This window comes from Lolium perenne, chromosome 6 (assembly GCF_019359855.2).
Source record: "Lolium perenne isolate Kyuss_39 chromosome 6, Kyuss_2.0, whole genome shotgun sequence".
Taxonomy (NCBI): Eukaryota; Viridiplantae; Streptophyta; class Magnoliopsida; order Poales; family Poaceae; genus Lolium; species Lolium perenne.
In genome coordinates, this window is record NC_067249.2 from 168979679 (window position 1) to 169051767 (window position 72089).

General features: G+C 43.5%; 4 protein-coding genes across 4 annotated transcripts; 2 read left to right on the forward strand and 2 right to left on the reverse strand.

Moving 5' to 3' along the window:
* Positions 1-10500: 10500 nt before the first annotated feature.
* LOC127310246 (uncharacterized mitochondrial protein AtMg00810-like) lies at positions 10501-35160 on the reverse strand. Its single transcript, XM_051340930.1, has 2 exons — positions 34999-35160; positions 10501-10821 (listed from the first exon to the last, which is right to left on the reverse strand). Exons 1-2 carry the CDS (start codon positions 35158-35160, stop codon positions 10501-10503), a joined length of 483 nt encoding a protein of 160 aa, XP_051196890.1.
* A 522-nt stretch (positions 35161-35682) lies between these two features.
* LOC127306975 (uncharacterized) lies at positions 35683-39418 on the forward strand. Its single transcript, XM_051337678.2, has 3 exons — positions 35683-35883; positions 36081-36246; positions 38996-39418. The coding sequence occupies exons 1-3, from the start codon at positions 35802-35804 to the stop codon at positions 39249-39251; spliced, it is 504 nt and encodes a 167-aa protein (XP_051193638.1). The 5' UTR covers positions 35683-35801; the 3' UTR covers positions 39252-39418.
* A 5790-nt stretch (positions 39419-45208) lies between these two features.
* On the forward strand, positions 45209-46179 carry LOC127306974 (transcription factor TCP7-like). Its single transcript, XM_051337677.2, has one exon. It carries the CDS (start codon positions 45313-45315, stop codon positions 45907-45909), a length of 597 nt encoding a protein of 198 aa, XP_051193637.1. The 5' UTR covers positions 45209-45312; the 3' UTR covers positions 45910-46179.
* A 651-nt stretch (positions 46180-46830) lies between these two features.
* On the reverse strand, positions 46831-50819 carry LOC139832553 (uncharacterized). Its single transcript, XM_071822335.1, has 5 exons — positions 49897-50819; positions 49670-49691; positions 48954-49046; positions 47261-48355; positions 46831-47211 (listed from the first exon to the last, which is right to left on the reverse strand). The coding sequence occupies exons 1-5, from the start codon at positions 50817-50819 to the stop codon at positions 46831-46833; spliced, it is 2514 nt and encodes an 837-aa protein (XP_071678436.1).
* Positions 50820-72089: the final 21270 nt, after the last annotated feature.

The following is a 72089-nucleotide window of genomic DNA, read 5'->3' on the forward strand; positions in this document are numbered from 1 at the left end:
TGCAGCCACCAACCGTGACAAAAGGTTACCGACACATCCTTATTATCCTGCCGACATCTTTAGTCGCGGTTGCAGCCACCAACCGTGACAAAAGGCCCTCCTAGATAAGCCTCCCCCAGTCTTTTGTCGCGGTTTGAGCCTCCACCCGGGATGAAAGTTTCGCGCGCCACTTCGTTCCCGCCTATTTTCTTCCCGCATTCCCGCCATTTTTCCACTATATATATGTAGGCTTGGACTCTCATATCTGCAAACCTCATCACTCTCTCCCATGGCTTCCATCGTATGTCTAACACCCCGGGAGGCGGAGGCGCTTTGCCCCTCGAACTACCCCTGCCCGCCCGGCTACCGCGTCCCGACCGGCTGGTTGCTGAGCGTCGGAGGCGTACCGGTCCCTCCTATCCCTGTAGGTGTGCCACGCGAGATGGCCATCACGAACCACTACTATTTCGAGCTCACGCCTGAGCAGCGGAGGAATCCCCAGTGGCATCCCGACTACAGCCCGACTTGGGACAGCTTCTTCATCAATCGGCGTGAGAGGGCGGTTGCCAGGTACGAGGAGGACAGCCCGCCTCCTTCGAACTTCAACGAGGCCGGCCGTCGGATGTGGTGGCGCGGCCGGACTCTCCAGAGCGTCCTGGCCTATCGTGGCCCCCGCCTGCGCTACCCTCAATCCCAGCCCACGCGTGGTCATCCGCCGAGGTTCGACAACCGCGACCCCGATGCTAGCGACGATGACGTCGGCGACTTTGATGACTACAGTGGCGACGTGTATAGGACTAGGCACGACTATGATTGAATGGCTCCAACATTCGAATCTGGCCATGTATCTTATTTTTCAGTTGAGCTCTGTACTTTAATTTCAGTTCAGTCGTAATAAATTTCGTGTCAACCACTTTATTGAACAAAAACAACCGACAACGACTTTATAAACTAAATTTAAACTAATAGAACCGACAACGACTTTATTGAAATTACAATAAAATAGATAAATTACTAGTCTAGTCTCTACTCGTCGTCGGAGGTTGTCTCCGTCCAAAGGTCATCCCACCGAGGGTCGTTTTCGGTCCAAGTTGTATTCGAGTTCTCGAGCTCGAAGGCGGCGACGGCCCGACGGTGGCGCCTGTTGGACCTTCGTTGTGCCCTAAGGTTAGCAAAGAACGCGTCGGGGGACCGCGCCCTCCACTGGCGCATCAACTGCTCGTCGCGCTCGGCGATGGCGATCCTGCGCTGCACCTGGCGATGCCGGCGACGGTCCTCGTCGGTGACGAGGCACGGCGGTGGCGCGAGGAACTCCGCCTCCTCTAGCGATTCAACATCCGGGAAGTTCATGTCGTGCCCTGGCCGCCGAAAGCGCCACGCCGCCACGTCGTAAGCGTGCGCCGCCTCTTCCGGCGAGTTGTACGTGCCGAGGGTGAGGCGGAAGCCACCGGCGCGTATCTCGGCGGTGAACCTACCGCTCGGATGCACTCGAACGCCACGGAAACCGGACGCCCCTCGACGACATGGAGGCATCCCGGAGATGAATGAGCGGAGGCGGTGGCGACGTGTGGTTGCGCCCGCACTCGTCGCTCTATATAGCGCACGCGGGGCATGGCACGTGTCAGCGGTGGCTACACGTCGCACGCCGACGTCGGCGGGGTGAGGCACGTGTCAGCGGTGGCTACACGTCGCACGCCGGCGTCGGCGGGGCGAGGCACGTGTCAGCGGTGGCTACACGTCGCACGCCGGCGTCGGCGGGGCGAGGCACGTGGAAGAGGTGGCGACACGTGGCACGGGGACGCGACACGAGTGGATATGATGCGTTTTATATGATGCGAGATGCAAATAGTTATATGGATGTCATATTCATGTTCATTGGATTTTTCTGATCAATTTTCATATATAAAACTTTTCTTTTTGAGTTACCATTTAAAAGTTATTGAAATAATAGTTTTTATTAAAAAAAACAGAAAAACAAAAAACAGAAAAAAACAGAAAAACAAAAACGGTTGTTTTAACTGCTGCAGGCCTGATCCGCGTCCAACGGCTCCAGGCCGTTGGATTCAAACGGCCGGAGCCGTTGGATGCGCTTCAAGCGGATCGGCCGCCTCCCCCTCCCACCCCCTTTTGTCGCGGGTCGAGCCACGGCCCGCGATAAAGACTCCCCTTTTGTCGCGGGTGGGGGCTTGACCCGCGACAAAAGGGGGTCTTTTGTCGCGGGTCAAGCCCCCACCCGCGACAAAAGGGGGTAGGTATAAATACCTACCGCCGCGGGCGGAGCCCCACCCGCGACTCCCGGAGGCCAATTCCTTAGCAATTTTGCGCCGCCAGCTGCCCGATTTCACCGCCGCCGCCGTCGCCGCCTCGAGCTCCTCCGGCGCCCTCTCCGCCCGCCGCGCCCGTCGAGCCGCCGCGCCCGTCCGCGCCGGCTCTGCAGGCGCGCGCGCCGCCGCTGATGGCCTGCCGCGCGCCCCAGCGCCGTCTGCCGACCCCGGCGCCGCCCGCCGTGCCGACCCACAGCGCCGCCGCCCCGCCGCCGCGCCTCCGCTGCTGCGCGCGGGTAGACCTCTCGTGCCAACCGCGCACATAGCCAGCCGGCGCCCCGGCCCTTTTTTTTTTTTGAGTTAATTATTAGTTAGTGGGTTAATTAGTTAGTTTATTTTAGTATTTAGTAAGTTTTTTTGTAAGTATATGGTTAAATAGTTAATGGTTATTTTGTAAGTATATGATTAAATAGTAAGTATATGGTTAAATAGTTAATGGTTATTTTAGTATTTAGTAAGTTTTTTTGTAAGTATATGGTTAAATAGTTTTTTTGTAAGTATATGGTTAAATAGTTAATGGTTAAATACTTAGTGATTTTGTATATGGTTAAATAGTTAGTTTATAGTTATTTTGTATATGGTTAAATAGTTAGTTATTTTGTATATGGTTAAATAGTTAGTTTATTAGTGATTTTGTATATGGTTAAATAATTATTTTAGTTTATGTAATTAGTTAATGGTTAAATACTTAGTGATTTTGTATATGGTTAAATAGTTAGTTTATAGTTATTTTGTATATAGTTAGTATAGTACCGACGCCGACACCGACGCCGCAACTCCCTCTTTTCTCGCCCTCTCGCGAAAACCATCGACGCCGCAACTTCCCTCTTCTATCCCTTCTCGCGAACAACCGGCGCCGACACCCTCTCTCTCTCTCTCTCTCGCAAACACGCGTCGCCGACACCCTCTCTCCCTCTCTCGCAAACACGCGTCGCCGACACCCTCTCCCTCTCGCAAACACGCGTCGCCGACACCATCTCCCTCTCGCAAACACGCGTCGCCGACACACTCTCCCTCTCGCAAACACGCGTCGCCGACACCCTCTCCCTCTCGCAAACACGCGTCGCCGACACCCTCTCCCTCTCGCAAACACGTGTCGCCGATTAGGGTTAGGGTTTGGTTTGTGTTTGATTAGGGTTAGGGTTTGGTTTGTGTTTGAACATTTACTTATCGATTTAATTCTTTTGCAGAAACAATGGATCAATTCGAACGGGACTTGGAACAGGAAGACATATTCGCGGACATAATCCGCGATGGTACAGAAGCCGACCGAGCCGACTCCGGTGATGGAGAAGACCGCGGCTCCGGTGATGGAGAAGCCGACGGCTCCGGTCATGGAGAACCCGACGGCTCCGGTGACGGAGAAGCCGACGGCTCCGGTGACGGAGAAGCCGACGACGGCTCCGGTGACGAGGTATTAATGGAATTCTATATGTACATATGTATTGAGGCATTAGTATAGAGGCATTAATGCAATTCTATATGTATTCTCTTAGGCCTCCGAAGATAAGATAGAGAAACGAGGCCCGGCAAAGAAGTTGACCCCTTGGATGGAATCAAGGAGCAAACACCTTGTGATCTCCATGAGGTGTTCAGGAAGGTTTCTGTTAAGGTGGCGGTCGGCTATGTCTTACCGGCATTTGGACCTGAAGGTGAGCCGGCAACATGGCATGGCAATCCGATTCCAGCTGGCTATGCTCGTGTCGGGGTGGATTCAGTTGTCCCGTCGTGGGAGACATTGGAGCTCGATATCCCTGGAGGTGATGGGGGGCTTACACTCAGAGAGGTGCTGGGAGAAATCATTATCTGGGAAAAGAAGAACATCAGGCTGCCAGGCTGGGTAGCACCTAGTACCGGTCGTCCCAGCAGGTCACCATCACCTCCTCCAGGTGATCGCAGGCCACCATCACCTCCTCCTACTGATCACATGTCGCCACCATCACCCCGTGGGTACGACGTCGACCACGACATCGGTAGTCCATCTCCATCTCCAGCGCCGCCGCCTCCGCCCACTAAGACTCGGAATGCACCCAGCCGGAAGCGTTTCAAGAGTCCTGTCCCCAAGAAGTCGCCCCTCCCAAAAGTACCAAAGGTTCCTCCCCCCCGTCCTTATGATCGTACCCCGGAGGAAAATGATGCCATTGTTAAGAAATACAATTATGATTTTTTTCATAAGCCAAAACCTCCAGCGCCAGAGCCATACACAGAGAAGCAAATAGAATATGCTACTAGTTTTCTGAACACACCATCGCAGTATGAGTTACACGAGAAGAAGGATGACTATACACGCACTCTTGCGAAGGTAATTGACCAAAAGAAGGATGAAAAGGCTAAGGAGAAGGACATTGCTGGCACGAGCAAATCATCAGCTAGAAGTGCAGATGAGAAAAGGTCAAGTTCAACAAGTGCACCCCTCAAGGCCAAGCAAACGACAAAAGGCAAAAAGAGAAAGGAAGTTCCCCTCCTCGGTGCTCAGCCCAAACAATCGATCCCAAAGACTCAAAGTGCTTAATGTTCCCAAGGTGTACCAGGAACATTATGGTGGTATCGATATGGAAGAAGCTGCAAGGCTAGCGGCTGCTTGTTCGGGCCATCGTGGAGGAATTGCTGTCTGCAGCAGATGCTGACATACCCACTGCTGATATAGCTCCTAAATTTGTCTACGGGGCAGACTTGGTCAGCAGAGAGCAGCTGCATAAACTGCCAACACATATGCGGAATTTGCATCAGTGGTACCTTGATGCATGCAAGGAGAAAAAAATGTACATCGTGGCGAGTATACCATGGGAATATTACTACCGAAAGGAGGAGATTCATATTGAGATGAATGAACTCTGGCAGTTATTCAATCTAGAAGCCCTCGACAAATCTCTCATGAGTTGCTATTGCTTGTAAGTTGTTAACTACATATAAGTTCATTTTCATTCAGTTCATGTTCGTTTTCATTGCATATATATACTCATTATATCTTATGGGTTCTCTTTTGCAGACTGAAGATCAGTGAGTGCAAAAGTAATAATATTATCAATGTTGGGTTTGTTGACCCAGATAAAATACATGTTGAAACGGTGAAGCATAAACGCGAAGAAACGGGGGGAAACCTACTAAGGTTTTTGGGGTAGCAATATTTCTGTGATTCAATATTGTTTCCTTACAACTACGAGTGAGAGTCTTAATGATCTTTTATGCACATTCAATTTTTCTTACTCGATGTTAAGTGTAATTCCTGACGTATATGCATAACATGTGCAGCTTCCACTGGATTCTACTAGACATTCAACCTGATAAGGGAATAGTTGAAGTAAAAGACCCATCGAGTAGAGGCCTGGACGGGTTCCAGGACTTGCAGAAGTTGCTCCAAGTGTAATTTCCTTCATCGCCGCGCTTTATCTTTCGTGAGATATCAATTAATTATCCACTCATTCAATCATTCTTTTGCCTGGCAGGGCTTGGCAAGCTTTAAAGAATGTTCATAAGGAGATTACCTTTGCAAAGAAGCTAACATTTACTCTTGTACCGTGCCCCCAGCAGCCACAAGGGACGAATCTATGTGGATACTACGTTTGCGAGTCCATTCGCATGTTAACCACTGAGAAGCAGAACAAAAATAAATTCGACGTAAGCAATAACATTCACAACTTTATTTATTATCATCAATATTTCGTTATCAAGACTGATATAGTCATACTCATCTCATTTTCGTATATAGGTCGACTTCATGCGGGACAGACTCCAACCAAAGGAACACGCACTAGGAATCGCGGAGGAACTGGCGGGACTTTTGGTTAGAGAAGTAATAAACAACAAAGGCTTGTTTAGTCCAAATAGTTGTTCTACCTCCAAATAGACGGTCGTTAGTACCGTTTGTCGATCGTGAGCTCCATGTATATATGTAGGGAACCTACGAATATGTGTAAGGGGAATCGACTTCTGCTTCCAATATTTGTTTGATCGATCTATATATATATATAATGAATGAATGTGTACAACTTCTAGTAGCGTACAAATATATGCAACTTTTATTTTCGGACGAAAAAAATGAAATAACAGGCGGTCGGTGGCGGGGGGGAGGGGTGCTGCACCCCTCAAACCCTAAAGCAGAAGCGTTGTGCGCGCGCCACGTAGAGGGCCTTTTGTCGCGGGTGGTAATACCGCCCGCGACAAAAGGGCCTGTGCCCTGCGCGCCAGGCGGCTGCCACGTGGTGGACCTTATGTCGCGGGTCGTAAGTGACCCGGGATAAAAGGCCTCCCTTTTATCGCGTCTTGCTTGTCGCGGCTGGCCGCCCGCGACAAAAGGCCCTAACCACCCGGATCAAAAGGCATGTTTTCCACTAGTGTCTAGAAGGCTGTAGCGGGACTTTTATTTCTTAGTTTTATTTTCTCTTTTTTGGCTGTGTGCATTCGTACTGCCATTAGAGTGAGCCGTTGTTGCAGAGGCTGTGTGTAATTGGTATCTTTTGATATTAATATATTCCCTTTATTGACAAAAAAGAAGGAGGCCAGCGATATGGTGTCCTAGGCGCAGCTGCGCTCCCATTGGCTTCATGGACGTAGCTCCCTGCCGGCTTAAGTAGCTGCAACCTATCTGATGACTAGAGAACAAATTTATATAGGATTACCGTAGAAATATGCACATGATTTCACTAGTTATGAGAGTGCCTTGTTCAGTCATGCTTTACAATTCATAACCGTTGCAAAAGAAGGTCCACAAAATGTTGAAAAAGTGCAGCAATATATATTCGTGTTTAGGTGCATCTTGCTGCCTTCCTCTTGTCTCAACTTGCCCAATAAAGAAACACTTCTTTCGAATGATAGTTTTATGCGTCGTTCAAATAAAGACATTCAAAATGTCCCCTTTTAATCTGCAGTATAGTTCATTGGGAGATTTATTCAATTTACTGATCGGGAAATTGTTAAGAAGCTTGAAATTATTCTAGCCATTACTGAAAAAGTCCCGATCAAACTCCACAAAACAACTGTATCTAAACACTTAAATAGGTTTGCACATGTGTACCAATGATCAGTTAAAACTAGTTGATTTCCCGCGCGTTGCTGCGGAAAGTAGTAGCATAATTTTTGTGGTTACGCTGTTATAAAACTTGTGGGTGTTACCCAACTATATCATCACGGTTAATAATTTTGACTCCATCTGTTTTATTTCTTTGAAAAATGAAACAGTGACTCCATTTGTACTATATTGTTGACGCCAAGTGATGACGTTGTTACATCATAGGATCCAAACCATGAAGTATGATTGGAAAACTATCAGTGGTATACATTGTGTGTGGTCTTTTAAGTATAACATAATATTTTATGGAACAATACATGAGGAAGCATCGGCGAGGAAGTAGTATAAGACAGATAGTACTTCACAGCTAGTGATTGATCTGCTTCTTGTCAACTTCATTCTGCAACGCTTTAACAAACCATATCACACTATCCCTTTGATGTTTCATACTTTTCCTCACTAATCTGCAAATGGAAAACAACAACTATGATTAGAGAAACCATACAATTTTTCTTCAGCATTATGCTGTTTATTGTTTGTTCATGGGAGAAGAAGCTAGCTTTCCATTTTAGAAAACTGTATGTTGGTATTCCGTCGAGCAATGTAAATGTCACTGGCAATACAAATATCAAAATAATCATTACGATCATGCAGTTACGTATCCCAGCATTCCCAATCTAGCACTTCTACCTATTCCCGGCCTATCTTCGTTTTTAGAGTATCTTTTTTAACTAAAAAGGATGAACTGATGAATAGTCTCACCTGATTCATAGTCATCGCTGCACTGGTTCTTGGTGTTCTATTTATCTTGATTGCACCTTTTCTCTTTGCCACCATTGACATCATGGTCTTATGGATCTATTTTATTCTCTGCTTTGATCTTGAAGCTGTCATCACTTGGGCTTCCAGTCAGCTGGCGGACAGCGCGCGGCGGAAGCCGTAGAAGCAGGATCAAGTGATCAACAGACCGGGGAAACACCATGTCAGTGGCCAAGGCGCTGTATTCGACAGGGTGCAGTCGCTGATCAGATCGGAGTTGCAGAGCGTGGAACTGGAGGAGGAGCGTGGGGGGTTCTTAGACTGCTCATAGTGGGAGTAACATAGCTAGTAATATCACACATCTCAAGGCATTTTGGTGACATGGCATGCTAATAAATGAAGAAATAGAATGAGGTAGTAACTAGCTATGTTACCATAACATCACACACCTCAAGGCAAGATGAGTCTACAACATAATAAATGATACAATGCATGACACCACATATAAGTTACTACCCACTATGAAGGTAGTAACCTAGACTAGTAACATGGCATATGTTACTAGTCTAAGTTACTCCCCACTATGACCAGCCTTAGGATTTGAAGATGAGGAGAGTGTTGAGCAGGGATTGATGGGATCCATGGGCAGAATAGCTAGCGCAGATGTCGGTTAAATAATCACCATGGGCAGAAGTCATGAAGAATGAGCGAACCGATGCCTCGTATGGAAATAATATCTTGCGCCTGTGGGTAGCTGGATACGAACAGGGCTGGCAAGAAATTGTCTCAGGTATACGAAGCGACGTCAACGTTCCAGTCCAATCGACATGTGACCGCATGGGATAAGCTTGGCCCTGGGCGCTACGACATACATCTCCGACCACATATTAGAAATCTGTCGGATAGGAATAATCAGGGTGACGTGGATGCACCATATTTCAGCTTGCAAACATTAAATGCTCCTTAGTGGGGATAAACTTTATAGATATTATAGATATTATAGATATAGCAGCGTGGTTATTTTTACTTAAAACCGATCTAGAACACCAAATCATATATATACTCCTAGACTTCACAACTTCCATGGCGCCGAAGGGTCGGCAGTGTCGCGGAGATTGCTGCCCGATGACGATCGTTGTTGCGTTTGGTAACAGCGAGATAGGTTCTGCTAGCGCGTGGACGAGCATGGCGCACACGGATGAGTCTGGGCCACCCACCTGCAAGACCAGTCCTAATGCAATGAATACCGGTGCTCGGTGCTCTGAACTCAATCAGCAATTCCAGATTTTATTCCAGTAAAGGGATATTTTTACGTTCTGTTCCTAGATGAAACGGAATACCTATTTCTAATTAAATCATATTATCCAAAAGCAATCCAGATAGACTGAGCAAAAAAAAAGGTTTCATTTAGATTCCCTATTTTGAAAATCACATATTAATTTCCTTCATAATGAACAGAAAGATAAGATGATTCAAAGAAGTTCTCTACCACGATGAACGGGGCTAAGCGGGAGTGTTCCGCCTTAGAGGGAAGCAACCGCCAAAGCGGGGGTCGACGAAGCGGAAGCGAGAATGTCGGCTTGAGTACCGAAAACATTGGTGAGAATCGAATGCCTCGAAAACCCAAGGTTTATGTTCCAACCCAGCACGGTTTGTTCGTACAGGGAAGACGACTGCTTGCCGAACCCCGTGAGCGTCCAACACAACACTACACGAATCGAGCACTGCACCGACGGCCCCGAACCCTCGGCCTAGGCTACGCCGAGGGCCACCTCGGCGTTGCTTCTCGGCGGAGCCACATGAGCCCTCGACGTAGGCAATATACGCCGACGGCCAGGACGGGCCCTCAGCGCAGGCCTGCGCGGCCACGCCGCCGTTAACGATCGTCTTTGCTACGCCGTCCGGCCTGGCCCTTGGCATATAGGCAGCGACGTGGCGTGAGCAGGGACACCTGGGCAGGCGGTACGCCGACGACATGGCCCTCGGCATAGGCGGCATGTGAACACAAACATGTTTTGAGGGTATTGCCACCTGTGAGAGAATTGACCACACTTGGGCCTTTCCATTGCATGTATATATAGGCAAATATTACAATCCTAATCATAAATAGGAGATCATACAAATAAGAACTCTCCACAATACTATAATCCTAATCATAAATGGGAGATCATACAAATAAGAACTCCACGATTTAGGAGATTAGGAGATATGTCACGTTACGTGACATATCTGTCTAACACTCCCCGCAGTCACATCGGGAGGAGGACGAACGTTGAGACTGGACCAAAAATCCAGAAACAACGGTGATGGGAGACCCTTCGTCAAGATGTCGGCGAACTGGCGAGACGAGGGTACATGGAGCACGCGGACCTGGCCCATGGCCACACGATCGCGAACAAAGTGAAGGTCGATCTCGATGTGGTTGGTACGCTAATGTTGGCGGATCCAACTAGCCTCGGCGACGGCGTTAGCCACAGCGCGGTACTCAGCCTCGGCGCTAGAGCGAGATATCGTGTGTTGCCGCTTAGAAGACCATGAGACGAGGTTGTCACCGAGGTAGAAGCAAAACCCCGACATGGAACGACGAGTGTCGGGGTAGCCGGCCCAATCGGCGTTGGTGTAGGTGACCATAGAATGCGGTGATGAAGAGTGAAGCTGGAGTCCATGAGAGATCGTGCCCTTGACGTAGCGCAAGATGCGCTTGATGGCCGCCAGGTGCTGCTCGCGAGGGTCATGCATGTGAATACACACCTTGTAATATCCCAGGTAATGGGGTTACAAAAATAGAGGAAACAGATGTGTGTTTTGCATTCATGCATAGAAAATCTGGGGAATTTTCGCGCTTTAAAGTAAAACAGTCACAGTAACTGAAGTTTCACTTGACCTTGGTGGAATTGAAGTAGCTCATCAAGTCAAGCGCTATAAACCTCAATGTGACTTTGTTAAAACCTTGTTTTGGGTAGAGATGATTTGATCTCAAGGGTTAGATCAAATGGAATTACAAACAACACAATAACTTATTAATCAAGGATCAATTACTTGATCTTATTAAAGATCATAATATGTTAATCCTTGCCATAACATAAGAACATCTATTCAAGTACAAACCAAGTAACAATAAAATGGAGAAACCATTCTTGACTATCTTCTCCCTGTCTTAAAACTAATCCATAATCCTACCATGAAACCTTAGGGTGTTCACTCCACTTCAACATTGGAGTTATAACAAGAAGATCCACTCCAGAAATAGATATTCTTCTCCATTCTAAGTTATTACACATCAAACCTAGAGAGGTGAGAGTTCTATAGTATTTATTAGAGAAGCAATAACAAACCTTGAGCTAAACCTTGGGTATACATACAAGTAGTCAAATCATCATCTTCAAGAGGAACCCTAGAGTATCATTCAAGTCCTTCCCAAATGAGTGAGACCATTCATACCACTCTTAGCTTTACCTATTTAAGACTCAAGGACAATCATTGAATTAAAGTTTTAGGTTGAAAACCATTTCCCTTGGAGTGGTGAGACAACCCAACATCACATGGAATAATACCACATCCCTGAGTTGATAAAATAAGGATGAGATTAATCCAATTAAGTTAGACAAATGGAATCTTAGCCTAGATACCTAAAGAGATCTTGTGAGTGCACCATAAACCCTAGAATAAACCATTCTTATATAAGAGAGCTCAAGATCTGGTGTTACACTCAAGTGAGTTGAGGAAACACTTGGTTTTAAGGGAGAGATCTATTCAAATATCCAAAAGGTTAAACCATCATTTCTTGAGAGAACTTTAAGTGAATATTCCAGGCATTTTCCTGGGATATAAAACTAGTGAGACAACCATGACCATGTCAATCCTAGAAAGTAAAATAGAAGTGCTATACCTCAATAGCTCAAGACAATGCTTGATCATTGAAGTGAGAATTCCATTTAATGAGAGATCCTTAGGAAGCCAAACTTTGATCATTATAAATTGAGTGATGATCATAAACCCTAAGAATTTGAGGTAAAGATATTAAGAACAAGATGATCATGCCTAATCCATGATCATGCTCTTGAGGTATGTGAGGATAAGTTAAACCCTAATAGGATAAGTAAATATCATTCACCACATGAAATTATAGGGAGATCACTAGTCATCAAAACCAGGCTTATACCCCAACCTTAACTTGTGAATCACTTGGTGATCATAAGTAGAACTCTAGCACATCTATATTCCATTTATTCCTCAATTAAAGGACCCAAGAAAACTTTAGAGTAAAACCCTATACTTTATATGATGAGAAACTATTCATCATTAGAACCAAAGTTAACTATAAAAAAGAACCATATCTACTTTAGTTACTTTAACAATGGATTAAGGATAACCATAGTGGAATCCAATAAAACTAATTCTCAATATCTTAATAATTAGGGAAGCACATGAAATATTAATCAAGTAAACACCTTACCATGGTCAGGGGAGATTAAACCCTAGCACATGCAATATGGAGACACCCCATCTCTATAACCTAGAATTAAATCTCAACTCTAGTTTGAGTATCACTTGGGTGATCAAAAATATAAAACCAGGCCATAATTGAGATTCAACCCATGTGTCATTAGGTAATTAGCATTTGAACCCTAATGGTTAATTAATCAAGCCTATGCTTCAATTATAAAACAAAAGAGCCACCTAAGGCTAAGTCCTATAACTAAACCCATGTGTGGTTATCAACCACTTATTGTTGTAACCAAGATCAACCTGGGGGGAGACAATACCTACCTTAGGTACTTTCAAAGATAATAATGGTGTTAACTTTACAAGGGGGTTGTAAAGGAAATCATAAAATCCTAATAGCATTAATGCTCACATAAAACCATATGTGAACAACCCACTTCTCAAATAGAAAACAACCCCTAATAACTAACTCTGAAATACTTGGAGTTGAGATTAACAACTCTATTAACTCCAAATAGATTAGATTCATATAAAAAGGAAATTAAAATGAGAATATAAATTCATGTCTATTTGTTATTTTGAATAAAACATAAGTATGTGATATAACTCAAAATAAAAACACTTGTTTCAAATGGAAAATGGGTGTAATAGTCATTACACAACATCCCAAATTGAATTAACATATAAGATACCTGCAAAATAGAAAGGTGTTAAAAATATGAATTTAAATTAGCAAATATAAAACAGAATTGAAAACAGAAAAATAAAAACAGAAAAGAAAAGAGATGGACCTTACCTGGCCGTGTAACCCATGAAGAAGCCCAGCAGTAGCCTGCAGCGAAGCCCAACACCATCACCACCCCGCAGCCCAAGTCTCGGCCCAAAACCAACCCACGTAACGTTTCGCTAAAAAAAATATGGAGAGGGTCGTCCTCATCGTCACCGTGCACTGGAGGCCACCACGACGCCGTGTTCTGCTTCTTCCTCTCGCTGGCGTTCTCTCCTCGCTCGGCGTCGTGACGAGGCACGCGCCAGGCGCCGTATAAAAGCTCTGGATGAACCCTAGTCGCCCTCTTCTCCCTCGCTGTCAAATTTCGTCCCCAAACCGAAACCCTGGCCACCCCAATCCCCATTACCGCCGGCGAACGAAGCCACCCCGAGTCAAGCCGAGCACACCAGTGTGACCGCCGTCATCGACAAGCCCACCGTGCAAGAGGAATTGAGCCAGGGAGCTCTCAATCACCGACGAACCGTCGTTCCCTTTCGCCGGTCATCGCCAGCAAATCGTCGATTGCCATCGATTACGACCATCTCCGGCCACACCATCAAGCCCTACGTGCTCCTGGTGAGCCTCCGCATCTCGCAGCCTGCATAGCTCGCTCGAATTCATCCCGTAGCATGTCTAGCACCGTAGAACCGTGAGCTCTGCCGCTCCGTCTCGCCGCCGGCCAAACTCCGGCGACCATTTGGAGGCGGCGCCACCACTGCTAGGTTCGTATCGTCGTCCTCTTTCTAACGCACCCACTCACAGCCCCGCGGGAACCCTCCAACGCCGGCGCCATCGACGACTGGCCGCCGGTGAGGCACAGGGTTGCCACGTATGCATCACGTGGCAGCCAACGTGGCCCTGCCCCACCTGTCTGTGGCTGTGGGTAACTCTGTCCGGGTAGGTTTAGTAAATTTCTGTTTTAAATTTAAATTGAATAATTACTGCAACTTCAAATAATTATAGAAAAATCATATTAACTCAGAAAAATAAAAATAAGACATCAAAATTCTTATAAAAGTAAATTATATTTAATAAAAATATAATATGAAATTTTTATTTTTAATAAAAATTTAATTGTTTAATACTTGTTATTTAAAGCCTTTAATTTTAATTCTAAATTCAGTTAAAATTCAATAATTAGGAAAAAGGTATAAAATAAATAAAAACCAGAAAGTAAATAAGGAAAACATTAAAATTAATTTTCCTTTACTATTAATTTATTAAATTATTATCAGAAGGATTTAAACCCTAATTAATAATTATCTTAATTATTAATTATTTAAAAATAATAAAATGCCAAATCCTATATTAATTTTATTTCAAAGTTATTAATAACTTCAACCTTAAAGTGAAGTTATTAATTCAAGAACTTTAGGGTATTTTGAAAACCCTAATTTCATAAGTAATCGAACCAGGAACCCATAATTTCATGTGGGACCCTAAAACCCTAATACCCTTAGGCAACCTAGCTCCATTTATTCGTATGAACCCTAAATTTGTTTCTAACCTAAACCCTAGGTTAGAATAAGTGATCATGATATTTTCCTTTTGATCCATAGAACTATAATTAGCAAATAAATACTTACCATGTTCACATAAAATGTAGGAGCCCTACTATCCATAATTCAGTGTTCCATGTATGCATACCTATCCTACCTAGTTAATCAAGTAGGGTCAACCAAGTCTAAACCCTAGCTCTTAGATTTAGAATTGTCAACCTTATTTATCCATGCTTAGCATCACACCATTATGATGAACTCCAATAGCAACCATACCTACTATTTTACATTACCTAACCATATTCCACTAAACCCTACTGATATTGGATACTTATCCACCATCCTGTTTAGGAGTAAATTATTCCTTACTTAGTGAATCCAATAACAAAACCTAGACAACCTCAACCCTAATTGATATGCTTCTTATTACTTAAGAAGTATGTTCTTCAAAAGTTATTCATTTAAAATAAATAAAGAATCATCCTCAACCCTGCTTATAAGGACCTATAAACCCTAGCTAGCTATCACCAACAAGATGAACAATCTTGATAGCAACCTTGTATGAACAAATGCGTAGGATGCCTAGGCTTAATTCAACAATACAAGCCCTAGTAGCTGATGAATCCAACTAGGTTGTGATCCATCTAAACCTTACTCCAGAAATTAGTTGAAATTATAGTAAACCATAGAACTCCACAACCCTAATTATCATACTTGTTCTTTATTAAAGATCATGTTCTTCAAAAGTTATTCTTTTGAAGTATATGATAATCAATCATTAAACCTGACATATAGTGCTTAAACCAACCACTATTCATTACATGTTAGGATTACACCAAACCTTATTGTTGTGTGCTGTTAATGCTATTATTATGATATATTACAGCACATGTTCATGATACCAAGTACTCAACCCTAATAAGAACCTTGTTTGTGAATCACTCTAAAAGTGCAACACACCCTGAACTAATCATTACAACTCAATAATCCTAAATCATCGGGGTTAGGTCATGCTTAGAGCGATTGCATCTCATCCTTATGCATTATTGCATCCTTGCCAATCTTTTAAACATCGTCCTTACCAGACGATGATGCTATTTCAGAATTTGGAGTTATTGCGAATCGAAGACCTTGCCTGCATAATCTTGCAGTCAAGAAAGGCAAGTTCATCACTTGCTCATGTCATTTGAGTATTTCTATCAAATTACTTGCAAAGTATTATGGTTATCACTATTGCATAAAAATCAAAACCACTACTTTCATAACTATGAATATAACTATGTGGTGGGCAATGGAACCATGGATTGTGTTGATATGGTGGAGGTTCCATTGCACGGGCTTATATCCATCTAGGATTAAACAACAAATGTCGCCAGTGATTCTTGTGCCGTAATACCCGTGTTAACCATAAGATCCGGAGTGGGACGGAGTAGTCAAAAGTGTTTCCACCTCTCGTTCATCAACGGATGCGCTTTACCGTAGACACTTGTATCTGTCAGGGCAAGCGGTTGGCTGGGGAAGCCTTAAGTCCCCACGGCATAGTCCATAGACACTTGTCGCTCGAAGTGCAAGCGGTTGGCTGGGGAAGCCTTAAGTCCCCACGGTATTGTGGTCTATGATGGGTTGCAGCTACCGGCGAAGGAGTTTGGTTCGATCCCAAACTGTCGTCGTGGTCGGGGTCCACCCGTGAGTGGGAATAATGGGACCGGCGAGGACCCAGGGTCGGGGCATGCAACAAAGGGTGGGTGTTCGAGGTAGCGGAGGAACATGATTGGCTAGACCTTATACCGGGCCTCACACCATAGGAAGTGTGGACGGGGAATATGCCCGGTTGGCACCAAGGTTAAGATCTCTTATGGGTAAAGCAACACACCTCTGCAGAGTGTAAAGAACCGTGACCTGTCACTCCCTGTTCTGGGATATGGAACTGCGAACGCGGCCGGAAAGGAACTCCATGAAGTTCTAGTAAACCGGTGAAGGCTGACGGACATAGTTCTTCTGAATAAAAGCAACCTTTTGAAGAAATGGTTATGAAAACTTGCATTGGTATTAGACTTTCTGGTCTAATGTCGTAGCTAGTGCATTAAACACCTCTTTCCTATAATGAACTTGTTGAGTACGCTCGTACTCATCCCACTCTTAAATCCCCTGCTTAGATTTGGAGGCATCGAAGGAGGATCTACAGTACAACTCGAAGACCGAGGAGTCAACAACTACTTCAAGGGACAGGAACCTGTCAGAAGAGTCAAACACCACATCCAACAAGGATAAAACCTATCTTAGCAATAGAAAGGAACTAGTTTCCTAAACCTAGCTCCTATTTAGCTAGAATCTATTCATAGCCTCTATAGCTAGTTAAATACTCTACAAATAGAGTTCGTGATAAGATTAGACTACGAGTCGTTCTTCTGGAGTTTATTTGCAATTTTACCTCATTGTAAAGTAGGAGGCTGTGATGATCTTATGTAACAGAGTCAATGTTGTAATTCTATAGACATGCCTTGGACCCGCATATGTTTCTGTTGTATCACTCTGAGCGATATAATACTAGTGGAACTGTGTTTCATTGGTGTTATATCAGACTTGCATACTACACCATGCAGTGGTATGCCGGGTCATCACAGTTGGTATCAAAGCAAATGCTTTGAACCTAGGATTAAAACCCTTTAAAGGAGACCTATAGATTTGGTAGTGTCTATAGGAAGTTGTATTAGCTAAGTCAACTATGTTAAATCAAATCTTTTTATGACTTGAGATGGATATTCACTTGAGAATAATCCTGACACACTTGAGTCAACCCTTCTTACCTATATTTCCTAAGTAAAATTAGCTAGCTAATCCTCAGCATGTAGCACATCATTAAGTACTTAAAACAATAGATGAGTAGACCACAATTGGTATACAATACATGGTAGTCCAAAGAGAGGATACAACCATAAGGAAGATATCCTATTGGAAGATGTATACCAACACCTGTTAAGGTTAAAGTAAGAATTATCCAGACCTGTAATAGGAGTGATATCAAGTAATGAAGATATGTGTATAAGGAAGATATTCTACTAGAAGGTGTATACCCAGACGAGTAATGGGTAAGTAAAATCTATCCAAACTTGTAAAACAGTTGATAGTAAGTAAGAACTATGAGTTATATGAGGTAGTATAGACCATGATGAGTCAATCATGGGAGGAAAGGAAGAGAGTTATGAATAATATATGTCTACTTCCATGGTAGGGATAGTAATCATATAAGATTCACCTGAGAATCATTATGTGATGTATTATAACATCATAAATAATTAGGAGGAGAACAATAAGAAGCCAGTTGTTCAACAATAGTGCAATAATTGTGTTCCAAAACCATGGGAAGTGTGCCAAGCAGATCATGACCATATGTTTATGGAAGAAACACTTGGAAGTATTGGAGTTATAACTCCATAGTTATATGTTTATAGTATCAATGTTAGAACTTAGACATATCATGTGAGGCAGTCCTCAACAAAATGGAAGTCAATCTAGTACCTCCAAAGGAAATTAGGTTAGCCTTAACTATCCTAGACCACATTGTTTCAAGTTTATCTCATTACAAATGTGTAATTAAGGTAAAGGTTGAGACAAATAGTAGACTTCCATATATAAGTGCTAAGTATCACGATATAAACCTATATTATGTGGTGTTATATACTACACATCTCAGCCTGATGTTTAAAGATGTTTTACTCAACTATTATATTCAGGCTTATGATGGCGTGTATTATAAACACAAAGCTGAATCTTCTTGGATTTTATTGGATTTTCATTGTTTGACTAGATCCATACATGAAGTTTGACTTTGATATGCAAATGCATGTTGCAATATCAAGTCTTTACTTGATGCTATAGATCTAGAGGGTAATGGTATTCGTGTGAGGAAGTGACGAATTCTGAAGATTCTAAAGACAAGATGAAGGTTAATCAGGTAAAGGAAAAAAAGTTGTGGGAAGCAACCACAATATTCAAAAGGAAGTACCAATCAAAACTCATGCTTTACCTCAACAGAGGAGTACTTTAGTACATTAGAAGCATGAAGGTGAGAAATCTGGTGATTATGGAGTAGTAGAAGTAGAACCATAGTCATTATGGAAGAGGGAATGCATGGGAAATCACTCAGAATACTATATTCATAGTGTCAGCTAGTGGGTTTTCTGCAAAATAAACCCTGAATGAAGGAAGATGATTTATGAAACCATAGCAGATATAAGAAGACCATAGTTGATATCAGAAGACCACAATTAGTATAGGATCAATACTGCGAGATAAAGTAGAAGATGTCTTGTCCAGTTGATCAGAACCTATAATAAGATCCATTTTTATATAACAAATAGCCACAATTGATATCAAGTAGTCCACCATTGGATTAATTGTACCAAGAAGATGTGAACAAATAAAATTTTGTTAGCCAAATAACAGTGACCTATAATTATTTAGTCGAAGGATTCATGTTGGATGTCCACAATTGAGTGGATACACCATAAGGATTCTTCACAAAACTTTAGAAGAATATAAACCATAAGCTACACCTAGACCAATATTCTAACCATCAATTCAATGGTTGGAAGAAAAGGAGCTGAAGACTATAAGCAAACTCTAAGGGGTAGAGTAAAGATTGAGTTGGCTGTATAATAACTCAATGTTTTGAGCAAGATAGTAGAAGAAGGTCTGAACTGAGAGGAAGTTCGATCTTATTTTCATAAGATTATGAACATTACTTTCAGAAAGATGTCAGACCAGAAGCCCAGGTTTATACCTCGAGGAAGTAAGAAGTGGACTAAAACTTGAGAAAGTGAGTAATATTTACTCCGAAGTACGGGAACTCAAGTAAGTTAATCATAAAGAAGTTGGACGAAGAAAATACCATAGACCAAATACAACTCAAGAAGGCCAAAGACCAAAGGAGATTGACCATACTAGAATCATAGACTAATAGAATGATTCCTTTCATGGAACCTAAATAACCCAAAATAGCTAGAGGTATCAACTATAAACCATGATTGGATGGACTAAATGAGTCTAATCCATTCTTAGAGGAATAAACCATCACAACCATCTCATGTTAAGTACCTTACTTAGTACCATTGTTGCAGTTTTGGTAGTAAGGGAAAACAAAGACCTATTTATCAATTAGGAGTTTATTATCAAACTAGTCTTCAGTTAAGACTAGCAGCATCAGAAGAAGTCCCAGTCATTAAATCTTCAAAGAGAAAAGAAACAAGCGTATAGAGTTGGAAGAAATCAAAGAATCAAAGTAAGAACCATGGTTCAGAGATAAACCCTAATGGATTCCAGGAAGAATCTGGACAAGGGATATATTCAATTATATCAAGTGAGATCACCACGGAGATCGAGAAAAGTCGTAGTCTGCACAAGTCAGATCCACACTCCGGAAACGTGAGAGAGTTCAAACTTCGAGGACGAAGTTTAGTTTAAGGGGTAGAGACTGTAATATCCCAGGTAATGGGGTTACAAAAATAGAGGAAACAGATGTGTGCTTTGCATTCATGCATAGAAAATCTGGGGAATTTTCGCGCTTTAAAGTAAAACAGTCACAGTAACTAAAGTTTCACTTTACCTTGGTGGAATTGAAGTAGCTCATCAAGTCAAGCGCTATAAACCTCAATGTGACTTTGTTAAAACCTTGTTTTGGGTAGAGATGATTTGATCTCAAGGGTTAGATCAAATGGAATTACAAACAACACAATAACTTATTAATCAAGGATCAATTACTTGATCTTATTAAAGATCATAATATGTTAATCCTTGCCATAACATAAGAACATCTATTCAAGTACAAACCAAGTAACAATAAAATGGAGAAACCATTCTTGACTATCTTCTCCCTGTCTTAAAACTAATCCATAATCCTACCATGAAACCTTAGGGTGTTCACTCCACTTCAACATTGGAGTTATAACAAGAAGATCCACTCCAGAAATAGATATTCTTCTCCATTCTAAGTTATTACACATCAAACCTAGAGAGGTGAGAGTTCTATAGTATTTATTAGAGAAGCAATAACAAACCTTGAGCTAAACCTTGGGTATACATCCAAGTAGTCAAATCATCATCTTCAAGAGGAACCCTAGAGTATCATTCAAGTCCTTCCCAAATGAGTGAGACCATTCATACCACTCTTAGCTTTACCTATTTAAGACTCAAGGACAATCATTGAATTAAAGTTTTAGGTTGAAAACCATTTCCCTTGGAGTGGTGAGACAACCCAACATCACATGGAATAATACCACATCCCTGAGTTGATAAAATAAGGATGAGATTAATCCAATTAAGTTAGACAAATGGAATCTTAGCCTAGATACCTAAAGAGATCTTGTGAGTGCACCATAAACCCTAGAATAAACCATTCTTATATAAGAGAGCTCAAGATCTGGTGTTACACTCAAGTGAGTTGAGGAAACACTTGGTTTTAAGGGAGAGATTGATACGTCTCCGACGTATCGATAATTTCTTATGTTCCATGCCACATTATTGATGTTATCTACATGTTTTATGCACACTTTATGTCATATTTGTGCATTTTCTGGAACTAACCTATTAACAAGATGCCGAAGTGCCGCTTGTCAAGTTTTCATTGTTTTTGGTTTCAGAAATCCTAGTAACGAAATATTCTCGGAATTGGACGAAATCAACACCCAGGGTCCTATTTTGCCACGAAGCTTCCAGAAGTCCGAAGAGGAGACGAAGTGGGGCCACGAGGTGGCCACACCCTAGGGCGGCGCGGCCCCCCCCCCCCTTGGCCGCGCGGCCCTGTGGTGTGGGGCCCTCGTGCCGCCTCCTGACCTGCCCTTCCGCCTACTTAAATCCTCCGTCGCGAAACCCCCAGTACCGAGAGCCACGATATGAAAAACCTTCCAGAGACGCCGCCGCCGCCGATCCCATCTTGGGGGATCCGGGAGATCGCCTCCGGCACCCTGTCGGAGAGGGGAATCATCTCCCGGAGGACTCTACGCCGCCATGGTCGCCTCCGGAGTGATGTGTGAGTAGTCTACCCCTGGACTATGGGTCCATAGCAGTAGCTAGATGGTTGTCTTCTCCTCATTGTGCTTAATTGTCGGGTCTTGTGAGCTGCCTAACATGATCAAGATCATCTATCTGTAATTCTATATGTTGCGTTTGTTGGGATCCGATGAATAGAGAATACTTGTTATGTTGATTATCAAAGTTATGTCTATGTGTTGTTTATGATCTTGCATGCTCTCCGTTACTAGTAGATGCTCTGGCCAAGTAGATGCTTGTAACTCCAAGAGGGAGTATTTATGCTCGATAGTGGGTTCATGCCTCCATTGATATCTCTGGGACAAAGGATGTAAAGTTCTAAGGTTGTGGATGTGCTGTTGCCACTAGGGATAAAACATTAGTGCTATGTTCAAGGATGTAGTTACTAGTTACATTACGCGCAATACTTAATGCAATTGTCTGTTGTTAGCAACTTAATACTGGAGGGGGTTCGGATGATAACCTGAAGGTGGACTTTTTAGGCATAGATGCATGCTGGATGGCGGTCTATGTACTTTGTCGTAATGCCCAATTAAATCTCACTATACTCATCATAATATGTATGTGCATGGTCATGCCCTCTTTATTTGTCAATTGCCCAACTGTAATTTGTTCACCCAACATGCTGTTTATCTTATGGGAGAGACACCTCTAGTGAACTGTGGACCCCGGTCCAATTCTCTATACTGAAATACAATCTACTGCAATACTTGTTCTACTATTTTCTGCAAACAATCATCTTCCACACAATACGGTTAATCCTTTGTTACAGCAAGCCGGTGAGATTGACAACCTCACTGTTTCGTTGGGGCAAAGTACTTTGGTTGTGTTACAGCCACGTTGGCGCCGGAATCTCTGGTGTTGCGCCGCACTACATCCCGCCGCCATCAACCTTCAACGTGCTTCTTGACTCCTACTGGTTCGATTAAACCTTGGTTTCTTACTGAGGGAAACTTGCCGCTGTGCGCATCACACCTTCCTCTTGGGGTTCCCAACGGACGTGTCAACCACACGCATCAAGCAAATTTCTGGCGCCGTTGCCGGGGAGATCAAGACACGCTGCAAGGGGAGTCTCCACATCCCAATCTCTTTACTTTGTTTTTGTCTTGCTTAGTTTTATTTACTACTTTGTTTGCTGCACTAAATCAAAATACAAAAAAATTAGTTGCTAGTTTTACTTTATTTGCTATCTTGTTTGCTATATCAAAAACACAAAAAAATTAGTTACTTGCATTTACTTTATCTAGTTTGCTTTATTTACTGTTGCTAAAATGGCCAACCCTGAAAATACTAAGTTGTGTGACTTCACAACCACAAATAATAATGATTTCTTATGCACACCTATTGCTCCACCTGCTACTACAGCAGAATTCTTTGAAATTAAACCTGCTTTACTGAATCTTGTTATGCGAGAGCAATTTTCTGGTGTTAGTTCTGATGATGCTGCTGCCCATCTTAATAATTTTGTTGAACTATGTGAAATGCAAAAATATAAAGATGTAGATGGTGACATTATAAAATTAAAATTGTTCCCTTTCTCATTAAGAGGAAGAGCTAAAGATTGGTTGCTATCTCTGCCTAAGAATAGTATTGATTCATGGACTAAATGCAAGGATGCTTTTATTGGTAGATATTATCCCCCTGCTAAAATTATATCTTTGAGGAGTAGCATAATGAATTTTAAACAATTAGATACTGAACATGTTGCTCAAGCTTGGGAAAGAATGAAATCTCTGGTTAAAAATTGCCCAACCCATGGACTGACTACTTGGATGATCATCCAAACCTTCTATGCAGGACTAAATTTTTCTTCGCGGAATTTATTGGATTCAGCTACTGGAGGTACCTTTATGTCCATCACTCTTGGTGAAGCAACAAAGCTTCTTGATAATATGATGATCAACTACTCTGAATGGCACACGGAAAGAGCTCCACAAGGTAAGAAGGTAAATTCTGTCGAAGAAACCTCTTCCTTGAGTGATAAGATCGATGCTATTATGTCTATGCTTCTGAATGATAGGACTAATATTGATCCTAATAATGTTCCGTTAGCTTCATTGGTTGCACAAGAAGAACATGTTGATGTAAACTTCATTAAAAATAATAATTTCAACAACAATGCTTACCGGAACAATTCTAGTAATAACTATAGGCCATATCCTTATAATAATGGCAACGGCTATGGTAATTCTTATGGGAATTCTTACAATAATAATAGGAACACACCCCCTGGACTTGAAGCCATGTTTAAAGAATTTATTAGTACACAAACTGCTTTTAACAAATCTGTTGAAGAAAAGCTTGGGAAAATTGATATACTTGCTTCTAAAGTCGATAGTCTTGCTGCTGATGTTGATCTTTTGAAATCGAAAGTTATGCCTAATGAGAATCATCATAATAAAATTGTTACTACAGCAAATGCCATCCAAGTTAGAATTAATGAGAATATAAGATTGATGGCCGAACTGCGTGCTAGGTGGGATAGAGAAGAAAATGAAAAACTAGCTAAAGAGAAGAATGTAGCTAAAGTTTGGACTATTACCACCACTAGTAATGCTAATGCTACACATGTTGCTGCACCTCCTACTATTAATAATAAAAGAATTGGTGTTAGCAATGTTTCCACTTCTAATGCAAAGCGAGAAACTGCCCGAAACTGCTAAAAGCTGAAATCGTTGTGATAAAGCTGCTGAAATTTTTTCCAACATTGGGGATGATGATCCCATTGCTTTAGATTATAATGGTTTGAATTTTGATGATTGCCACATCTCTGAAGTTATAAAGTTCTTGCAAAAACTTGCTAAAAGTCCTAATGCTAGTGCTATAAATTTGGCTTTCACGCAACATATTACAAATGCTCTCATAAAAGCTAGAGAAGAGAAACTAGAGCGCGAAGCCTCTATTCCTAGAAAGCTAGAGGATGGTTGGGAGCCCATCATTAAGATGAAGGTTAAAGATTTTGATTGTAATGCTTTATGTGATCTTGGTGCAAGTATTTCCGTTATGCCTGAGAAAATTTATAATATGCTTGACTTGCCACCGCTGAAAAATTGTTATTTGGATGTTAATCTTGCTGATCATTCTACAAAGAAACCTTTGGGGAAAGTTGATAATGTTCGCATTACTGTTAACAATAACCTTATCCCCATTGATTTTGTTGTCTTGGATATTGAATGCAATGCATCTTGTCCCATTATATTGGGAAGACCTTTTCTTCGAACTGTTGGTGCTATCATTGATATGAAGGAAGGTAATATAAAATATCAATTTCCTCTCAAGAAAGGTATGGACACTTCCCTAGAAAGAGAATGAAGTTACCTTTTGATTCTATTATTAGAACAAATTATGATGTTGACACTTCGTCTCTTGATAATACTTGATACACACTTTCTGCGCCTAGCTGAAAGGCGTTAAAGAAAAGCGCTTATGGGAGACAACCCATGTTTTTACCTACAGTACTTTGTTTTTATTTTGTGTCTTGGAAGTTGTTTACTACTGTAGCAACCTCTCCTTATCTTAGTTTAGTGTTTTGTTGTGCCAAGTAAAGTCGTTGATAGAAAAGTTCATACTAGATTTGGATTACTGCGCAGAAACAGATTTCTTTGCTGTCACGAATCTGAGCTGTTTTCCCTGTAGGTAACTCAGAAAATTATGCCAATTTACGTGAGTGATCCTCAGATATGTACGCAACTTTCATTAAATTTGAGCATTTTCATTTGAGCAAGTCTGGTGCCTCGATAAAATTCGTCAATACGAACTGTTCTGTTTTGACAGATTCTGCCTTTTATTTCGCATTGCCTCTTTTGCTATGTTGGACGAATTTCTTTGATCCATTAATGTCCAGTAGCTTTATGCAATGTCCAGAAGTGTTAAGAATGATTGTGTCACCTCTGAACATGTTAATTTTTATTGTCGCTAACCCTCTAATGAGTTGTTCTAAGTTTGGTGTGGAGGAAGTTTTCAAGGATCAAGAGAGGAGTATGATGCAACATGATCAAGGAGAGTGAAAGCTCTAAGCTTGTGGATGCCCCGGTGGTTCACCCCTGCATATTCTAAGAAGACTCAAGCGTCTAAGCTTGGGGATGCCCAAGGCATCCCCTTCTTCATCGACAACATTATCAGGTTCCTCCCCTGAAACTATATTTTTATTCCATCACATCTTATGTGCTTTGCTTGGAGCGTCGGTTTGTTTTTGTTTTTTGTTTTGTTTGAATAAAATGGATCCTAGCATTCACTTTATGGGAGAGAGACACGCTCCGCTGTAGCATATGGACAAGTATGTCCTTAGTTTCTACTCATAGTATTCATGGCGAAGTTTCTTCTTCGTTAAATTGTTATATGGTTGGAATTGGAAAATGATACATGTAGTAATTGCTATAAATTTCTTGGGTAATGTGATACTTGGCAATTGTTGTGCTCATGTTTAAGCTCTTGCATCATATGCTTTGCACCCATTAATGAAGAAATACATAGAGCATGCTAAAATTTGTTTGCATATTTGGTTTCTCTAAGGTCTAGATAATTTCTAGTATTGAGTTTGAACAACAAGGAAGACGGTGTAGAGTCTTATAATGTTTTCAATATGTCTTTTATGTGAGTTTTGCTGCACCGGTTCATCCTTGTGTTTGTTTCAAATAAGCCTTGCTAGCCTAAACCTTGTATCGAGAGGGAATACTTCTCATGCATCCAAAATACTTGAGCCAACCACTATGCCATTTGTGTCCACCATACCTACCTACTACATGGTATTTTCCGCCATTCCAAAGTAAATTGCTTGAGTGCTACCTTTAAAATTCCATCATTCACCTTTGCAATATATAGCTCATGGGACAAATAGCTTAAAAACTATTGTGGTATTGAATATGTAATTATGCACTTTATCTCTTATTAAGTTGCTTGTTGTGCGATAACCATGTTCACTGGGGACGCCATCAACTACTCTTTGTTGAATTTCATGTGAGTTGCTATGCATGTTCGTCTTGTCTGAAGTAAGAGCGATCTACCACCTTATGGTTAAGCATGCATATTGTTAGAGAAAAACATTGAGCCGCTAACTAAAGCCATGATCCATGGTGGAAGTTTCAGTTTTGGACATATATCCTCGATCTCATATGAGAAAATTATTAATTGTTGTTACATGCTTATGCATAAAAGAGGAGTCCATTATCTGTTGTCTATGTTGTCCCGGTATGGATGTCTAAGTTGAGAATAATCAATAGCGAGAAATCCAATGCGAGCTTTCTCCTTAGACCTTTGTACAGGCGGCATAGAGGTACCCCTTTGTGACACTTGGTTAAAACATGTGCATTGCGATGATCCGGTAGTCCAAGCTAATTAGGACAAGGTGCGGGCACTATTAGTATACTATGCATGAGGCTTGCAACTTGTAAGATATAATTTACATGATACATATGCTTTATTACTACCGTTGACAAAATTGTTTCATGTTTTCAAAATCAAAGCTCTAGCACAAATATAGCAATCGATGCTTTTCCTCTATGGAGGACCATTCTTTTACTTTCATTGTTGAGTCAGTTCACCTATTTCTCTCCACCTCAAGAAGCAAACACTTGTGTGAACTGTGCATTGATTCCTACATATTTGCTTATTGCACTTATTATATTACTCTATGTTGACAATATCCAGGAGATATACATGTTACAAGTTGAAAGCAACCGCTGAAACTTAATCTTCCTTTGTGTTGCTTCAATGCCTTTACTATGAATTATTGCTTTATGAGTTAACTCTTATGCAAGACTTATTGATGCTTGTCTTGAAGTGCTATTCATGAAAAGTCTTTGCTTTATGATTCACTTGTTTACTCATGTCATATACATTGTTTTGATCGCTGCATTCACTACATATGCTTTACAAATAGTATGATCAAGGTTATGATGGCATGTCACTCCAGAAATTATCTGTGTTATCGTTTTACCTGCTCGGGACGAGCAGAACTAAGCTTGGGGATGCTGATACGTCTCCGACGTATCGATAATTTCTTATGTTCCATGCCACATTATTGATGTTATCCACATGTTTTATGCACACTTTATGTCATATTTGTGCATTTTCTGGAACTAACCTATTAACAAGATGCCGAAGTGCCAGTTGCTGTTTTCTGCTGTTTTTGGTTTCAGAATCCTAGTAACGAAATATTCTCGGAATTGGACGAAATCAACACCCAGGGTCCTATTTTGCCACGAAGCTTCCAGAAGTCCGAAGAGGAGACGAAGTGGGGCCACGAGGTGGCCACACCCTAGGGCGGCGCGGCCCCCCCCCCCTTGGCCGCACGGCCCTGTGGTGTGGGGCCCTCGTGCCGCCTCCTGACCTGCCCTTCCGCCTACTTAAAGCCTCCGTCACGAAACCCCCAGTACCGAGAGCCACGATACGGAAAACCTTCTAGAGACGCCGCCGCCGCCGATCCCATCTCGGGGGATCCAGGAGATCGCCTCCGGCACCCTGCCGGAGAGGGGAATCATCTCCCGGAGGACTCTACGCCGCCATGGTCACCTCCGGAGTGATGTGTGAGTAGTCTACCCCTGGACTATGGGTCCATAGCAGTAGCTAGATGGTTGTCTTCTCCCCATTGTGCTTCATTGTCGGATCTTGTGAGCTGCCTAACATGATCAAGATCATCTATCTGTAATTCTATATGTTGCGTTTGTTGGGATCCGATGAATAGAGAATACTTGTTATGTTGATTATCAAAGTTATGTCTATGTGTTGTTTATGATCTTGCATGCTCTCCATTACTAGTAGATGCTCTGGCCAAGTAGATGCTTGTAACTCCAAGAGGGAGTATTTATGCTCGATAGTGGGTTCATGCCTCCATTGATATCTGGGACAAGGATGTAAAAGTTCTAAGGTTGTGGATGTGCTGTTGCCACTAGGGATAAAACATTAGTGCTATGTTCAAGGATGTAGTTACTAGTTACATTACGCGCAATACTTAATGCAATTGTCTGTTGTTAGCAACTTAATACTGGAGGGGGTTCGGATGATAACCTGAAGGTGGACTTTTTAGGCATAGATGCATGCTGGATGGCGGTCTATGTACTTTGTTGTAATGCCCAATTAAATCTCACTATACTCATCATAATATGTATGTGCATGGTCATGCCCTCTTTATTTGTCAATTGCCCAACTGTAATTTGTTCACCCAACATGCTGTTTATCTTATGGGAGAGACACCTCTAGTGAACTGTGGACCCCGGTCCAATTCTCTATACTGAAATACAATCTACTGCAATACTTGTTCTACTGTTTTCTGCAAACAATCATCTTCCACACAATACGGTTAATCCTTTGTTACAGCAAGCCGGTGAGATTGACAACCTCACTGTTTCGTTGGGGCAAAGTACTTTGGTTGTGTTGTGCAGGTTCCACGTTGGCGCCGGAATCTCTGGTGTTGCGCCGCACTACATCCCACCGCCATCAACCTTCAACGTGCTTCTTGACTCCTACTGGTTCGATTAAACCTTGGTTTCTTACTGAGGGAAACTTGCCGCTGTGCGCATCACACCTTCCTCTTGGGGTTCCCAACGGACGTGTCAACCACACGCATCAGAGATCTATTCAAATATCCAAAAGGTTAAACCATCATTTCTTGAGAGAACTTTAAGTGAATATTCCAGGCATTTTCCTGGGATATTAAACTAGTGAGACAACCATGACCATGTCAATCCTAGAAAGTAAAATAGAAGTGCTATACCTCAATAGCTCAAGACAATGCTTGATCATTGAAGTGAGAATTCCATTTAATGAGAGATCCTTAGGAAGCCAAACTTTGATCATTATAAATTGAGTGATGATCATAAACCCTAAGAATTTGAGGTAAAGATATTAAGAACAAGATGATCATGCCTAATCCATGATCATGCTCTTGAGGTATGTGAGGATAAGTTAAACCCTAATAGGATAAGTAAATATCATTCACCACATGAAATTATAGGGAGATCAGTAGTCATCAAAACCAGGCTTATACCCCAACCTTAACTTGTGAATCACTTGGTGATCATAAGTAGAACTCTAGCACATCTATATTCCATTATTCCTCAATTAAAGGACCCAAGAAAACTTTAGAGTAAAACCCTATACTTTATATGATGAGAAACTATTCATCATTAGAACCAAAGTTAACTATAAAAAAGAACCATATCTACTTTAGTTACTTTAACAATGGATTAAGGATAACCATAGTGGAATCCAATAAAACTAATTCTCAATATCTTAATAATTAGGGAAGCACATGAAATATTAATCAAGTAAACACCTTACCATGGTTAGGGGAGATTAAACCCTAGCACATGCAATATGGAGACACCCCATCTCTATAACCTAGAATTAAATCTCAACCCTAGTTTGAGTATCACTTGGGTAATCAAAAATATAAAACCAGGCCATAATTGAGATTCAACCCATGTGTCATTAGGTAATTAGCATTTGAACCCTAATGGTTAATTAATCAAGCCTATGCTTCAATTATAAAACAAAAGAGCCACCTAAGGCTAAGTCCTATAACTAAACCCATGTGTGGTTATCAACCACTTATTCTTGTAACCAAGATCAACCTGGGGGGAGACAATACCTACCTTAGGTACTTTCAAAGATAATAATGGTGTTAACTTTACAAGGGGGTTGTAAAGGAAATCATAAAATCCTAATAGCATTAATGCTCACATAAAACCATATGTGAACAACCCACTTCTCAAATAGAAAACAACCCCTAATAACTAACTCTGAAATACTTGGAGTTGAGATTAACAACTCTATTAACTCCAAATAGATTTGATTCATATAAAAAGGAAATTAAAATGAGAATATAAATTCATGTCTATTTGTTATTTTGAATAAAACATAAGTATGTGATATAACTCAAAATAAAAACACTTGTTTCAAATGGAAAATGGGTGTAATAGTCATTACACAACATCCCAAATTGAATTAACATATAAGATACCTGCAAAATAGAAAGGTGTTAAAAATATGAATTTAAATTAGCAAATATAAAACAGAATTGAAAACAGAAAAATAAAAACAGAAAAGAAAAGAGATGGACCTTACCTGGCCGTGTAACCCATGAAGAAGCCCAGCAGTAGCCTGCAGCGAAGCCCAACACCATCACCACCCCGCAGCCCAAGTCTCGGCCCAAAACCAACCCACGTAACGTTTCGCTAAAAAAATATATGGAGAGGGTCGTCCTCATCGTCACCGTGCACTGGAGGCCACCACGACGCCGTGTTCTGCTTCTCCCTCTCGCTGGCGTTCTCTCCTCGCTCGGCGTCGTGATGAGGCACGCGCCAGGCGCCGTATAAAAGCTCTGGACGAACCCTAGTCGCCCTCTTCTCCCTCGCTGTCAAATTTCGTCCCCAAACCGAAACCCTGGCCACCCCAATCCCCATTACCGCCGGCGAACGAAGCCACCCCGAGTCAAGCCGAGCACACCAGTGTGACCGCCGTCATCGACAAGCCCACCGTGCAAGAGGAATTGAGCCAGGGAGCTCTCAATCGCCGACGAACCGTCGTTCCCTTTCGCCGGTCACCGCCAGCAAATCGTCGATCGCCGTCGATTACGACCATCTCCGGCCACACCATCAAGCCCTACGTGCTCCTGGTGAGCCTCCGCATCTCGCAGCCTGCATAGCTCGCTCGAATTCATCCTGTGGCATGTCTAGCACCGTAGAACCGTGAGCTCTGCCGCTCCGTCTCGCCGCCGGCCAAACTCCGGCGACCATTTGGAGGCGGCGCCACCACTGCTAGGTTCGTCTCGTCGTCCTCTTTCTAACGCACCCACTCACAGCCCCGCGGGAACCCTCCAACGCCGGCGCCATCGACGACTGGCCGCCGGTGAGGCACAGGGTTGCCACGTCGGCATCACGTGGCAGCCAACGTGGCCCTGCCCCACCTGTCTGTGTGGCTGTGGGTAACTCTGTCCGGGTAGGTTTAGTAAATTTCTGTTTTAAATTTAAATTGAATAATTACTGCAACTTCAAATAATTATAGAAAAATCATATTAACTCAGAAAAATAAAAATAAGACATCAAAATTCTTATAAAAGTAAATTCTATTTAATAAAAATATAATATGAAATTTTTATTTTTAATAAAAATTTAATTGTTTAATACTTGTTATTTAAAGCCTTTAATTTTAATTCTAAATTCAGTTAAAATTCAATAATTAGGAAAAAGGTATAAAATAAATAAAAACCAGAAAGTAAATAAGGAAAACATTAAAATTAATTTTCCTTTACTATTAATTTATTAAATTATTATCAGAAGGATTTAAACCCTAATTAATAATTATCTTAATTATTAATTATTTAAAAATAATAAAATGCCAAATCCTATATTAATTTTATTTCAAAGTTATTAATAACTTCAACCTTAAAGTGAAGTTATTAATTCAAGAACTTTAGGGTATTTAGAAAACCCTAATTTCATAAGTAATCGAACCAGGAACCCATAATTTCATGTGGGACCCTAAAACCCTAATACCCTTAGGCAACCTAGCTCCATTTATTCATATGAACCCTAAATTTGTTTCTAACCTAAACCCTAGGTTAGAATAAGTGATCATGATATTTTCCTTTTGATCCATAGAACTATAATTAGCAAATAAATACTTACCATGTTCACATAAAATGTAGGAGCCCTACTATCCATAATTCAGTGTTCCATGTATGCATACCTATCCTACCTAGTTAATCAAGTAGGGTCAACCAAGTCTAAACCCTAGCTCTTAGCTTTAGAATTGTCAACCTTATTTATCCATGCTTAGCATCACACCATTATGATGAACTCCAATAGCAACCATACCTACTATTTTACATTACCTAACCATATTCCACTAAACCCTACTGATATTGGATACTTATCCACCATCCTGTTTAGGAGTAAATTATTCCTTACTTAGTGAATCCAATAACAAAACCTAGACAACCTCAACCCTAATTGATATGCTTCTTATTACTTAAGAAGTATGTTCTTCAAAAGTTATTCATTTAAAATAAATAAAGAATCATCCTCAACCCTGCTTATAAGGACCTATAAACCCTAGCTAGCTATCACCAACAAGATGAACAATCTTGATAGCAACCTTGTATGAACAAATGCTTAGGATGCCTAGGCTTAATTCAACAATACAAGCCCTAGTAGCTGATGAATCCAACTAGGTTGTGATCCATCTAAACCTTACTCCAGAAATTAGTTGAAATTATAGTAAACCATAGAACTCCACAACCCTAATTATCATACTTGTTCTTTATTAAAGATCATGTTCTTCAAAAGTTATTCTTTTGAAGTATATGATAATCAATCATTAAACCTGACATATAGTGCTTAAACCAACCACTATTCATTACATGTTAGGATTACACCAAACCTTATTGTTGTGTGCTGTTAATGCTATTATTATGATATATTGCAGCACATGTCCATGATACCAAGTACTCAACCCTAATAAGAACCTTGTTTGTGAATCACTCTAAAAGTGCAACACACCCTGAACTAATCATTACAACTCAATAATCCTAAATCATCGGGGTTAGGTCACGCTTAGAGCGATTGCATCTCATCCTTATGCATTATTGCATCCTTGCCAATCTTTCAAACATCGTCCTTACCGGACGATGATGCTATTTCAGAATTTAGAGTTATTGCGAATCGAAGACCTTGCCTGCATAATCTTGCAGTCAAGAAAGGCAAGTTCATCACTTGCTCATGTCATTTGAGTATTTCTGTCAAATTACTTGCAAAGTATTATGGTTATCACTATTGCATAAAAATCAAAACCACTACTTTCATAACTATGAATATAACTATGTGGTGGGCAATGGAACCATGGATTGTGTTGATATGGTGGAGGTTCCATTGCACGGGCTTATATCCATCTAGGATTAAACAACAAATGTCGCCAGTGATTCTTGTGCCGTAATACCCGTGTTAACCATAAGATCCGGAGTGGGATGGAGTAGTCAAAAGTGTTTCCACCTCTCGTTCATCAACGGATGCGCTTTACCGTAGACACTTGTATCTGCCAGGGCAAGCGGTTGGCTGGGGAAGCCTTAAGTCCCCACGGCATAGTCCGTAGACACTTGTCGCTCGAAGTGCAAGCGGTTGGCTGGGGAAGCCTTAAGCCCCCACGGTATTGTGGTCTATGATGGGTTGCAGCTACCGGCGAAGGAGTTTGGTTCGATCCCAAACTGTCGTCGTGGTCGGGGTCCACCCGTGAGTGGGAATAATGGGACCGGCGAGGACCCAGGGTTGGGGCATGCAACAAAGGGTGGGTGTTCGAGGTAGCGGAGGAACATGATTGGCTAGACCTTATACCGGGCCTCACACCATAGGAAGTGTGGACGGGGAATATGCCCGGTTGGCACCAAGGTTAAGATCTCTTATGGGTAAAGCAACACACCTCTGCAGAGTGTAAAGAACCGTGACCTGTCACTCCCTGTTCCGGGATATGGAACTGCGAACGTGGCCGGAAAGGAACTCCATGAAGTTCTAGTAAACCGGTGAAGGCTGACGGACATAGTTCTTCTGAATAAAAGCAACCTTTTGAAGAAATGGTTATGAAAACTTGCATTGGTATTAGACTTTCTGGTCTAATGCCGTAGCTAGTGCATTAAACACCTCTTTCCTATAATGAACTTGTTGAGTACGCTCGTACTCATCCCACTCTTAAATCCCCTGCTTAGATTTGGAGGCATCGAAGGAGGATCTACAGTACAACTCGAAGACCGAGGAGTCAACAACTACTTCAAGGGACAGGAACCTGTCAGAAGAGTCAAACACCACATCCAACAAGGATAAAACCTATCTTAGCAATAGAAAGGAACTAGTTTCCTAAACCTAGCTCCTATTTAGCTAGAATCTATTCATAGCCTCTATAGCTAGTTAAATACTCTACAAATAGAGTTCGTGATAAGATTAGACTACGAGTCGTTCTTCTGGAGTTTATTTGCAATTTTACCTCATTGTAAAGTAGGAGAAATTTGTGATGATCTTATGTAACAGAGTCAATGTTGTAATTCTATAGACATGCCTTGGACCCGCATATGTTTCTGTTGTATCACTCTGAGCGATATAATACTAGTGGAACTGTGTTTCATTGGTGTTATATCAGACTTGCATACTACACCATGCAGTGGTATGCCGGGTCATCACACACCTGCTGAACGGCGTACGTGATGTCCGGTCGCATGAAGGTGAGGTACTGAAGAGCACTGGCGAGACTCGGGTACTCGGTCGGGTCGTTGACAGGGGCACCGGTGATGGCGGCAAGCTTCGGTGATGTGTCCACCGGTGTCATCGCGGACTTGCAGGCGGTCATGCCGGCTTTGTCAAGAATCTCCGCGGCATACTTGGCTTGCGAGAGAGATGCATGCCAGGGGAGTCGCGGGTGACCGCGATGCCGACGAAGTAGCGAAGGCTGCCCATGTCCGTCATGGCGAACTCGGAGCGGAGGGCTCATGTGGCTCCGCACCCCTCACCCTAAGTTCCATTCCTCGCCTCCGCCGACTCGCCGCGTCGTCCCCGCCTCCGGCAAGGTCCATGCCTCTCCTTGCCGACGACGCTACGGCCAGCCGCGTCGTCCCCATCTTCGGCGAGTCTTCTCGCTCGTCGGCGCGGTCGTCTTCAACCTCACCGGCGAGATCCGCCACCGCCATCGTGGGCCAGCCCATTTCGTCCGAGGGATGCGTGTCAGCGCGCTAACGGACGCATCGGGCGTCAAATAGGAATTGCCGGTCGCTCCCCTTAACTGAACCTAAGAATAGGAAAACCCAAACTAAAACCGCTGTAACATCCAGCCTACTGGGCCAACACAACGCTTTCGATTTGGCCCAGTGCTGTGTACCTCCTCCGCGTAGCCTCTCAGAGAAGAAGAGAGGAGAACAGACGAGCAGACGGCGAACGGGAAGGAGCGAGAAGGCTGGAAAGGAGTAGCTAGACTGCGCGCGCCGTGGAGGATTCATGGAGCCGGAGAGTTCCAAGGAGGCGGCGAAGCAGCCGATGGAGGCGGAGGCCGGAGATCCAGAAGATCCTCGCGACCTAGGTAACTCGCTTAATCTCCCCCGTTATTCTGCTGCAGATGCCCAATCTTACATGTAAACCGTTTTTTTTTTGGTATTGTTCTTCCACCTGCAATCTGCGCAAGCTGCAGCGCATGCTTATTATCTTATAATTGGTGCGCTTAAGCAAATATTGCATCTGATTCGCCTTTTTCTTTTCGTGGTCTCTGATTTGGTACAGTATCCAGCGACGATGAGATAGACTACTCCGTCGAGCCCGAGTTCTACGACCCCGCCATAGACGATGTTGACGAGCGATGGGCGCACAAGCAGAGGAAAGGCCGGACCTCCGACGCCGTGCTCAGCTGCCCCGCGTGTTTCACTACCTTGTGCCTCGATTCCCAGAGGTAACCATCGATGCTTCACACAGGGTTCGTCTCAAAGAGGGGTTCTATTGCATTATAAGATGCGTGTCAATCAGACTGATGTTAGATTATATCTGTTACATGCACTCAGATTGTGGTTGTGCTGTTAACCTGTTACTGCCACTGTGGAACACGAGTAGGAAAGTTGCCATCATTTGATTAATTAACAGAGAATTCAGGGGCTACTGGATTATAATCATGTTTAGGATTGGTGTACATTATGCCATTAATTAGGAGTATATGTGAGCAAATCTGCCTCCACATCTTGGGGTCATAGTGATCAAATTGCTTTGCTCAAGTGGGTATAATAAGTAAGAAATAACTGTATTTCTGCTCGGTTTATTTGTCTAGGATAACTGTGTACAGGCCAGTTGTTCCTGAAGGTTTCATTTCTTAATTTCGTTTTGCTGTTGTGTGAAAAAAGCCACTAGTTGAAGCCGGTAAGGGGAATATACTTTCGTAGGCTTATCCTGTGATGAAATGTTAACTGTATAAAGGGATCACACTTAACTATGCATGTTCATTTCCTCACTTGCAAGTACAAATTTTCTTTATACTCAACTTGCAATCTGATTTATTTGAACAAGAATAAGGACCCCATATGTGCAAAAATCTGGAGGTCTAATTTAGTACAATTTGTTTGTTGTAGAGCTCTGATTGAATATGTCTGTAAACACGGCGATGCTGTTCCTCTTGGCACAATGCTCACCTATAGCTAACACAACCAACCGTGATGTACACACGTTAGTCTCCTGGCTTGGATATGTGCTGTGTTGTACCGAGTTTACTACGGTTATGTTATTATGCCAAGCCATCTTAGTAATCATCCTGTAATTGTTTGTCTCCTAAGCCTTGTGCGCTACATAATGTTGTCACTGTATTGCACTTGAAATTTCACAGAATTGACCCTTCTTCAAAACTAGAGGAATACATGACCCTGGTCTGAAACTTCAACCAAATCTGACCTTTTGTTTTGCTAAGAACCAGTACCCCTACCGTTGAATATGAAAGGTCAGCAACAGGCCCTATGGACCTGAACTCACCTGTCAAGCTAGCCTACCAGCTCCTATGTGGCTTGACATGGCAGTGTACGTTAGCTCCACTGTAGATGTCATTTCACCTCCATGGTTGATTGCGCTATTATCCATTGTTGGATAAGCAAGAGTATTTAGAGTGTGTTTCATTACATGCTTGACCAGATTATACTGATCTGGCACTGCAGTGACCATTTGGAGTCAAGGAAGAATCTACAGATGTGACAATCCATCAAAGTAAGAGGAGTTAGAAAAGGTGTTCGCATTGCATTTGATCAGAGACTTAAAAGTAGAGTATCAGGGAAACTTAACCTCATCATGTCCACGAAGACAGAAGGGAGAACTGTCACTAGTAGTACTGTAGATTACTTTGGTCAATAAACTAGCAGGAACCTAAGATGGGATACAAGAAAATTGAGAAACCCGATCAACCAGGGTACTACCACTAGCTAGTAGATCTTCGCTGTCTGACGGTGTGCAGAAGAAGTCTCGCGGCTGCGATCCGTTTCATCTGCAAGAGCCAAGAATTGATCTGTATGTTGTGTACATGATCGAGTCAAGCTCTGTCTTTTACTAGTGGTGTTTCTTTGCGACTCACCATTGTGGTGGTAGCGTGCAGTTGTATGTAAATGGAGAGCAGCGGCTTCTCTATCGTCACTTTGCGCCTTTGCGGTGTCTGGCTTGTGCAGGCTCATGTCAGCACCAAGTGCAGGGCAGCACCGCTGCTGCTGCCTCGCGTGCTCCTTTGTAGATAACCGTATATTTTTTAGGCAGCAGTATGAATGCGGAAGTTACTACCAATAGTATGCTGACATATCTTAGCGCCAAGACTTATAGCACTGACCTGCTCAACTGTTAAGTCCATATCACTACCCTTGAGGATATTGGCGTTGAGCTCCACCGATGTAGATGTAAGATCATTCGAGCAGCATTTGATTTGGCAGCACAGAAAAAACTGTACAGCACCAAGGTACTGGCGCTGACCTGCGTACCTTCAGTGCCAGGGACGCCGGCGCTGAGCACAAGGGTTGGATTTGTTTATTTTGTCCCGGGTTTCTAAACGGTCAACTTTGTCTACATTCACATATTGCACAGCCTTTGGGGGACCAATCGAAGCTTTCAGGCCCCGTTCGGTTTGCAGGTCTAGACAACATAGGATCAAAAAACTGTAAGGAATAGGGAAGGGCAGCAGCCGTAAACCGTAGGAACGCAAACCTGGGGAAAGGCTAGATGGATGGGCGTTCGGAGGACTCTAGAGCGATGGAATTGTTTATTAAGTTAAATCATGGTTCTTCACAGCCAGGACCCAAGCTTATAATTGTTTATTATTGTGCAAGATTACTCTCACTCTTCTTATGTGTGTGACAGAGAACCCACGTATTTAGCTGACCGGCAGAGTTTTGCCTCGGGCTTCCACGAAAACATGAGGTCTAGGTAGATTTTTTGTTTCCTCTAAAAAGTACAGGCTAGCAAAACTTTTCAGGGGAAATGCTGCGGCTGTTCCTTCGAAGCGAACGCTAGCAAGGGAAAAATTTCCAGAGGAATTGAAACCTTTAGAAATCCTTTGTTTCTCCCCTGAAGCGAACGGGGCCTCACTTAACAACTCTGAATGCCTCAGTTGACCTTAGATCTTGCAACGCTTAAATTTGTTTTCTATTTGAATTCCAAACACTTAAACGGTGAATGGTTTTTTGCAGGCATGAGAAGTATGTGAACCAGTACCGTGCAATGTTCGTGAGCAACTGCAAGGTCAAGACCGATCAGATCCTACGGGAGGGGAAAGGAAAGCGCAGGAATCGCAGAGTAACGGCTGTCGATTCTACCACACCAGAGGCTGAAAACAAGGGTCCAGTCTTTCACCCCGTTTGCTGTGAGGTCTGCTCAACTGAAGTTGCCGTGTTTGATGAGGATGAAGTTTACCACTTCTTTAACGTCATTCCTAGTAACTCGTGAACCTTGTGATGTCGTGGTAACTGTCCCTGTAGTGTAGTTCGTTGGCCCTAAGCAATGAGCAGCTGTAGTATTCTGGGGATTATATTTTCTCTACTTGTCAATCCTGTGATATAATCAGCCAAGTAACTCAGGTATTATAAGTATTGACGTTTGATCTAGTTTTTCTATACTCTTGTCCCAGCAGTTCTTTTAGTTTGTGATTTTAGCATAAAACCAGTGGTTTTTGTGATTGCTATTGCATATCTCTGACAAGTACAACACTACGGGAGTTCTGATTTACACTTTCAAAACATTATAATACGTAGAAGAAGTTGCTCGTAATAACAAGCAGCTGCCATGGCCTGATGAACATAAGGAATGCAGATGGCTTTTGCAGATTGAAACAGTTAGAAAAAACAACTCCGGTATATCCTAGTTCAAGAAAGATCTGGGTGGGTTAAAAACCAGGTGGCAGAAAAGGTCGCCGACATAGCCAACGAAGCTATGGAGACTTTGCCGGCAGTGGCTCCAATTGTACAGCAGAGAGATTGAAAGAGAGAGCGGGTAGGTAGACGACCAGTGCATGCATATCCAAAACTAGGAAGGATGGTGGCCTGTCCATCCCCAGCATTCCCTTTCAGCACAGATCATCATGCACGCTGGACCTCCTATCCTCTCCCAACAATATGCCATTCTCTAGTCACCTTGTGGAAAATTCATTTGGATTCCCGTAAGATTTGAACAGTTTCATGTGGAATGATGCCGCTGGGGTTAAAAAGTAGAACTCGGTAGTCTCAGACCACACCCTTCCTATGAATATGTGAACTGTGATCCAAGTTTCCCTCGGCGTAACACTGAGTTCCTCGATCTAAATGATCTTTTTTTTTTCTAACTTTAAACCGCTTAATTATGACGCCTTTCAACACTTTAAAACTTCTATCCTCTTTTTTTTTTTTTTTTTTTTTTTTTTTTTTGAGAACACAGTACAACATCCTCTTGGTCATGCCATTTTGGATGCTAAACTGATTTACGTGACACGCTGTTTAGTTTGGCTAGTTTCCGTTGAATTGAGCCATCCAAAATGCCGTGACCTAGCTTTTTTTTTTTTTATCTAGAGGCCTGAGAAACTTTTTCGTGGGGTTTAACATCATTGAGTCCAGTCATCCTAGATTTTTTTGACCTAACTAAATTTGGCAAACAAACGGACATCTCTTAGCTTTTTTTGATCTATCTTTTATTAAAACTAGCCAACTTTAGTGACCCGAACTAACCATCCAACATAGCGAAACCAAAAATGGTTTAGTGTGTCCAGAAAAGGCGTCGAAGAACTCCGTAACCCAAACGACCTCCAGGCTCCAGCTGGTGCGTCAAGTCCGTCCCGTCGAGCCGTCAATCCATAGCCATGCCTTCTCCTTGGCGGTTGGTCCTCACACTACTGCACCACCAAGCAACGCCCTCAAGCCGGAGCGGCAGTGTACAGTACGGCTTTTGTACAATCTACATGTCCACGTCCATTCGACCGAATGCAAGTTGGGGCATCTGCCGCACGGAACCCATGGCGATGAGATGCGCGATAACGATTTTTAGTACGTACCTAGGCCAAAAGCAAATCATCTAATCTTTTCCGCAGGCCCCCATCAGCAGATGTCAATCGTTCTTGCCCTTTTCTGATTGACAACGATTCATGGCGCTACGACGTTGCCTCCTTAACCAATTTGCCATGAGAGAGGGAAAGACAGTGGAATCAAGATCTACCGCCACTGTGGCTCCACAGTTGATTCCGTTTCAGATAACATATTTAACCTCCTCCTTCGTCTAGCTAATCGACCTGTGATGTGATACGCTGCTAGGCTTGCCACTATTTGTAAAAGACCTGCAGATTCCAGCAAAGTGAGAGGCGCTGGATCTAGATTCCCATGTGGCATGCTCCCCCTAGTGGGTACAGTTCGACGGCGTCCTTCTCCTCGCGCGATCTTGGTTCCTGTGCAAAGAGACTCTTGGATGTGCCTACCCGTGCAGAGAGACCCTTGGATGTGCAGTGTTGTTTAACTTCATGTCCATGAAGTTTGACGAAGGATTGTTCTACGCGATGCACCAAGAAATGATCCACACAATGCATACAGGAGGAATGCCGATTTTCTTTTCGATAAAGATTCTTTATTAGTTAAAAGATTTACATAAGTGGATGCAGGCAGCCGTTCCATGAGATGCACAGTAAGAAAGCGTCTATGGAGGGCTGGGATGTCTCCTCCATTTTGAAAGAAAAAAAGATAATGATCAATTCGTAGATTATGCTGCTATCTATGTAGAGTAAATGTATCCCTCGCAGATCCTTCAACCTCCTTCCTTTTGCTAAATTTCGCTCAAAGGTGTAGACTCCTTCATAAATAGATCACGATGCTCCACACGTTATACAGACGATCATAAACGGAGCGTAGCTATGCACCGGTAGATGACCTGCATAAGAAAAATATTTTTATCCTTAAAAATCTTGTTATTTCTATTTAGCTAAAGCGATCAAATAATGACAATATTGCTCCCGCCCTAATAAGTAGCTTAAATCTAGAATCTACACCATTGAGTCAATTGTCTAATATATTCACAACGTTTCGTGGTGGGTATAAGGTAGAACCCATGGAAAAAATAGCATGCTAATAGCACACTATAGCATATCTGGAGAGCCGACGCTACGCTATTTCGGCGCTATAGCGCGCTATTCGCGTTAATAGCACGCTATAACATGCTAATAGCGTATTTTTAGACTCACGCTATTTTATTATAGCGCGCTATTTTTTTCCTTGGTAGAACCTATCTGGATGATGGTCGTATAGATCTAGAAAATTTACACTTGCACTACAGGAATCTGTCGCTGCGCCGACGGCCCAAACAAGATTTTGTTTAGAGTGTGCACCATGCTTTAATGCTTTATAGTCTCATCCTGATGAGATAACACCCTTTTACTTCTCTGCCAATTGTGTTTTTTCAAGATTTTCTTTGGTAAGGAACTACATCTAGATGAAGATACCACACAAATACCTAAGTTTTAAGTGGATCTTCATCTTCCAAATTTTTTTACCACTCTCATTTGGATTCTATCCAAATTCATCGGATCCTTTATCCTTGCGTCAAATGGATCGATTCCAGATGTTGTAACAAAGCATTTCAAGATGCTTAGCTACGACCAATGAGACTTCTTGTGAAGGATATATTTGGAAGGAAAGTTTCCATCAGGCGAATGTATTGTTTTTGTGGCCCAATAATCCTTATATAATGCCGAATACTGTTCTTGAAGCATGGCATCACCTAAGAATGTGGAATGGTATTGCAGCATCATTTTTGGATGAATGCTAGTGGTACCACTTACCGCCAGAGAAATATATACTGTAAACATTACCCATGTGATGCAAAGTTGCAAACAAAGTAGCTCATGTCATTTCTAGTCCGGCTCGATGTGATCCAACATGCATGCTTGGCTGGATGACCCCTCCAAGACTCCTACTGCATTGTACCGTTGATGGTGGACCATCAGTTGTTCGTTTGGTAGAAGTGAAAAGTATAAAGGCTATGTTGACGTAAAAAGTACTAATTAGGAAGAAAATTTTCATTTTAAAACAAAATCCAAAACGTACAATACTTCTTCTTACGTGATGAAAATGAATAAGCTTGGCTCTGTATGTACATATCACCCGTAGGTTTTAGTTGAAAACCTTACGCACAAATGAAGTTTTTTATTCATAAAATTAATTTCCTGGAAGCCCAAAGAACTATACTTGTATCTAAATCCTAGACCCCGCTCGTTTCAAAAAAATAAATCCTAGACCCCGGCCGTAGAGGGGTTACGAAAGACATGGATGCCTACTCTACAATTGGCTCTATCTTATTTTATAAGGTACAACTGTACAACTGGACTTGTGAGGCATTCGATCTTCATCGATTCATTTGCTTTTTAGCACGCAAAATCTAGCCTTAGAAAACAATTTTGAAACAAATTATCAAGTCATATGTAATAGTGTAGCCTAGATGATTTGTACCACACTGCACGTTGTCGACTTGCCTATCGATTTGGTTCTATCTTGGGACTCTTTGTTTCATAGGAACGTTTGAGGAAACATGTAGAAATAGGAAATCTTCCTTTGACGGCACTATTAATCTATTTGATTCAAATTAAGGAATGAATCATAAGAAAATTGTAGCATTGTTTTTTTATGTTTCAACAGGAAAACAAAGGATTATACAATCCACTCAAATCTCTCTTTTACATTCCTATGCACAAGAATGAGATCAAATTCATAAGTTCCATGATAATGACCTAATTTTACTTTTGCATTTGTTCTGACCATAATTTGATTGTGGTTCTTAAGATTTCTGTGTTTTTTCTATTCCTACAAATGGACCACTTAATTTCGCAAATTCATGTGCTTTACAATCCTATGGTTTGCACATTCATTTCTAGCATATTACTGTGGTTTTCCTATTCCTACATTTTTGATATCCTGTGGAACTGTAGCTACCGAGAGACAGAGAGCTGAGTGGTGAGGTGCTAGTGTTACTTACTTACAAGGGCATGTTTGGTTTAGTTGGGGAGTTTGTAACAATAATAGGTTGCAAATTGTTTTTTGAACACAAGTAGGACCCTCAAGGGGCCAGAAGTTGTATTACTGAAGAGCGGTGGGCTTACAGTATACAAAGATGATCTCAAAATATAAGGAAAATACATTTCACTCCTCAACTATTACTAAAAGGACCCTAAAAATAAAGTTTGGGACGCCATTGAGTCTTTCTTTACTAGCGAAGAAGGCAAGTTGAACACCACGGCCACCCGCGCCGCCACCGGGGATCGACAAGACCACTTGAAGACAAGCAGGCGTTGATCACCGCGGCGGAGCTGCAGAATACCGTCCCCTTTGGAACGCCTCCTGAGAGGGAGAAACAGAGATGGTACCAGAGCTCGGAGTGTTCGCTCACAGCCATTATCAACGACAGGATGGGGCGTCGCTGTCGCTGAAGATCCGCTGAAGATGCGCTCTAAGTAAACTCCAAAGTATCAGCTTTGACACCTAGAACTGCAGATCTGAACAAATCCAATGCCATGGCAGTCTCAATCTTCCCCCACCTTGGTGTCAAAGGAAGAAGAAGAATCGTGAGAGCTCAGGCCCAAGCGAGATTGTTTAGAGTGTGCACCATGCGGATCTCCCTCTCTATCTACGGCTTCGGCCTCCAGAGCACCGCCACCATGGACCGCTCGACTGCTCTGGAGACTATCTCCCCTTCGGCATATTGTCATACTCCACATAGGGATACTTCATAAAGTAAATACTAGCACTACTATGGATAGGAGGGCCCCGACCTCCTCGCTCCAAATCACTCCTTCTAGCTAAGCCGACGCGCGAGAGAAAGGGAGAAAGAAGTGAGAGTTTTTCTATAGGCTGCAACTTGGGTATAGCTTTTGGGTTTGGAAAAAAAATCAAATTTTAATAACTTTTGAGCCAGCTCATCAAGTACAACCCTACACAAAGATTAGTTGTACAAACAAAAGATTCTAGTATGGCGCAACTGGATGTGTAGCGACCAATCCGAAGGTGTCACGTGTCAGTGTGACATATGATAATTAGGTCGATTGAATGATCCAACAACTAGCACTTTGTTTGTTCCACGGGACCGAAACTCGCTCAATATTTCCCTCAAACAGAAACACATTTGTAATAACTCCAAAGTAAAAAAATAAACAAAAGCAAAGATGGAACTACGCAGAGAAGTAAGTACAAAACAAAAATATTGTGAAACACCAGTGAACAAAAGGCCTAATTTTTTTAAAAAAAATAAAAAGACCTTCGTTTCGAAAAATAAGCTTGCAAAATTTTGTACTTACTACTAATTGAACATAAAATGATTGCAACGTATTCGTTGCACCCTCGAAAAATCAAACAAATAGCAAACGAATGCTACATATCTGAAGCAAGTCCTTATAAAATCTCTCCGCCGTGTGTCCCTCTCCCCCGTCACCTCAAAGCCTCCCACAAACCCCACCGGATCACCTCCTCCTCCTATCTCTCCGCCGTTTGACAGGGAAGAAGCAGACGCCATGACCTCCCGCGACGACATCGCCGCCGCCGCCGGCCCTTTCCACATCTACCAGCAGCTACCGATGACGACTCCCGCGGCGGCCGCGCCCGCGGGCGACTCCGCCATGGTCCCCGCGCCTCGCAAGAAGGCCGGCGGCGGCGCCGTGAAGGACCGGCACAGCAAGGTGAACGGGCGCGGGCGGCGCGTGCGCATGCCGATCGTGTGCGCGGCGCGCGTGTTCCAGCTGACCCGCGAGCTGGGGCTCAAGTCGGACGGGCAGACCATCGAGTGGCTGCTCCGGCAGGCGGAGCCGTCCATCCTGGCGGCCACGGGCACCGGCACGGCCCCCGCCGCCTTCGTCTCGTCCTCGGCGCCGTCCACCTCCTCCTACTACCACACGCTCCTCGGCAAGCGGCCGCGCGAGCAGGAGCAGGAGCACGACGCGGCGGCGTTCTGGGCGGCGCCGCGGCAGGACGTGTGGGGCTTCTCGCCGCTGGAGGCGCAGGCGGCGTACGTGCCGATGGCGCAGGCCCACCACCACCACCACCACCTCAACCTGAACCTCCTCTCCGCGCTCTCCGGCGCCTACACCCGCGCAGAGGAGGAGACCCGGTGACTCGCTCGAGATCGACCGAGCGAGCTTCTTACCCGTTTTGCGTTGGCGTCCGTGATCTGTTTGGGGAGTTGGGACCAGGAGTGTTTCTTGGTTAATCGGAGATTAGTGTCAGCTGGGTGTGTGTGCGTGGTTCTGTAGGGTACCTCTCGATCTCGATCGACCTTTGTTCGTTCTGAAAGTTTAATTGGTGATGAAGGGAGTTGCCGCGGCACCAAGCGACTTACTGTAAATGCGAGCCCATTAGATCTTATTACATTTCTGCTTGTACAACATGTGTTGGTGTATCAAAACTGTTATGGGCAGCGTAACCCTAGACAAGGGCCGCGATCTTCTTTATATAGCAACAGGACATACAACGTATAATACAAGGACTCTGTCTACCAACAGAGATATACACGGTATACACAGGAGATAATTACATCGTTTAACACTCCCCCTCAATCATAACTTATCTAAGTTAAGATTGCGACGAAACGATACTAACTGTCGTACTGAAAGTGACTTAGTGAAACCATCAGCCACTTGATCTCCTGAAGGAACAAACCGTATGTCCAAGAGCCTCCGAGCTACTCTCTCACGTACAAAGTGATAGTCCACTTCAATGTGTTTTGTCCGTGCATGAAACACTGGATTAGCAGAAAGATATGTAGCTCCAATATTATCACACCACAAACATGCCACTCGATTCTGTGACACTCCTAACTCGGTGAGTAAACTTTGCACCCAAATCACCTCAGCTGTAGCATTTGCTAATGCCTTATACTCAGCTTCAGATCGGATCTAGACACGTGGCTTGCTTCCGTGCACTCCATGAGATCAGATTTGACCCAAAAAACACAAAGAAATCCTCCAGAGACCTTCTATCATCGGGCAACCAGCCCAATCAGCATCGTAAAAGCACTAACAACGGTAGAGGAAGATCTACTCAAACGCAAGCCAAGAGCTACGATTGCCTTGGAGATATCTCAATATCCGCTTAACAAATGTCCAATGAACTGTAGTTGGTGCATGCAAGAACTGACAAACCTTGTTCACAGAAAAAGCAATATCCGGTCTTGTCAGAGTAATGTACTGAAGCGCACCAACAATACTTCGATAGCGAGTAGAATCCTCACTACTCAACACTTCTCCATCCATCACAGACAGCTTGTCAGACACTGATAGAGGAGTATCAACCGACTTGCACATCTTCATATTCACACGCCCAAGCAGATCATTAGCATATTTTTCCTGAGATAGAATAATACCATCATGTACCTTCTTCACCTCAATACCAAGAAAATAGTGCAAACTACCCAAATCCTTCAATGCAAAATCAAGTCCAAGATCATGCGTAAGAGCAAAGCAACACCTTCTCTGATGAGCTAGCAACAACAATATCATCAACATAGATGAGCATAAAGATAGACACTCCCCCTTTGTTGTAGAAAAACAGAGAAGTATCAGCCTTAGAAGCAGAAAAACCAAGAGACTGAAGTTTAGAACTGAGGCGATAGTACCAAGCTCGAGGTGCCTGTTTCAAACCATACAAAGCTTTATCAAGCTTGCACACAAGCCCTGGGCGCCCCTCATAGCCAGGAGGCTGCCGCATATAGACCTCCTCTTCCAGAACACCATGTAAGAACGCGTTCTTCACATCTAGCTGACGCAGGTGCCACCCACGAGAAACTGCAATAGAAAGGACCAATCGGATAGTAGCTGCCTTGACAACAGGACTAAAAGTATCCTCATAATCAATGCCATAGCGTTGCTTGAACCCTTTTGCAACCAAACGAGCTTTATACCGATCAACTGAGCCATCAGCACGACGCTTCACTTTGTAAACCCATTTGCAATCAATCACATTCTTGCCAACACCAGCAGGAACTAGATGCCAGGTATTATTGTGCTGCAATGCCTGGTACTCCTCATCCATAGCAGCCTTCCACTTAGGATCGGCAAGTGCTTCACCAATACTGGTAGGTTCACCAGAACTACTAAAATTTGCAAATCGAACACGATCATACCGAACACGACCATCAGTAATTTGCTTGGGTTGAGATATACCACTTTGACTCCGTGTATGAGGACGACCAGGCACACCAGAGGCTACAGGCACACTTTCCGCAGTAGATCCAGGAGCAGACACATGAGACGAGCTGGCCGCACCAGATCCTGTGGCAGAAGACTCTGCGGAGGCAGACTGCCCGGCAGACTGCGACGGGCCACCACGCGGGCCCGGAGATGCCCCGGCGGGCGAACCCGCGTCCTCCACGCGCGCGGAGACAGCGTCGCCTGCCGACGACGCACGGACCGAGGACGGCGTGCGATCCGAGGGAGATACACGTCCAGATCCCGAGGGCGGCCAGGATTGGTCAGTTTGAAAGAGAGAATCGTCTCCGGGATTCGCACCGTAACCCGGAAAATCACCGAAACACCATCTCGGAGCAGAATTTTGACCTGATTCCTGCGCAAATGACTCAGCAGGCTAATCGTTAGCAGGATTAGCATCAACATCATCAAACTGTAAAGCACCCCCTTCATGATCATGCATGTGAATAGGTTGTAGATTGGAAGGCAAAAGAAGAATTTCTGCTTTCAATTGGGCACCGGCATTAGAATGAAGTGAAGCAAAAGGAAAGATAGATTCATCAAACACAATGTCACGTGAAATATACACACGACCGGTTGAAATATCGAGACATTTGTAGCCCTTGTGTTGATTGCTATATCCGAGAAAGGCACACCGTTTGGAACGGAATTCTAGTTTGCGCTTATTATATGGTCTAAGATTTGGCCAACACGCACACCCAAAGATGCGCAGAAGCTATAGTCCCCTTTATGTCCAAAGAGACGCTCAATGGGTGTTTGAGAATTGATTACTTTGCTAGGAAGACGAGTAATCAGGTACACCGCCGTAAGAAATGCCTCATCCCAAAACTTAAGAGGCATGGATGCATAAGCAAGGAGAGACAGGCCAACCTCAACAATATGCCTATGCTTGCGCTCAGTGGGCCATTCTGTTGGTGTGCATGAGGACAAGACACAAGATGAGATATGCCCACCTTCTGGAAAAAGGAGTTAAGTTTTTGATACTCACCACCCCAATCAGTTTGCATGGCAATAATTTTCTTGTCAAAGAGTCGCTCAACAAGATGCTGAAAGTCATGAAATTTCTGAAACACATCAGACTTATTTTTAAGAAGATATATCCAGGTAAACTTGCTATAATCATCAATGAAACTAACATAGTATTTATATCTTCCAACAGAGCCTGGAGCAGGGCCCCAAACATCAGAAAATACAAGTTCAAGAGGAAAAGTAGACACACTTGATGATGTAGGATAAGGTAACCGATGGCTCTTAGCCTTCGACAAGCATCACAAACCGACTCTTTTTTACGACTCACTAAACTGAATATTATTATCACGAAGAACTTGTCGAACTACAACTGAAGATGGATGACCTAGACGTCTATGCCAAAGCGAGGATGATGACTTGGCTACACCATGGGCTTGCCGACCGGAAGATGGAGATGATGGCGCCGGCATGGGATATAGGCCTCCCACACATTTACCTTGGAGGAGGATTTCCCTCGTGTCCTGATCCTTGACAAAGAAAGAATTAGGCCAATACTCAACAAAAGCATGATTATCGGTGGCTAGGCGACTAGTAGATAAGAGACTTTTGGTGGCTTTGGGAACATGCGTAATATTTTTGAGATGCAAATCATGATTAGGGGTATGCATTACAGAATGACCAATGTGATGTATATCCATACCTGCTCCACTGGCTGTGTGAATCTGCTCGTTCCCATTATAGCGATCACGAACATGAAGCTTTTCTAGCTCGCCCGTGACATGATCCGTAGCGCCAGAGTCACTATACCAGTTTGTATCGACCCCATAGGATCCATAGGCCGCACCCGCTGACTTGTCGTGTCCATGGTAGCTTTTCCGAAATCGCTTCCAACAGCTTTAGGGACGTATGGCCAGTCTTGCCACAAACCTGGCAAATTTCATCACTTCTCCCAGATGCATATGAGCGGCCACCATTGCCACGGCCACCTCTGTATCCTCCACCATCATTACCTCGGCCACCTCTGTAGCCTCCACGGTAGTTGTTGCTTCGCTGGTCATAATTGTTCCGCTGATCACGATATCGGAACCGACCACCTTGATCACGATACCGATCAGAAACGATCCTCGACCACGGCCACCATTGCGACCACCACGGTGTGCGGCATTCACCGATGCTCCGCCACCACCGTTTCTAGCCTCCATCCGAGACTCATATGACATGAACCGAGAATAAACATCACTCAGACTCACATTCTTTTCCGCCTTCATCAAGGCAGTGATCGCCGCAACAAAGCCATCATAATCATCATCAAGCCCGGCTAGGATGTAAGAGATCACATCCACAGTGTCCATGGGCTTGCCCGCCGCAGCCATCTCATCTGAGAGACTCTTGATCTCATCCAGGTAAGCCTGACCTGACTTGTCATCCTTGCGACATTGATTCAGCTTGGTGCGAAGGTGCACCACGCGCGACTGAGATTGGGCAGAGAACATCTCCACCACGGCTTTCCAAACTGCTGCGGACGTCGAGAGACCCACCATCTGCGTGAGAACCTCCTTTGCCATGTTTCTGACCAAGAACCCTAGTACGGTCTGGTCCTGCGCGATCCACCGCGCATGCTCGGGGTTGGGAACAGTCACCTCAGCCCCATCCTTGTCCGTGGTCTTCACGGTCTTCGCCGGTTCCTCCACAGATCCATCGAGGAAGCCAAACAGTTGAGCTCCACGAATTTCTGGAAGAACTTGAGTCTGCCAAAGCAGGAAATTGTCTCGGGTAAGCTTTTCCGAGATCGTGATGTTGAGGGCTGCTGCACCACTCGCCGAAGTTGAGGACGACGCTGAGAACGACATGATGCGATCGGCGGCGGTGGCGGCAGACTTGCGATCGGCGGCGGCGGCGAACTTTCGACTAGATGTGTTTAGGAAGAGTTAGCTCTGATACCATATCAAAACTGTTATGGGCAGCGTAACCCTAGACAAGGGCCGCGATCTTCTTTATATAGCAACAGGACATACAACGTATAATACAAGGACTCTGTCTACCAACAGAGATATACACGGTATACACAGGAGATAATTACATCGTTTAACATGGTGTTCTGTCATTTGCTCCAAGTAGATAGTGTAATGCGACTCCTTATGATCTTCAACAACAAAAAAAGTAATGCGACTCCTTATGATCCTTGTTTCAGTTATTAGTAATGCGTCGACTGTATCAGTGTCAAAGCCTACTATTTCAGCAGTTCATACGATACAATGTTGCATTCACCAGCTGCAGGGTCATTGTAATCCTTGTTTTTCAATCGAAAATAGACTTCCTCCTCTGCCCATTTGGAATCATGAAATCGATACGCTCATTCCTGTTCTGCTGATTGTTTTTTTTCTTGGATTCGTTCATTGTTAGCAGTAAACATAGGAAGACGAAGAGAACTCGATCGGCTCTGAAAAATGTCTTGCATGAATGAAGATTACACTAATGATCAACGCTGGCTGGCCGAGCCCCCGTGGGTAGTTTTCCTTGCCTTTGGGATTGGGTTTTACTTTTGTCCCAAGAATTCCGAGAGCGGCGAGGGGACAAAGGGAAAGGCTGCGGCCTGCGGCGCTGCAGGCGCACAGCTGCCCTCTGGGGAAAGGCTGGCCGCGTTGTGCATGTAGACCAGATTCGTGTCAAAGCTGGAGCCAACTTCTCGGCCTCTCAGCTGTAAAGATGCCCTACCGCTCGTACGACAAACCCCTGCCCTGCCTAGCACCATACGTGCTCCTACCACCTTGCAGTTGCAGCCTTGCGGCAGCACGCAAGCTTGACGTCTGGCTGCGATTTCGTGCTGCACTACGCCGTCGTACACGCGAGTTCGACCTGATGACAGCTTGAACCGCTGATTTTCCGATGGACCATGCAAACGGATCGATGCGGTTTTTTGGTGATTTTACGCGTGATATGTTGATAGTCCGTACGCAGCATCATGATCAATGCATGATGCACGTACGTGGTAGAGGACTGGAAAGTTGAGTCAAATGTCAGAAGGTCCCCAACAAAGAGAGACGCACGTACATGTCGGTGGGTGGTCGCACCTCAACGTACATTTGTGTCAGTACACGGCATTCAGCTGACCATCCTCTACAGCCTAGAGGCTCCGATGAGTACTGTACGGCGATTTGCACAAAAATAACCCAAAAGTGAAAGAAAAGCACAGAATGACCCACCGGCGAAACTATTTGTGTGGCGCCCCTCCCACGGGCGCCACACATGCCCATGTGGCTCCCCTCCTGCCGGCGCCACTGTCCCAGCCGACGTGGCCCCCTCGTCGCTGAGTTGGTGCGCCCATCCGACGTGGCAGCATGTGTGGCGCCTCTCCCAACGGCGCCACGCATGCACTTGTAATTGCCCAAACCATACTGTGAGACAAATCCTCTGGGACTTAGCCGTTTTGCGAGGCTCGATGTGTGGCGCCGATGCCACGGGGGCCACACTAGCCTGTGTGGCGCCGATGCCACGGGTGCCACACATAGAGGCTCGCGAAAACGGCTAAGGACTTATCGTCCGGAGCCCCTGGATGTTTTCGACCCAATAGTTCATATAAGTTGGCATGTGTGGCGCCGATGCCACGGGCGCCACACTAGCATTTGTGGCGCTAGTGGGAAGGGCGCCACACATTGACTTGTGTTAAAAACATGAAAAATCCTACCAAACTCCAACAGTTATGAGTACAACATTGGACACAACAAGTAGCAATTTCATGACATACACATATAACACTTCATAGGTCACATTGTAGCACGTAGATTCAAACAACAAGTAGCATTACAGACCATGGTTCGAAATGACATAGGGTTCACAAATCGATACTTATGAATATAGAGTTCACAACAACACGTAGCACATCCTAGTAGCGTCCTCGACGTGCCATCCTCGCGGGCTGCTTCCGGACGGCCATCCTCTTCGTCCGCTGCCGTGGCTGTTGTTGCTGCTGCTCCTGCTGCTGCTCCTGCTCCTCCTGCTCCTCCTGCTCCTCCTCATCTGAAGAGAACGACTCGTCGTTCCTCATCCTCGACAAAGCTGATCTCCGCGGCGGCCCGTCATCCTCCTCAGTGACAACCTTCTTTCCTCGGTTGACATAATTTTCCGGAGTGTACCGGTTTGGAGCCTTGCCCCTTGGCTTGAACTGGTAAGCTGACCGTGGGGCTCGCTTGGAGGTATGCTTTGGAAGTATGCCTTGACTCAGAATTAGCTCGTCCTCAGGAATCTTCACAAACATGAACACATGAGATTACAAAAGTTGAAATTAGTAAGAACAAGGAAGATGTAGCTCGTCCATACCTCCCGCTCTTCTGAAGAGGAAGATGTAGCGATTTCGCCTTCCCGGCAACCTAGCAAGCTGGCTAACCGCCGCATCTTTCGTGCAGTGTTCTGCGTCATGCCGTTAATGGTTACAAAGCCACCACATCATAGTAGCGTACATTCAAAGTTGGTGATCATACCTTAATGAAATACCGCAACGGTCCGACAGGCTTTTCATCTCTATGGCTCTGGTCCCACATAATCTCGCACTCCTCAGCTGTTTTTTGGATCTCCTCCCGCTGTGACAAACATAGCATACACAATTGAAGCGAGCACATGGCAATCTAGATGATGTACTAGTTAGTGAGAAAATCCATTACCACGAAGTTCAGCTCGGAAGCAATAGAAGTCGATCTCCCTCTGCGAGCAAAGGTGTCGTGCTGGCTTTGCCCAACCTCATCGAACTGGATGGGGTCGTCCAAGATCTCCTCAGGATACGCGTGCTTAACTAACTCGATACGCGTGTTCTCATGGAACCACTCGAGGTAGTTGTTGAAAGCGGCGAAGTTGTGAGGCACAATCTGCTCAGGGCCAGCATTCCGTGCCGCTTGCAAACAGTGTTGGAACGCTGCGATGTGGCCGCTATGATGGACTGGCCAATTTGTGATCTTCCTCTGCCGCTGCCTATCAAGCCTGCAAGAATCAACAAGTTAGTTTGTACCTCTTCTATCAAGAATCTTCCATCGCATGATTTCAAAAGTTTACCTATGAAGCGCCTTGTCCGTGTCTTGCCACACTGGTGGGCACTCCTGATACAGCCCAAACTGTCTCATCACTCTTTGCGCCTGGTGGTGTTCAACAAGCCACATGCATATAAGTGGGCAGCGCATACGCCAGAACCGCGCCTCCTCTGTGCACTTGTGGTTGAGGTCAGCCATCCCCGCGCCAATATGGTAGTAGCTACCATATGGCTCCCATTCCACCTGCAGCATACAAATATCTCAGAATTTAGAACATGCCAGTAGAATCAATGAAAACAAGGATTGCAAAAGAGTGATCGGTTACCTGCTCAGCGGTAAGAGTGTCCAACTTCGTAGTGTACTGCCTGTACATGACCATTGGATCGCTCGTCATCTCCGAGACATTGTCCCAAAGGTATGCCCAAGTGGGCTCCCGATCAGGAAAGTGAGGGTGATGAGGCCATGGCCTCTCGGTGAGTGTCCTAGGCCGCCCAACTGATAGGCGGTCCCAGCTCCATACGGAAAGTAGGAGCATGCATCCACCAATACCGCCGCTCCCAGACCTGCGACAAGCTTCGTCCAACTGCGCACATAAGTCATTTGGTTAGTACTTTGTCTAGCACACTACTGTAGGAAAATAGTACATAGAGCAAATCATCACCTGCCGGTAGAGGTAGGCAAGTGCCGCTGTTCCCCAACTCCACCGGTTATCCAACACCGTAAGCGCCTTCAGCCAACACCAATGGGCCAGCTTCCTCCCACTGTCAGGAAAGAGAGTCCTCGAAATCATGTACCATAAGTACGCGCGGGCGTACGTCCTCCGAGTGTCCTCGTCGGCCTCTTCCGGGCATTCTCCAAAGTTAGTCCTGATCCATTCGAAAGACGCGCCGGCGGGAGCTCTCTTCTTTGGTTCTGTTGGCAGCGGAGGAGCCCTGCCAATAAGGTCCTCCATCTGTCTCCGCCACCCATCAGAAGCTGTGTTCATACACAGTGGCTCGCCCTGAATAGGTAGTCCAAGGATCATGGAAACATCCTGGAGAGTAGGGGCCATCTCGTCGGCCCTCAAGCGGAAGGTATGAGTCTTCGGCCTCCACCGGTCGACAAGGGCGGTGAGTGCCGAGGGGTTCATGTGTGGCCCCCCACGACTTACAAGGGATATGAACGGCATAAGATCGGTAGGCCGGATGAACTCCGTGTACCTCTCGTCATACGGTATATCCGCTGTGCCATGGTAACGAATCTTCAAAGGGTGAAGATCCGTTCCCCTCTCCGTCATATGAACAGCCCGGTGCACCATGTCGTACTCTTCATCCAGAAGCCACACCATCCTACATGTTTACACAACCATATTATGAGTCATTCCACTAACAAAAATGAGCAACACATACATGAGAGTTCATATCCAAATCCATGAGAGTTCCATACATACACACATACATTCATATCTAGGGTTCCAACAAATATTTGGTTCAAATATGAGTTATTCCATCACAAATAATAGACATTTCAAGACATACATACATAGAATTTGAACACATACATAGCCATTTTATATCTACATAGCCAAATCTAGGGTTCATATCCAAATCCACCAACATATCCAAATCTAGGGTTCATATCCAAATCCACTAACATATCTAGGGTTCCTACACATACACATTCAACACTTACATAGCCATTTCAACACATACATAGCCATTTCAACACATACATGTAAAATTTCATATCTAGGGTTCCAACAAATCTAGGGTTCATATCCAAATCTTGCTAGGTTCAGAGCCAAATGCACTAACATATCAATGGTTCATATCTAAATCCACCAACATGAATTTCCATGTCTAGGGTTCATACCCAAATCTACCAAATCCACCAACAATAGTGGACGAATCAGAGGGAATCGAAGGGGAATACCTTGAGGAATGGAGGAGGAAGGACTTGGCCGGATAGATCTGACGATTCCTTGGTCGATTTGGTGGGGGGGCCGAAGGGGAGGCGGGCGGCGGCGGCGGTTGGAGCAGAGAAAGAAAGGAGAGAAAGAAGAGAAAGAGAGGGTCAGGCTGGGCGCGGGCGCGGGCGCCACACTTAAGTGGATGTGTGGCGCCCGTGGCATCAGCGCCACACATCGAGCCTCGCAAAACGGCTAAGTCCCAGAGGATTTGTCTCACAGTATGGTTTGGGCAATTACAAGTGCATGTGTGGCGCCGTTGGGAGGGGCGCCACACATGCTGCCACGTCGGATGGGCGCACCAGCTCAGCGGCGAGGGGGCCACGTCGGCTGGGACAATGGCGCCGGCAGGAGGGGAGCCACATGGGCATGTGTGGCGCCCGTGGGAGGGGCGCCACACAAAAGGGTTAGATTGGTGAAATAGTTTCGCCGGAGGGTCATTCTGTGCTTTTCTTTCACTTTTGGGTTATTTTTATGTAAATCGCCGTACTGTACACTGTACAGCACACACCGCACCGCGTGCTCTCAACAAAAACTTTGTAATCCAAATTATTTAACTTAACTTTGTCAAATAAATACTCCCTCCATCCACATATAAGTGGACGTGCGGGATTTTCAGGCTTAGTAAAAGGAGAGAAAAATTGCATTAAAAAGATGCAACCAACATCTCTCTCCTCTTTAATTATTTCACCTCCAGTAGGCTAAGTGCATATATAAAATTAAGATAACATGTGCTAGATATTATTGGGTTTGATTTCCATGCAATGAGAGAGAAACAACTTTTGCTAATTTAAAGTGCATTGGAAACATAGAAGTATAGTTTTTCATGGACAAAGTTTAAGGCTAGATGTCCACTTATTTGTGGACGGAGGGAGTATATATGTATGTTCACTAAAACGACGGAAATTCAAAGTGAGATTCGTTTAGTTTGTAATTAGAATGACACTCCTCTTACTTGATTAATACTCCCTCCTTGAAGAAATGTAATGTGTTTTAGCGCTTTTATAGGTTCACTAACTTTTATTTCTATCAAGTCTATTTGTAGAGTGTAGATTCATTCCTTCTAGTTTGTATCTTTCTTCTTTTAAAAATATGTAAAACATCTTACATTACAGCGGCAGTACAATATGTTCCCTCCCCAAAATAATTTTTAAGAGTGCACACGTAGCTAGCTGCAATATTTCACGCAAACTCCGCACCGGCATATCCTAGCACCCTAGCCTACCTTCAGCTAACACATTTCGTGATCCACCAACTTTTTTGTTTCTCCATTGAGAGTATATATCATAAAACCACCACTTTAAAACTCAAAATTATCGTACATAACAAAAAAAGCCATATATTTCTAATTTTCTCCAAAGAAACTAAAAACTTCCTATAATCACTCGAAGCTTTGTCCCGTTCGGTTAGTTCCCAGAAAGTGCAGTGGGGAGAGACGCTAGTGAGCACTCTGCGAGGCTAGAGGAGCATCCATCCTCGCCGCCGACCACTGCGTCCTCGTTGCCATCCACTTCCGTCCTCGCCATCGACCACCTCCGTCCATGGGCGGGCACAGCCAATTTGCAATGGGTATTCAAACTTAAAAAAAAAATCTAAACTTGAAGGGTAAAAAAATCGTGCAATACTTTAAAATCCAATTCTAAACCTGAATTTGTAATGGGTACATGCATATAGATTGACAAGTGTTGTTCAATATAAATTGGAAGGTTCACGATTTTTTCATAACAACATCATCCCAAAATAGTAGAGAAATTACATAAAAAATATTCGATACTAAACAGAAAGAATTGCTGGACATTCAGTCACTCAATAACTAATCTAATTTGGCAGATTAGTTAATGATTAGTAGTTCAGAAACCGGAAAAAAAAACAGTTTGGATTAAGAACCCTAACCTACAGGCTGGAGCGTGTAGTGAGAAATTTCAGATAACTTCACGCCAAAATCCCCCGCTCCGGCCTCCAGGTTCCTGCTAGCTGCTGCTCCCTGATCGAGTCATGAATCCTATTTCCGCCTCCGCCAGTTCGCCTCTCCACTCGTGACCTCGTGTCACGAATTCATGATCCCCTGTCGCTGGAACCCGAACGACCGAAGCCGAAGTGTCACGAACTCACGTGAGCAAATCTGGTGCCATTTGGGCCTTTGCCTGGATTGTTTGGTTGGTGTAGTGGACTAGTGGCTACGGGCCAGACACGTTCCTGGTTATGTTGCCTAGGTGCGCTGAATACCTACAAATACTGAGTACTGACGCTACATAACTGCACGTGGCATGTATATGAAAAAATTGACAATAATAATAGGTATTCAGCTGAATACCCATGAATCTACTTGTGCCCGCCAGTGCCTCCGTCCTTGCCGCCATCCAACCCGTCATCACCCCGTCCCCGCAGGACCAACCGTCCACCCCATCCTCGCGGTCGTCTCCTCATCCACGCTAGAGCGGTTGTACCATTGTCCACGCCGGAGTCGCCGTCCCTCCTTACCCGCTAGAGCTACATCTGAATCTAGCGAGACGAGACAGAGGAGTGTGATATTCTTCTTTTCCGCCGTACTGATTCAGCAGAACCACATGGGGAACGGTTCCACGGGGGTGACACAAGATGTTTTTAAACCCGGTGTTTTGGAAGGGATTAGGGTGGTTTCGGCCGGGGTGAGATTCCGGCCAGGTTTAACCGAACGTTTTTCTTAGCAGGGTGTGGAATCGATCCCCAGCCAGGCTGATCCCGGCTAACCCCCAGGGTTTGTGTCCGAATCTCGGTCAGGGTGGGAGCAACCGAACAAAGCCTCAAGATGTTTCTACTTTACAGCGGTGTGGCAAGTGGGACCTATTCCACCTCATCCCTTGCAATGGGCCTAACTGTTTCAAAAATCGTATAAACTCGCGTTTAGTGTTTACGCCAAAAACTTGAAAATGGGGTGGATTTTTTTCAAAGACATAAAGCGATAGTAAATGGCAATTTTCAGTTTTGAAGTGGTGATTTTATGCTATATACTCATCGATTTACCGTACTCCCTTTGTCCGTAAAAGAACATCTTAGATTTGTCTGAATTTGGCAAATTTAGTCAAATCTAGGATATTTTTTCATTGATAGGGTAGTAGATGTGAAAATTGTTGCATTACTTATTTTAAATGAGAGGTTTGCGCGTAGGATACGGGTATAGGTAGATGCAACGGGAAGTAGCTGGCAAACTGAAAATGCGAGCAATCTAGCTAGCTACGGTATGTACTATCGACAGTGCATTCCATGCATCTCTTGATGCCAGCCTGTTAGCTCCGCAGAAGTAGGCGTGCGGGGTGCGTCGACCGGCGGTATGGCGCGGACCTGCGGGCGGCGTGAGCGTGACCGATCGACACCGGTCTCCGGCGGGCAAAACTGCTGCTCGTTCGCACAGATCTCGGAGCGCTGGTCGAACACGCGCGCAGACTGGCGTACGCGGTGACGTGCCCGTCCTCTGCCGCGCCCGCGCCACAGCTGGTCGAGAGCTGTCCCCTCTCTGCATATTCCTCCTCTGCCATTGGAGGCGGTACGTCCAAAGCACATGCCGCCCTGCGCGCACTGTTCTCGTCTGTCAGCCGTTCACCGCTCCTGTAGCGGGCTTCCGTCCGGTCAAAGACCTGGGCAAGTTTTCCGGCCGGTGGCTTGCTCGACGTGCGAGGCAACGGCTGGCCGATCCGTACCGCTGCTGCTACGCCGGTGGTGCACGCAACGCGCCGGTCGCCGAGGAGGCTCCTGCCTCGTCGGTCGGGCTCGTGCAGCCTGCGCGGCGCCTGCACCTGCGTGCGGCAGTGGATAAGCTTGGCTGCCTGCCTGGGACTGGGGAGACGCTGCGACCTTTGGTCTCCGTCAGCTAGCCCTGCCGTGCATGCGTGTGACACCGAGCCAAGTGAAACGTGAGCCTGGAAGCTCGGCGGGGCGGCGGGGGCTATGGCGCCGCGCTGGGCTAGCTCTTCTGCCGCTGCCAGCCGTGCCGCTAGCTGTTGACTGTTTTCCGTGCGGTCCAAACACTTCCACCTCCTCGCGTAGTTGCCTGTGCATCATACTACTCCAGAGTCCACACTGTTTCTCCAAGAGGTCGTACTCTTTAAGTTTTAGAAAAAATCTGAAAATATTAAAAAATCATAGTTTTAAGTTTTAGAAAAATCTGAAAAATTCCTCAATGTAGATAATGATGAAATCTATAAATGTACAAAATTTTAATATGAAATTCTTTGTATTGTACACTACACAAAAATAACAAAATCTGATAGATTTTATAGTTTTCAAATGTGCACTATTCACTATTCTGAGATCCATATATATGTCAATTTTGTGTAGTTTAAAGTACTAAGAATCTATATTGAGATTTCGCATGTTTGTAGATTTCATTGGCTACATCCAAGATTTTTTCCAGTTTTTTTTAAATTTAAAGATTTAATTTTCGAATTTTTGAAAATAAAAAGCTACATATAGCTCGGCAATATAATTTTCGAATTTTTGAAAATAAAAAGCTACATATAGCTCGGCCTCCGTTTATCCACTCTCCACATATTTGTTTAGCAGCACCGTAGGTCGCAGCTAAGAAAAGAAAAGCTCGAATCTTGGATTGCTTCGTAGCTCGTGGTAGCCATGAATCGCGAAAAATGATTACGACCACGAGAAGTCCGCCGAAGCGTTGGGTTGCCTCATGATTCATGTTCTGCTGACATCGCCAACTTATTTTTTTGTGCTCTTCTGCTTGTCTTTTTTTTTTTTTGGCACAAACGTATAAATCCAGTGTCAAATATGTGTGCTCTTCTGCTTGTTTATATTTTTTTTGCAGACATATAAATCGCTTACTCCCATGATTTAGCTATGTAATTCATCCTACAGGTACACATTTATGCACATGCGTATAAGAAGCTATTCGTATAAAGAAATATATCATGGTATATAGTTTGCATCATCAATATAAGTAGGTAGTTTTAAATGTCTTCACAGACATTCCAAAGATCGTGGATCTATCAAAACGTACATATAGTTTAGTTTGCTATTGCATTGCAATAATATTTCTGTTGCGGAATACTGTTACTTTGTAAGTCTTTTATGTGTGACCAAGTGGCGGAGCTCGGCGGAGATGTCGAGGGGTCCAAGAACACAAATCATGCTTAAGCTTTGAGTAATCTTTATTTTTTTCCATGAATACTAGAAAGATCTTTAAAGAATTTTTGGGGGTAAGAAGCGGGCCATGGCCCCTTGGGCACAAGGGGCCATGTGACGTGCTGCTCTAGGGCCCCAAAATATACCCCTCCTCTACAGCGGCGGTGACCATCTCCGGCGACGACAACCACCTCCGCCTTCGGCATGACGCCCACAGCCGGTGTGCACGGTTCCTGAGCGACGACCAATTAATCTAGATCTAGATCGAGCTTATTTTTTATTCTAACAAAAGACACCGTCGGCGCACCTGGCTGGTGCACCGGTGGTACGGCAATACCGTCGGCGTGCCCTGGTGTTCCGAAGATAGGAGATTTCGGTGCGCCAACGGTAGCCTTTTTCCTATTAGTGGCGGGCCGGGTTGTTATGATTCTTTCGCACTTCGTGGAATATAGCATGAGTGTTTGTTGTGTGAGGGTATAAGATTCATTGTCAGAGTATTTCCTATAATCGCAGATCAAGCCAAGAGGGAAGGAGCGGGGACGAGAACATGTAGAATACTAATGTTTTTGAATTTTTTTTTGTGTGACCAAGTGGTGGAGCTTCGCAGAGGTGTTGAGGGGCCCAAGAACAACAATTATGCTTAAACTTTTAGTAATCTTTAAATTTTGTGCATAAATAATAGAAACATATTTAAGAATTTTTTGGGGGATAGGGAGTGGGCCATGGCCCCCTTGGTCTTGGGAAGCTCCGCCATTGTGAAAAGGGGCCCTTGGTAAGGTGTCGCCTTAGAGCATCTCTAGTGGTTCCTCTAAATGAGGACCTCTATATCTCCATATAGATAACCATCTATAAAGATTCCCATTTAGATGTTCTAAGTTTTTCAGTGGAACGTCTATATCTACACCATCTATATTTTTGATATAGTCACTGTCAAGTGGACCTCTTGATCTCAGAGGTGTGTGGGGACGTGTGCGCGGGGAACGATTTTGCTTTGGATGGTCCTCGCTCCGTCCTCCAAATTTGGAGGATGAGTAGAGGAAATGGATGGTCTTCTATATTAAGATTGCCATTTAGATGAGCCACTGGAAGCGTTTTTCAGCTCATGGTCATCTATACACATTTAGAGGATCATATAGAGGAGCCACTAGAGATGCTCTTAGGGACCCTAGGATTATGTGGAATAGCACTACTACCTAGGCTATTGTATGACTCAAGTTGATTTTGTGGGTTTTTCTGTATGTTTTTTCTGGTTTTCTCAAGAAATGTTTATTCTATTTTAGAGCTAGTTTTTTTTTGAAATTGTGTGGGCCTTAGCGGCTATGCATTTTCATGGACAATCCTTCGTAGAAATTACGCAACTAAACTTTTTCTGTAATTTAATTTACAGTTTTAAAGATGAAAGAAAACATAAGTTACAACTCGTATGTAACTAGAAAAATCTTGCATGCAATCCAATTGTAGCTTGAAAAAATCTTAGTTGCGATCCCACTTGCAACTTAAAAATATGCTATTTACAACCCTACTTATAACATGAAAAATCGTTTCAACCACATTTTTCAACTAAAAACCCCACATTTTAAACTTCGCGACTGAAATAAACTCATTTATAACTCAAAAATCTTAGTCGTTATCCAGTTGCAAGTGTAAAAACACATGTCCAATCCACTTGCAACTGAAAATCCCACTTACAACTTAAAAAGACGTGGCTGCATCCCAGATGCGAATCCCACGCTATCACCAACCATGATACAATCCAACGGTACAGTCGACCAAGCTCTAACTCAAATCTTGGCCGGCTGAGATTTAGAAAACCGATAAAATATAACAATTGCACCATTAAGGTAGTAATAAAAGAGATCACTGAGAATACTCTTTCGCGACAAGGAATTTAATAGACTAAAGTAAAGTCAATGTAATAAAATTCAACAACATGAAGATAAAACTGTTACATTTGCTCTTTGTTATAACATGGTTATGCACAAAATGAAAATAAAAAAGTGGAAATTGTAAATCAAAGGGCTGACACTTTAGGCTATATCGATTCATCATAAAGAGTACTCCCTCCGGATAGCTTTTTGAAATATGATTCTAACCATATAGCTTTTGAAATATGGATATAATAGTATAGCTTTCGTAGACATATAGTTTATATATTTTTAACCAAATTAACGGTTAAAGTTTGTCTTAAACTATAGGAACGTTAGTAAAGCTGGGTGAAAGGGTCCGTAAACAACTAGGTGTTGTGTTAGTAAGAGTGTTCATTCATAGGCTGAACACTGGCCGGAAGCATTGTTTATCCCATATTCCCATATGTCTTGTTTTTTTGGTATGGCCTGGAGCTGCTAGCATCCCACGAAAACAATACAATCTGGGAAGTAAAAACGCGCGATCTCCACGTAGGATCCAATGGTTAGAGCAAGTTTAATAGTAGAGCCAACTGTTGGCTATAAGACAAGTGCCATGTCATCTATAGTCATTGTAGAGCCAACATGTACAATAGTGATCTATAAAATTGTACTACTTTATCTATGTATGGCCCACCATTTACTCTCACATAGTGCCTAAGAGCACGTGCTAGAGTTGGCTCTTGCATAAGAGCCCACTTCTCTTCCCTCTCCTCCTCTCTCTTCCAACAAAGCAACAATATATTATTTTAATCATTATAGCCAGCTGACTAGGACTTATTGTACTTGCTCTTCTACAAGCTAAGAATCAGCAAACACATTCATCCACGGTTTTGGGGCACTTCGCCACATGCATGCTAGGGTTATTACTTTACCAATTTGAGACCGTGCGACAACCGACAAGGAGGTGAATGTGGTGGTATTTCTGCAGCTTGCCCGATTTCGATGATTTCGTCCATGTTTCCTTGCGAGTGAAAAAGAAAACGCATCCTTCAAACCTTCCCTCGAGATCTTTGTAGCTCATGAGTTGGAATGTCTCCACCAGCCCTCGTGACTATATCGGGTCAGTCCTTGCGGATTGAGAACTAAAAGGTTGTTCTAACGTCGAAATGTAAAATTCACGGACGTCGAAGCAAAACACATAAAATTTGGGGTAACTTATTTAGGCTGGCCATAGTGCTAGTATCATAGGTAGTATCATGCATACTAGGCTCACAAAAATGATGATGTGACATATAATTAAGGAGGAGAGATAATGTTAGAGTAACATAGGTGGATACTGTATCGTAGCGCACGTTACGAGAAAAGTACATGTCAAATAGATCATGTACATAGATTTACATTGGGATTCTACAAAACAATAAATTTAAAAGTTTATGATACTACTCTATAATACCACCCACTATAGAGATACTCCCTCCGTTTCATGGCTTAAGGCGTAAAAAAATTTATGATTTTTCATCAAGGCTTAAGGCGCGCATGCAAAAGAAGCAATAACCTTCCAAAAATACCCCTTAGATGCGTTAATTACGTCCTCTTTATTTGCGCTACATTTAAACCCGAGATCCTATTTTCCTTCGCCTTCCGCAAAAAGAGCTTTGCACTTCTCTGGATGCAGTTACCCATGCGTCTGCGAATTAATCCAGCCAATAGCCTAACCGTTGCATGCAACTTAATTGCCTCTGCATGCGCGTGCATGCCTAAAAAATCAAGCACTAATTAATGTGACAGAATATGGCCAGTTGGGGACGCGAGTAAATTATGGCCTCTGGAGAGATTTTGTAGGGGCAAATTCGACCATAAGTACGGAGCTGCAATTAGCCTTAATAAACGAGCCAAGAAATATACGCCCTTTCTCTTGGGATGGAGGGAGTAGTATCATAGTATATGATACTATACATTATGACCAGCCTTAGACCGCGTGGATTAATGTGTCTGATAGAGTGTTTGTGGTGGCTGACGTGTTTTCGCGCACAATTGGGGCAAATGGGGTGTAACTGACCAGGTCAATTAGCTGCTGATCCGATGTGGATTCACTCTAATTTGGAGCAACGAGAGAAGTGCATCTTAATCAGTTGCTAATTTGCTGGAGCAACGGGACGTTCAAGGCAACCAAAAAAAGACGAGCTAGGTGGAGCGTTTCTGATCCACATGTCGACCCGATGAGTATTTCAGCCTATTCTATTGGATCGAAGGGGCTAGACCCGTCTAAAACTGGAGTACCGAATGGTATGTGATACGTCTCCAACGTATCCATAATTTCTGATGTTCCATGCTTGTTTTATGACAATACTTACATGTTTTGCTCGCACTTTATAATGTTTTTATGCATTTTCCGGAACTAACCTATTAACAAGATACCACGATTGCAGTTCTGTTTTCTGCTGTTTTTGGTTCCAGAAAGGCTATTCGGGCAATATTCTCGGAATTGGACGAAATCAACGCCAAAGATCTTATTTTTCCCGGGAGGCTCCAGAACACCGAAGGGGAGTCGGAGGAGAGCCAGGGGGCCACCACACACGTGGGCCGCGCGGGCTACACCCTGGCCGCGCCGGCCTGGTGTGGGGCCACCCTGTCGCCCCTCATGCGCCGCCTCTTCGCCTATTTAAACCCTTTCGACCTAAAAACGCGACACCAATTGACGAAACTCCAGAAAGACTCCAGGGGCGCCGCCGCCATCGCGAAACTCCAATTCGGGGGACAGAAGTCTCTATTCCGGCACCCTGCCGGGACGGGGAAGTGCCCCCGGAAGCCATCTCCATCGACGCCACCGCCTCCATCATGCTCCGTGAGTAGTTCCCCCATGGACTACGGGTTCTAGCAGTAGCTAGTTGATACTCTCTACCCCATGTACTTCAATACAATGATCTCATGAGCTGCCTTACATGATTGAGATCCATCTGATGTAATCGGTGTTGTGTTTGTTGGGATCCGATAGATGATACATTATGATTAGTCTATCTATAAAGTTTGTGAAGTTATTGTTGCTGCAATCTTGTTGTGTTTAATGCTTGTCACTAGGGCCCGAGTGGCATGATCTTAGATTTAAGCTCTATAATTATTGCTTAGATTGTATCTACAAGTTGTATGCGCATGTCACTGTCCGGAACCAAAGGCCCCGAAGTGACAGAAATCGGGACAACCGGAGGGGATGGCGGTGATGTGAGGATCACATGTTTTCACGGAGTGTTAATGCTTTGCTCCGGTGCTCTATAAAGGAGTACCTTAATATCCAGTAGATTCCCTTGAGGCCCGGCTGCCACCGGCTGGTAGGACAAAAGATGTTGTGCCAGTTTCTCATTGCGAGCACGTACGACTATATATGGAAAACATGCCTACATGATTAATGAATTGATGGTCTTTCTTAATGCTTTATCAATCCTATCAATTGCCCAACTGTAATTTGTTCACCCAACACTTGTCACTTGTTATTGGAGAGTTACCACTAGTGTAGATCGCTGGGAATCCCGGTCCATCTCTCATCATCATATACTCGTTCTATATGTCATTGGAAGTAGTATCAACTATTTTCTGGTGCCATTGCCTCCGTGTTACTGTTACCGCTGCTGTGTTACTATTACTATTGCTCTCATATTACTGCTGCTTTTACATCACCCCTGTTACTAGTGCTTTTCCAGGTGCAGCTGAATTGATAACTCAGTTGTTAAGGCTTATAAGTATTCTTTACCTCCCCTTGTGTCGAATCAATAAATTTGGGTTTTACTTCCCTCGAAGACTGCTGCGATCCCCTATACTTGTGGGTTATTGCTTGCGCACAGTTGATGTGGCGTAGTAGCTTCCTTGTGACGGTAAAGCACTCGTCTGTTGGGAACCCCAAGAGGAAGGTATGATGTGTACATCAGCAAGTTTTCCCTCAGTAAGAAACCAAGGTTTATCGAACCAGTAGGAGCCAAAAAGCACGTTGAAGGTTGATGGTGACGGAGTGTAGTGCGGCGCAACACCAGGGATTCCGGCGCCAACGTGGAACCTGCACAACACAACCAAAGTACTTTGTCCCAACGAAACAGTGAGGTTGTCAATCTCACCGGCTTGCTGTAACAAAGGATTAGATGTATAGTGTGGATGATGATTGTTTGCAAAGAATAGTAAAACAAGTATTGCAGTAGATTGTATTCGATTAAAAGAATGGACCGGGATCCACAGTTCACTAGAGGTGTCTCTCCCATAAGATAAATAGCATGTTGGGTGAACAAATTACAGTTGGGCAATTGACAAATAGAGAGGGCATGACAATGCACATACATGATATGATGAATATTGTGAGATTCAATTGGGCATTACGACAAAGTACATAGACCGCTATCCAGCATGCATCTATGCCTAAAAAGTCCACTTTCAGGTTATCATCCGAACCCCTTCCGGTATTAAGTTGCAAGCAACAGACAATTGCATTAAGTATGGTGCGTAATGTAATCAATAACTATATCCTCGAACATAGCATCAATATTTTATCCCTAGTGGCAACAGCACATCCACAACCTTAGAACTTTCTGTCACTGTCCCAGATTTAATGGAGGCATGAACCCACTATCGAGCATAAATACTCCCTCTTGGAGTTAAGAGTAAAAACTTGGCCAGAGCCTCTACTAACAACGGAGAGCATGCAAGATCATAAACAACACATAGGTAATAGATTGATAATCAACATAACATAGTATTCTCTATCCATCGAATCCCAACAAAAGCACATGTAGCTTTACAGATAGATGATCTTGATCATGATAGGCAGCTCACAAGATCCGACAATGAAGCACATGAGGAGAAGACAACCATCTAGCTACTGCTATGAACCCATAGTCCAGGGGTGAACTACTCACTCATCAATCCGGAGGCGACCATGGCGGTGTAGAGTCCTCCGGGAGATGAATCCCCTCTCCGGCAGGGTGCCGGAGGCGATCTCCTGAATCCCCCGAGATGGGATTGGCGGCGGCGGCGTCTCAGTAAGGTTTTCCGTATCCTGGCTCTCGGTACTGGGGGTTTCGCGACGGAGGCTTTAAGTAGGCGGAAGGGCAGAGTCGGAGGAGTCACGGGGGCCCCACACGCCAGGGCCGCGCGGGCCCCCCTGGGCCGCGCCACCCTAGTGTGGCGGCGCCCCGTGGCCCCACTTCGTCTCCCCCTAGGTCTTCTGGAAGCTTCGTGTAAAAATAGGCCCCTGGGCATTGATTTCGTCCAATTCCGAGAATATTTCTTTACTAGGATTTCTGAAACCAAAAATAGCAGAAAACAGCAACTGGCTCTTCGGCATCTCGTTAATAGGTTAGTGCCGGAAAATGCATAATAATGACATATAATGTGTATAAAACATGTGAGTATCATCATAAAAGTAGCATGGAACATAAGAAATTATAGATACGTTTGAGACGTATCAAGCATCCCCAAGCTTAGTTCCTACTCGTCCCGAGTAGGTAAACGATAACAAAGATAATTTCTTAAGTGACAATGCTACCAACATAATCTTGATCAATACTATTGTAAGCACATGTAATGAATGTAGCGATTTGAAACAATGGTAAATGACATGAGTAAACAATTGAATCATAAAGCAAAGACTTTTCATGAATAGTACTTAAAGACAAGCATCAATAAGTCTTGCATAAGAGTTAACTCATAAAGCAATAATTCAAAGTAAAGGTATTGAAGCAACACAAAGGAAGATAAAGTTTCAGCGGTTTCTTTCAACTTGTAACATGTATATCTCATGGATATTGTCAATGTAAAGTAATATAACAAGTGCAATATGCAAGTATGTAGGAATCAATGCACAGTTCACACAAGTGTTTGCTTCTTGAGGTGGAGAGAAATAGGTGAACTGACTCAACATAAAAGTAAAAGAAAGGTCCTTCAAAGAGGAAAGCATCGATTGCTATATTTGTGCTAGAGCTTTGGTTTTGAAAACAAGAAACAATTTTGTCAACGGTAGTAATAAAGCATATGAGTTATGTAATTTATATCTTACAAGTTGCAAGCCTCATGCATAGTATACTAATAGTGCCCGCACCTTATCCTAATTAGCTTGGATTACCGGGATTATCATTGCAATACACATGTTTTAACCAAGTGTCACAAAGGGGTACCTCTATGCCGCCTGTACAAAGGTCTAAGGAGAAAGCTCGCATTGGATTTCTCGCTTTTGGTTATTCTCAACTTAGACATCCATACCGGGACAACATAGACAACAGATAATGGACTCCTCTTTTATGCATAAGCATGTAGCAACAATTAATGTTCTCATATGAGATTGAGGATATATGTCCAAAACTGAAACTTCCACCATGATTCATGGCTTTAGTTAGCGGCCCAATGTTCTTCTCTAACATTATGCATGCTCTAACCATTAAATGAGTGGTAAATCTCCCTTACTTCAGATAAGACGGACATGCATAGCAACTCACATGATATTCAACAAAAGAGTAGTTGATGGCGTCCCCAGAAACATGGTTGTCGCACAACAAGCAACTGAATAAGAGATAAAGTGCATAAGTACATATTCAATACCACAATAGTTTTTAAGCTATTTGTCCCATGAGCTATATATTGTAAAGGTGAAGAATGGAAATTTTAAAGGTAGCACTCAAGCAATTTACTTTGGAATGGCGGAGAAATACCATGTAGTAGGTAGGTATGGTGGACACAAATGGCATAGTGGTTGGCTCAAGGATTTTGGATGCATGAGAAGTATTCCCTCTCGATACAAGGTTTAGGCTAGCAAGGTTATTTGAAACAAACACAAGGATGAAGCGGTGCAGCAAAACTCACATAAAAGACATATTGTAAACATTATAAGACTCTATACCGTCTTCCTTGTTGTTCAAACTCAATACTAGAAATTATCTAGACCTTAGAGAAACCAAACATGCAAATCAGATTTTAGCATGCTCTATGTATTTCTTCATTAATAAGTGCAAAGTATATGATGCAAGAGCTTAAACATGAGCACAACAATTGCCAAGTATCACATTATTCAAGATATTATACCAATTACCACATATATCATTTTCCAATTCCAACCATATAACAATTTAACGAAGAAGAAACTTTCGCCATGAATACTATGAGTAAAGCCTAAGGACATATTTGTCCATATGCAACAGCGGAGCGTGTCTCTCTCCCACACAATGAATGCTAGGATCCAACTTTATTCAAACAAAACAAAAACAAAAACAAACCGATGCTCCAAGCAAAGTACATAAGATATGACGGAATAAAAATATAGTTTCAGGGGAGGAACCTGATAATGTTGTCGATGAAGAAGGGGATGCCTTGGGCATCCCCAAGCTTAGACGCTTGAGTCTTCTTGATATATGCAGGGGTGAACCACCGGGGCATCCCCAAGCTTAGAGCTTTCACTCTCCTTGATCATAGTGTATATCATCCTCCTCTCTTGATCCTTGAAAACTTCCTCCACACCAAACTCGAAACAAACTCATTAGAGGATTAGTGCATAATAAAAATTCACATATTCAGAGGTGACACAATCATTCTTTATACTTCTGGACATTGCACAAAGCTACTGAAAGTCAATGGAACAAAGAAATCCATCTAACATAGCAAAACAAGCAATGCAAAATAAAAGGCAGAATCTGTCAAAACAGAACAGTTCGTAAAGACGAATTTTTAACAGGCAACAGACTTGCTCAGATAAGAAAACTTAAAACTAATGAAACTTGCGTACATATCTGAGGATCACTCACGTAAATTGGCATAATTTTCTGAGTTACCTACAGAGAATTTTACCCAGATTCGTGACAGCAAAGAAAACTGTTTCTGCGCAGTAATCCAAATCTAGTATCTTACTTCTATTAGAGACTTTACTTGGCACAACAATGCAATAAAACTAAGATAAGGAGAGGTTGCTACAGTAGTAAACAACTTCCAAGACTCAAATATAAAAACAAAAATACTGTAGTAAAAACATGGGTTGTCTCCCATAAGCGCTTTTCTTTAACGCCTTTCAGCTAGGCGCAGAAAGTGTGTATCAAGTATTATCAAGTGATGAAGCATCAACATCATAATTTGTTCTAATAATAGAATCAAAAGGTAACTTCATTCTCTTTCTAGGGAAGTGTTCCATACCTTTCTTGAGAGGAAATTGATATTTAATATTACCTTCCTTCATATCAATGGTAGCACCAACAGTTCGAAGAAAAGGTCTTCCCAATATAATGGGACAAGATGCATTGCATTCAATATCCAAGAAAACAAAATCAACGGGGACAAGGTTATTGTTAACGGTAATGCGAACATTATCAACTCTCCCCAAAGGTTTCTTTGTAGAGTTATCAGCAAGATTAACATCCAAATAACAATTTTTCAATGGTGGCAAGTCAAGCATATTATAGATTTTCTTAGGCATAACGGAAATACTTGCACCAAGATCACATAAAGCATTCCAACCAAAGTCATTGACCTTCATCTTAATGATGGGCTCCCAACCATCCTCTAGCTTCCTAGGAATAGAAGCTTCGCGATTTAGTTTCTCTTCTCTAGCTTTTATGAGAGCATTTGTAATATGTTTCGTGAAAGCCAAATTTATAGCACTAGCATTAGGACTCTTAATAAGTTTTTGTAAGAACTTTATAACTTCAGAGATATGACAATCATCAAAATCCAAACCATTATAATCTAAAGCAATGGGATCATTGTTCCCAATGTTAGAAAAAATTTCAGCAGTTTTATCACAGGCAGTTTCAGCAGTTTTAGCAGTTTCAGGTAGTTTTTCGCGCTTTGCATTAGAAGTGGAAACATTGCTAACACCAATTCTTTTATTATTATTAGTAGGAGGTGCAGCAACTTGTGTAGCATTAGCATTACTAGTGGTGGTAATAGTCCAAACTTTAGCTACATTATTCTCTTTAGCTAGTTTTTCATTTTCTTCTCTTTCCCACCTAGCATGCAGTTCAGCCATTAATCTTATATTCTCATTAATTCTAACTTGGATGGCATTTGCTGTAGTAAAAATTTTATTTTCATTATCCCTATTAGGCATAACTTTCAATTTCAAAAGATCAACATCAGCAGCAAGACTATCAACTTTAGAAGCAAGTATATCAATTTTCCCAAGCTTTTCTTCAACAGATTTGTTAAAAGCAGTTTGTGTACTAATAAATTCTTTAAGCA

Coding starts and splice junctions, on each gene's coding strand:
- LOC127310246 (XM_051340930.1), bottom strand. CDS start 35,160: ATGACCGCCTGCAAGTCCGCGATGACACCGGTGGACACATCACCGAAG. Junction 10,822..34,998: donor TCACGTACGCCGTTCAGCAG/GTGTGTGATGAC, acceptor GGATATTACAAG/GTGTGTATTCACATGCATGA.
- LOC127306975 (XM_051337678.2), top strand. CDS start 35,802: ATGGAGCCGGAGAGTTCCAAGGAGGCGGCGAAGCAGCCGATGGAGGCG. Junction 35,884..36,080: donor AGAAGATCCTCGCGACCTAG/GTAACTCGCTTA, acceptor GATTTGGTACAG/TATCCAGCGACGATGAGATA. Junction 36,247..38,995: donor TTGTGCCTCGATTCCCAGAG/GTAACCATCGAT, acceptor GGTTTTTTGCAG/GCATGAGAAGTATGTGAACC.
- LOC127306974 (XM_051337677.2), top strand. CDS start 45,313: ATGACCTCCCGCGACGACATCGCCGCCGCCGCCGGCCCTTTCCACATC.
- LOC139832553 (XM_071822335.1), bottom strand. CDS start 50,819: ATGTCGTTCTCAGCGTCGTCCTCAACTTCGGCGAGTGGTGCAGCAGCC. Junction 49,692..49,896: donor GAAGTGATGAAATTTGCCAG/GTTTGTGGCAAG, acceptor GGGAACGAGCAG/ATTCACACAGCCAGTGGAGC. Junction 48,356..48,953: donor TTAACTCCTTTTTCCAGAAG/GTGGGCATATCT, acceptor TCATTTGCGCAG/GAATCAGGTCAAAATTCTGC.